The sequence below is a fragment of the Melozone crissalis genome, unplaced genomic scaffold (assembly GCF_028551555.1).
Source record: "Melozone crissalis strain CALT ecotype California unplaced genomic scaffold, PUWL_Pcris_2 ptg000006l_1, whole genome shotgun sequence".
Lineage (NCBI taxonomy): Eukaryota > Metazoa > Chordata > Aves > Passeriformes > Passerellidae > Melozone > Melozone crissalis.
In genome coordinates, this window is record NW_026535784.1 from 44,243,826 (window position 1) to 44,306,325 (window position 62,500).

The 62,500-nt window shown below is 43.5% G+C and overlaps 4 protein-coding genes across 4 annotated transcripts; 3 read left to right on the forward strand and 1 right to left on the reverse strand.

Moving 5' to 3' along the window:
* The first annotated feature begins 892 nt into the window (after positions 1-892).
* Positions 893-4,773, forward strand: LOC128950617 (alcohol dehydrogenase 1-like). The gene is made up of 9 exons (XM_054295484.1): positions 893-914; positions 1,809-1,907; positions 2,111-2,252; positions 2,569-2,656; positions 2,776-2,995; positions 3,136-3,396; positions 3,677-3,806; positions 4,124-4,262; positions 4,672-4,773. Exons 1-9 carry the CDS (start codon positions 897-899, stop codon positions 4,694-4,696), a joined length of 1,122 nt encoding a protein of 373 aa, XP_054151459.1. The 5' UTR covers positions 893-896; the 3' UTR covers positions 4,697-4,773.
* Positions 4,774-9,120: 4,347 nt separating this feature from the next.
* On the forward strand, positions 9,121-13,049 carry LOC128950640 (alcohol dehydrogenase 1-like). The gene is made up of 9 exons (XM_054295519.1): positions 9,121-9,138; positions 10,022-10,120; positions 10,612-10,753; positions 10,861-10,948; positions 11,074-11,293; positions 11,406-11,666; positions 11,947-12,082; positions 12,400-12,538; positions 12,948-13,049. Exons 1-9 carry the CDS (start codon positions 9,121-9,123, stop codon positions 12,970-12,972), a joined length of 1,128 nt encoding a protein of 375 aa, XP_054151494.1. The 3' UTR covers positions 12,973-13,049.
* Positions 13,050-17,576: 4,527 nt separating this feature from the next.
* LOC128947687 (alcohol dehydrogenase class-3) lies at positions 17,577-27,023 on the forward strand. The gene is made up of 9 exons (XM_054292076.1): positions 17,577-17,656; positions 20,311-20,412; positions 21,318-21,459; positions 22,070-22,157; positions 22,933-23,152; positions 23,670-23,930; positions 24,663-24,798; positions 25,625-25,763; positions 26,708-27,023. Exons 1-9 carry the CDS (start codon positions 17,645-17,647, stop codon positions 26,730-26,732), a joined length of 1,125 nt encoding a protein of 374 aa, XP_054148051.1. The 5' UTR covers positions 17,577-17,644; the 3' UTR covers positions 26,733-27,023.
* Positions 27,024-29,121: 2,098 nt separating this feature from the next.
* Positions 29,122-56,630, reverse strand: METAP1 (methionyl aminopeptidase 1). Its single transcript, XM_054292065.1, has 11 exons — positions 56,494-56,630; positions 46,457-46,508; positions 44,306-44,418; positions 42,891-42,951; positions 41,606-41,697; positions 40,794-40,877; positions 39,184-39,322; positions 36,452-36,583; positions 33,927-34,070; positions 31,792-31,857; positions 29,122-31,623 (listed from the first exon to the last, which is right to left on the reverse strand). The coding sequence occupies exons 1-11, from the start codon at positions 56,611-56,613 to the stop codon at positions 31,463-31,465; spliced, it is 1,164 nt and encodes a 387-aa protein (XP_054148040.1). The 5' UTR covers positions 56,614-56,630; the 3' UTR covers positions 29,122-31,462.
* Between the last annotated feature and the right edge of the window lie 5,870 nt (positions 56,631-62,500).

Below are 62,500 nucleotides of genomic sequence, written 5' to 3' on the forward strand. Positions count from 1 at the left end.
TCAATAGCAAGCACCAACACAAACCTCTGCGGGCACTCCACTGAACACGTAAACGTGGGGCCTCTTCCCAAACACAGAAACAGTTCCCAAACACACACAGTGCTCATCTTACCCAGTCCTCCAACAAGCTCTTGCTCATCCTGTCTCTCCTACACATCACCTTTTCAAATGCCTCAGCAGAAAACAGCTCTGGAAGAACCTGAAAAGCCTGGGTGGAGTGAACCACCCTACAAACCTGGCTACACTGCAGTCAAGCAAATGGGTCCTTGGGGAAAAAATTCCTTTCTTGACAGACGTTCCCCTTACTGCTCTGGTGAAAATAGCTCTGAAAATAACTCCAATATCACAGACAGTAAAGCTTCAACCCAGAGGGACATGTGTCTTTATCCACCACATTTTCACTGCCTTTGGATTTGTTTTATTTTAGTTTTTAAAAATTTTTAATCCTTTCGCAAATATTGTGGTGGGAATGGACACCAGGTCAAATGCTCCAAACTGGCAAAAAGGAGACTCCGAGGAAGCCCCAGCAGAGATGCAGATCTCCTCCCTCCACACCTGCCAGAAGCAACTGGAAGAAATAAACCAACCTTTCTGAGCTCTCTGAGCCTTTCAGGCAGGGAGGGCAGGCAATGACCCAAGGGCAGAGTCACTGATAAAACTCAAGTCCCTGGAGGACTTCTGCCCCCATCCATCTCCCTGCCGCTGTCCAGCTCCTCCCCTCAGCACTCCCTGCGCCGCCCAGCATCCAGCCCCCGACACACATTAACCAGCGCTCTCCAGAGACGGTGCCGCGCCGGGACTGCTCCCGCTCACCGCCTGGCGGACCCTGCAGCACGCCCGGGCAGCAGCTTCCCTCCAGCCTGCCACAGCGACACACACGGCTCCGCTAAGACCTCATGGCCACTGCGGGAAAAGTAAGGACAAGGCATTTCCCACCCTCCTTTCCCACGTGCCCTGCTCTTGGCCAAATCCGCTGCAGAAGGCTCACCCTGCACAGCACTCCGCGGGCCCCCTTTCCTCTGACCTTACTCCCCCTCCTCTCCCAAAACTCTGAGAATGTCACCAGACTCTGCATTTGGTAGCGCATTCCCACTCTGTCCTGCCCGGCTGCTCAGGAGACAAAATCTGCAATTGTGCTGCCCGTAAAAACACCCTCCTGCTCAATCCCATCCTGTGCTCCTGCTCTGGCAGCAAAGGCAGCTCTCCTGTGGTGCCCTCTTCAGCCGCTCACCTCCTGCACTCAGCCTTGTCCACGGCAATACCCTTTTCAGGCTGCAAGCCCCATCTTGCTGATGCCAAACTGCTTTGAGTTGAATTGGGGAAGGGTTTGTGCCATGTCACACATAAATCATCCTTTTGGCAAGGAGAGAAATTATCCAGTTGTCAGTCGTGCTGGGACTGTTTTGTAACCTCTTTTTAGATACCCTTAGCTCACTGAAAGGAAAAGTTCTGTCTTGCTTACCTTAACCTGCAGAAGCACTCATGTTGCTGTCATATCTGCCCGTACACCAGATGAACCAGTCACTTCATTTGATTTCACACTTCACACAAAGCCAGTGTTTACTGAACACTGTTTGGCTTTGCATACAGCGGAGCACTCCAATGTTTCTGCTCTCCCACCAAATCCCACCCAACCAGCAACCCTCAGAAAACAGCACAGGACAGTTGTGTAGATCTAGAAGTGTGTGCTGCAGTGGGCACAGACACGTGTTGTGCAGCCTTGGCTTTGGTGCTTGTAGGACAACTGTCCTGGGCTCTTGTCAAAGGTGAACCTTTCCCAGCAATGAATTCCTCTCGCTTGTTTCCAGGTTATCAGGTGCAGGGCTGCTGTTGCCTGGGCCCCGGGCAAACTCTCTGTTGAGGAGGTGGAAGTTGCACCCCCAAAGGCGGGGGAAGTCCGGATCAAGGTAAACATACATTTCAATAATTTTTTCTCCCTTGAGGGAGCTGCTCTTCTTGTGGCTGTAGCTTGGATATAATCCAGTGATCAGTGTCCACCCATCACCTTAACTGCCCAGAGAAGTTCTGTGGAACATCCTTCCATAAACTCAAATAAATAGTGGCTGGACTATTTCTAGAAATCACCATTTACTCTTTCCTCTCTGAACAGATGGTGGCCACAGGCATCTGTCACTCAGATGATCACGTTTTGAAAGGTTCCTTGCCTAATGTGGAATTCCCAGTTATTCCTGGCCATGAAGGAGCTGGGATTGTGGAAAGCATTGGAGAAGGAGTGACCTCTGTGAAACCAGGTAACCAACACACTCTCAAATGCATGCCCAGGATTCAGGCCTCAAAGCTCTGCCAAGAGCTCAGAAACTACTCCCTTCTCCTGAGTCACTGGTTAAAAAACTAAGTGCAGAAGCAATGCACTGGACTCCCATGCCCAATTTTCCAATCTGTTCTCCATGTAGACAAATGAGGCCTGAAGCATTCATCCTGACAGGGAAAGCAGAGAGTTCACTGTAGGTTTCTACCATCATAAAGTTCAGGAGAGGTGATTCAACAGGCAATGCCCTCAGGGACTGTGGAGCTAAAGGCACCTAACAGAGATCCATCTTGTTGCAGGAGACAAAGTGATTCCCCTTTGCCTCCCTCAGTGTGGGGAATGCAGCTTCTGCCGGAATCCTGAATCCAACTTCTGCCAGAAGTCCCAGTAAGTTTACTTTGCCTTCCCCTACACCTACAGGGAATTGACTTTATGACAAATCTGACACCTCCATCAGCGCTTCACTCAATCAAATACAAATACAAATACTTGCATCTCCTCCACAGTTTTTCTGAACCACAAAACCTGCTGCCGGACAAGACCAGCCGCTTCTCTTGCAAAGGGAAGCAAGTCCATCATTTTGTGTGGGTCAGCACCTTTGCAGAATTCACTGTGGTGCCAGAGTACGCCGTGGCCAAGATAGATGCTGCAGCACCTCTGGACAAAGTCTGCTTGTTTGGCTGTGGGTTTTCCACAGGCTATGGGGCTGCCATCAACACAGCCAAGGTTGGAATGTTTAGAACACCAGGGCCACCCTCACAACCTCATCAATCCTGTACAAAAGAAACCTTCTCCTCCTCCTCCTCCCCCTCCCCTTCTTCCTCCTCCTCTTCCCGCTGGAGACTCATAGGCTCCCATCTGTGCAGGTAAAACCAGGCTCCACCTGTGCTGTTTTTGGGCTTGGAGGAGTTGGCCTCTCTGTTGTCATGGGCTGCAAGGCAGCTGGAGCTTCCCGCATCATTGCCGTGGACATCAACAAGGACAAGTTTGCCAAGGCCAAGGAGCTGGGAGCCACCGACTGCATCAACCCTCGAGACTTCCAGAAGCCCATCCAGGAGGTGCTCACTGAGATGACCGGGCAGGGCGTGGACTACTCCTTTGAGGCCATCGGGCACAAGGACACCATGGTAGGTGGCACTTGAGCACCTGTCCTCCCTCCCAGATCATCACAGGCTCCTCTCAGGGCAAAAATCACCCCCATGGGAAGTTCCTCACAGGCTGCCTGCACTGCTGGGCATATCTTTCTGAGAGGAAATCTTAAAAGAGCCCACAAGCTCCCCAGGTCTGCTCCACGAGGGGGGATATGTGTTTTCAGACTACCAGGGAGGAGCAAGAGATTGCACAAAAAGAGGACTCTCATGACCAACTCATCATGGCTTTCTCTCATTCTCCTGCCTGTCCCATCAGATTGCTTCCCTGGCTTCCTGCAATATGAGCACTGGTGTCTGTGTGATGGTCGGGGTACTGGATTCAGAGATTTCCATCGATCCCACACTTCTGCTGACTGGGCGTACATGGAAGGGGACGATGTTTGGAGGTATAAGACTTAAGAATACGATCTTAATACTTCAGCTTTTCCTCTCTTGGCAGTTGACAAATCATAGTAAAACAGGCTTTTCAGGTAAAAGACACTAAAGAGGAGCACTGCATTGTCTGTATTGAACATTAGCATTAGACGTGCAAATAATCCCCCACCTGTCTCTCACAGTAACCCACTCATCCTAAACAGCAGAAAACATCTCACAAGGGTGTGGCACCAGCACTGGTCACTCAGTCCTGACCCTCACAGTAACACTACCTTACCAAAACAGCCTTGCTCCCATTATTCAGGCAGCTGCTCTCTCCTGTTTCTAGGCTGGAAGACGAGAGAATGTATCCCCAAATTAGTTTCCGGCTATTTGGAGAAGAAATTCAATTCGGACTTGCTGATCACGCACACGCTGCCATTTGCTAAAGTGAACGAGGGATTTGAGTTGCTACGTGCAGGAAAAAGGTGAGACCCTGACCAGCAGGAGGTTCAGCAAACCTCAGCACCCCCCCTAAAATTCCAACAGGCAGAACATGCAACACTGGCTTCCCAAAGAGCACCTGAGCCTTTTGAGGAAGCAGGGCCTCCCAGCTGAGTGCTGGCAAGTTGTGCCACAGCCCCAAGGGAAGAGCCCATGTTCAGCACAGGGAACCCTCCTGCTCATGGTTCAGCTCAGCACAGATCCTGTGGCCTTATCCCATGAGGGGCTCCCCTCAGCAGGGATTTGAAGGCTGCCCCACTGCTGCATGCCTCATGCAGCTCAGTCAGGAAGAGGCTGGATGGCAGAGAAGGTGGCTGGTCCCCAGGCAGCCCTGCCTGCCACACTGCCTGCTCCTGAGCTGCAGCCAAGCCTCCCTTCCCTTCCACGTTTCAGTATCCGCACCGTCCTGCTCTTCTGAGGGACGCGGCCATGGAAGCCGAGCGGAGGGACCAGCGCAGCAGGTGCTCTCCTGGCCCGGGCCCTTCTCACCCAGCACCTCCCCTTGTGGGGCACCAGGAGAAGAGAATGAGGAACTCACCTGTGCTGCTGTCACTGCTGGTCCTGCTGTGCCCAGACAGGACATAAAAGGATGTCTCTCCCAGGAAAACGCTTTTACTAATAAAGGTTTTTAAACGAACTTATTTGACACAGTGCTCTCAATCAACAGAGACTCCAGCGCCTTGGGACATTGGGTTGATGGATCAGGAACACTGGTAGTGATTTCCTTGACCCGTCAATAACGAGGAATTATACTGGTAGGAATAGGCAGATCCATGGGGTTCATGCATGGCTCCAATGCTGGTGCAAGCCAAAAAAAAATACTGGTTTTTGACTGTGGGGTGATCTATTCACCACCTCGTCTACACACACCTGACAGGATGAGCCATTCTCAGAGGGGAAAAGGAGTTCTAGCACAGGAACTAGCAGGGCTCTTTGACAGAGCTTTAAACTAGTCTGGGAAGGGGAATGGGAGAATACCAGGCTGGCCAGTGATGAACAGTGGCATTGTGTGCCAAAATGTGAGGAAAGGAGCAGTAAGGGAACCCCTCAATCTGCTTCACAAGCGTTGGTTGCAAAGCACCACTCATGAAAATGTTTCTATACCAATGAATGCAGCTTGAGGAACAAGCAACAGTGACCTGGAAACTTTCGCCAGGTGCCAGAGACTTGATATCGCTGGCATAAATGAAACTGGTGGGACAAGTCCTGTGACTGGAGTGGCCTGGAATGGTTGGATGGTTACAGGCTCTTCAGGAGGGAAAGGCAGGGCAGAAGAGGCAGGCAGGTGGCACTGCATGGAATAGAAGGGTTGGAATGTATGGAGATGTAATGGCACAGTTGAGAGCCTCTGGGTGAGAATCAAGGGGCAAACAAATAATGTGGATGTCACCATGGGCATCTACTATAGACCCATCACGGTGCTCTGTACTATTCCCTCCTCAGTTTTCCTTCCTTCATTCTTATTTGTCCTCTCTAGATCCTGGTCTTAGAACGGAGGCTTTTCTCCTGCTCTAGTTTTCATCTTGAAAAAACCTCAGAGAAATGTACAGACTGTAATGGGGAAGAGACATTACATGTGCATTTGTGTCCCATCACACACAAATGTGGGTGCTAGAGGTGCTATACCTAGGCTATCAGAATTCATAAAGTAAAATTCCTCCTCGGTAACGTAATTGCAGAGTGAAATTCTGGAGGATGTACTATGATCACAGCTAGTCCAACAAAGGAATTTTTTCTGAGCAAAAAAAAAGAAAACAGAAAGGCAAGGCTATGGTCTAATGGGTCCTCCCCAAGTTGAGATATTCCATCATTCTATGATAGCATGGACGCAGTATCAGCAATTGCTCCAAGAGTCCTGGTCTCTATTTTAACATTTTTTCCCTCAGCCATTCTCCTCCACTAGGGTGAACACAATCAATCGCTCATTTTAATAGATCTTTGTCAGAATTGTTTTCTATATCTCTGCTAGGTACAATATATCAGGGTGAATATAACTGCCACTTTCCTTACCTCATTTGCCTCAAACCGCTATCATCTTGTAAGAGGTACACAATATTTCTGTTCTTATGGAAATTAAAACACCAGGGCATCTTTTAGAATAGGGAATTATTAATACTGCTAACAAATCCTGTAGGATATGGTCTAGTTTGACCTTCACAGTAGAATGCAAAAATTGTCTCTGATCAGGTGCCCACTTACACTGTGGACAGAAATGTAATGCTGGGTCATTAATAAAGGAACTCATATCAGACTCTGACTTGTGATTAAAAATTACAGAAACCTGATGCTGGCACCAGGAAAGATAAGATTTGTACTTAGCCCTCAGAAGTGCATTTCAGCATCTGTTCCACAGAGATTTCTGTCAAATATTCTACCGTCTTTCCACCTCTTGATACAGGCAGCAAACAACCAGAACATAAAGTGGGGGACAGAAAACTGACTACCAAGATGAAGACAAACACCATGAGGTCTGTGCCTGCGTGTAATGGCATCTGACCTCATAGATCAGCTCTAAAAGCTTATAAAATACATGACTACATACAGCAAGTCAGGATAGCACATATTGTAGAACAAAGATACACAGGAATGGCCATTAAAAAGTTAATCATTAAAGCCATGCCTGCTGACATACAAGTTTGATCTTATTTTCCCTCTATTACCTGGATAAGACAAAAACAACAACAACCTCCTGTCTGAAACAGATACAAAAATCTGCACAGCAACAAGATCTCAATATCAACTCCCTACAATAATTACATGCATTCCAAATGTTTTGCAGAGGTGCCAGCTCCCCATGGCCCTTAACAACTGCAAGCAGGGCAGACAGAAATTCTCATTACACATCAGTGGTGGGTTTGCAGGTCTGGGGGACTACAGTGTCACATAGCTGTTTTAAGGAAAAATAACAGTACATATTTGAAAGATCTTTTTACAACCATTGTGTAGGTTATCCACTCAACAGCAGACTCTAGACACGTCTTCAGAGCCATGAAGTGCCAGCTAAGTAGCACATTTACGTCCTTAGGTGTGAGATGAAATCACAAGCCATCTGTATGGAATGCTATCTAGGAAGCAGGTGAATGAATTCCTTATTTGTTACAGGACTTTTGAAATTTGTTGGTTTCAACTTCAAACACTGCCAACCCTATGGGATATCTGCCATAGAGCATTCATCCTCTGGAAGTGCTTTCCAGCCCTTGTGCAATGCAGAAGACAGAATGGGAATCAAAGTCAACTACTCTGTGTCCCAGGAGTTCTGTGCAGTGGGTCTGTCTGAACAGCCTACAGAGAATTTTTGGTTTTGGCTGAGCACTTAAATCAGGCCACTTTGGAGCTGAAGTGAGGATTGCAAGGCACAGGAAAGTACATGAAAATCTTGGAGAAGAACTGTATTCTTCTTCTATGGCATCTGGTGGGTGCCCTGCTAGGATAACAGGCATGACGGAGGGTAAGTTTAGACCAGATATTAGGAAGAAATTCTTTACTGTGACAGTGCTGAGGTACTGGAACAGGCTGAGGAGAAGCTGTTGATGCTCCATTCTTGGCAGCATCTGAGGCCACTCAGATGTGGCTATGAGTAATTTCCTCTGGTGAGAGGTGTTCCTGCCCATGGCAGGCAGGTGGTACAACATGATCTTTAAGTTCCCATCTAAGCAAGGCCATTCTGTGATTTTGTGAAGGACGTGTGAATCAGCTGTAGAGCTGAATGTACCAAGCTTGAGTCTACAGAACAATGCCCTCCTCATCCAGGAATGCTACACTTTTTTCTGATCATGTCCAGTCCTTTTTGCTAATCCAAATGTCAACAAATGTCCTTTCATTAAATAAAATATATATATACATACACATATATAAACTTTCTCAATAGCCAAAGAGCTGACTTCTCCTCATTATAGCATTCTAAAAGGCTAGTGGTCCAAGAAGGGGGTATATGTCATTAGTGGCAGTCTTCTAGGAAATTATCCCATTCCTTAGGTTTGCAAAAGTGTCTTCACACAGAAGGAAGATTCCTCTCGAACGGTGGGGGTTACATCACACTCGGGCTGCTCATCTCAGCCTGGTCCTCCAACAAGCTCTTGCTCATATAATCCCTGCAACACATCACCTTTTCAAATGCCTCAGCAGAAAACAGCTCTGGAAGAACCTGAAAAGCCTGGGTGGAGTGAACCACCCTACAAACCTGGCTACACTGCAGTCAAGCAAATGGGTCCTTGGGGAAAAAAATTCCTTTCTTGACAGACGTTCCCCTTACTGCTCTGGTGAAAATAGCTCTGAAAATAACTCCAATATCACAGACAGTAAAGCTTCAACCCAGAGGGACATGTGTCTTTATCCACCACATTTTCACTGCCTTTGGATTTGTTTTATTTTAGTTTTTAAAAATTTTTAATCCTTTCGCAAATATTGTGGTGGGAATGGACACCAGGTCAAATGCTCCAAACTGGCAAAAAGGAGACTCCGAGGAAGCCCCAGCAGAGATGCAGATCTCCTCCCTCCACACCTGCCAGAAGCAACTGGAAGAAATAAACCAACCTTTCTGAGCTCTCTGAGCCTTTCAGGCAGGGAGGGCAGGCAATGACCCAAGGGCAGAGTCACTGATAAAACTCAAGTCCCTGGAGGACTTCTGCCCCCATCCATCTCCCTGCCGCTGTCCAGCTCCTCCCCTCAGCACTCCCTGCGCCGCCCAGCATCCAGCCCCCGACACACATTAACCAGCGCTCTCCAGAGACGGTGCCGCGCCGGGACTGCTCCCGCTCACCGCCTGGCGGACCCTGCAGCACGCCCGGGCAGCAGCTTCCCTCCAGCCTGCCACAGCGACACACACGGCTCCGCTAAGACCTCATGGCCACTGCGGGAAAAGTAAGGACAAGGCATTTCCCACCCTCCTTTCCCACGTGCCCTGCTCTTGGCCAAATCCGCTGCAGAAGGCTCACCCTGCACAGCACTCCGCGGGCCCCCTTTCCTCTGACCTTACTCCCCCTCCTCTCCCAAAACTCTGAGAATGTCACCAGACTCTGCATTTGGTAGCGCATTCCCACTCTGTCCTGCCCGGCTGCTCAGGAGACAAAATCTGCAATTGTGCTGCCCGTAAAAACACCCTCCTGCTCAATCCCATCCTGTGCTCCTGCTCTGGCAGCAAAGGCAGCTCTCCTGTGGTGCCCTCTTCAGCCGCTCACCTCCTGCACTCAGCCTTGTCCACGGCAATACCCTTTTCAGGCTGCAAGCCCCATCTTGCTGATGCCAAACTGCTTTGAGTTGAATTGGGGAAGGGTTTGTGCCATGTCACACGCAAATCAAACCTAGGTAAAGGAAAGAAATTATCCAGGTGCCCATCAGATGGGGACAATTCCATAACCCCTCTCTCACCTTCAGCCCAGTGTGTCACAAAGCTGACATCAAAGCTCTCCATTGGCACTTCCACCAGGTAGGGTCTGCAGGGCTCATGACAGCACAGTCTGGCCAGTAACACATGGGGATATTATGAAAAATCCACCAAAGCCATCAGAACCCAGTAGCTTTCCAAGGCTACACCTGATACTCTTTGGATCACAAACCACAAATGGGGTTTCCTCAGACCCTAAACTAGGCCAGTCTTTATTGAACAGCACTTGGTTTCAGGTGCAGCTGAGCATCACCAGGCTTGAGCACCTCGGGTTTAGGTGACTGCAGGATGGCTTCCCCCAGCTGTGTGCTTTTAAAGGCAAACGTTCCCATGCAATGTATTCCTCTCGCTTGTTTCCAGGCCATCAGGTGCAGGGCTGCTGTTGTCTGGGCCCCGGGCAAACTCTCTGTTGAGGAGGTGGAAGTTGCACCCCCAAAGGCAGGGGAAGTCCGGATCAAGGTAAAAATACATCTCAATAACTTTTTCTTTGTTCCTTTTGGGAATTGCTCCTCTTGTGGTTATAACTTCAGTAAAACTCAGGGATCTGCGTCCTCCAAGAGGCTTTCATTGCCCAGAGCTGCCTTGGCTCAAATGCACTATCTGCCAGGGAGTCCTTTTTGGACTAATTCTTGTCTAAGCTGTCACATAGGAACTTGGAATTTTGGACTAATTCTTGTCTAAGTTGTCACATCCTGTCTCCAGCCCTTGCTCTCCTGGACAGGGCTCTGGTACCCACACTGTGGCCTCCCCTCCTCTTCCACCTCCAGCTCAGTGCAGAGGAAAGCCACATGGAGCATTCAGAGTGAGCAGGGGAAAGGGAAGCCTGGGCTCTGTATGCTGCCACAGAGTGCCAGCACTGACTGAGGGGCATCAAAACACCCCTGGGAAAATTGCTTCCACAAACTGAGTTAGACAGAGGCCAGGACATCTGCTTGTTCCTCTCCAAATAGCTTGTGGCCACAGGCATCTGTCGCACAGATGATCACCTTCTGCAAGGCTGCTTTCCCAATGCAGAATTCCCAGTGATCCCTGGCCATGAAGGAGCTGGAATTGTGGAAAGTGTTGGAGAAGGAGTGACCTCTATGAAACCAGGTAACTGACACACACATACAAACACATACAAACACATGCCCAGGAATCAGCTCTCACACAGGCAGCATCCTTAGACCCACATAACATGGAATATTGTTATCTTTCAGGTGACAAAGTAATCCCACTTTGCATCCCTCAGTGTGGGGAATGCAGCTTCTGCCGGAACCCTGAATCCAACTTCTGCCAGAAGTCCCAGTAAGTTTACTTTGCCTTCCCCTACACCTACAGGGAATTGACTTTATGAAAAATCTGAAACCCCCATCAGCGCTTCACTCAATCAAATACAAATACAAATACAAATACTTGCATCTCCTCCACAGTATCTCTGAACCACAAAACCTGCTGCCGGACAAGACCAGCCGCTTCTCTTGCAAAGGGAAGCAGGTCCATCATTTCCTGTGGGTCAGCACCTTTGCAGAATACACCGTGGTCCCAGAATACACTGTTGCCAAGATAGATGCTGCAGCACCTCTGGACAAAGTCTGCTTGTTTGGCTGTGGGTTTTCCACAGGCTATGGGGCTGCCATCAACACAGCCAAGGTTGGTATTCACCACAGCCACCCTCACAACCTCATCAATCCCGCACAAAAGAAACCTTCTTTTCTTCCTCCTCCTCTTCCCGCTGGAGACTCATAGGCTCCCATCTGTGCAGGTAAAACCAGGCTCCACCTGTGCTGTTTTTGGACTTGGAGGAATTGGCCTCTCTGTTGTCATGGGCTGCAAGGCAGCTGGAGCTTCCCGCATCATTGCCGTGGACATCAACAAGGACAAGTTTGCCAAGGCCAAGGAGCTGGGAGCCACCGACTGCATCAACCCTCGAGACTTCCAGAAGCCCATCCAGGAGGTGCTCACTGAGATGACCGGGCAGGGCGTGGACTACTCCTTTGAGGCCATCGGGCACAAGGACACCATGGTAGGTGGCACTTGAGCACCTGTCCTCCCTCCCAGATCATCACAGGCTCCTCTCAGGGCAAAAATCACCCCCATGGGAAGTTCCTCACAGGCTGCCTGCACTGCTGGGCATATCTTTCTGAGAGGAAATCTTAAAAGAGCCCACAAGCTCCCCAGGTCTGCTCCACGAGGGGGGATATGTGTTTTCAGACTACCAGGGAGGAGCAAGAGATTGCACAAAAAGAGGACTCTCATGACCAATTCATCATGGCTTTCTCTCATTCTCCTGCCTGTCCCATCAGATTGCTTCCCTGGCTTCCTGCAATATGAGCACTGGTGTCTGTGTGATGATTGGAGAACTGGATTCTGGTTCAGAGATTTCCATCGATCCCACACTTCTGCTGACTGGGCGTACATGGAAGGGGACTGTGCTCGGAGGTAGTGAACTTAAGAATGCACTCTAAATATTTCAGCTTTTCCTCTCTTGGCAGTTGACAAATCATAGTAAAACAGGCTTTTCAGGTAAAAGACAATAAAGAGGAGCACTGCATTGTCTGTATTGAACATTAGCATTAGACGTGCAAATAATCCTCCACTTCTGTCTCACAGTAATCCACTCATCCCAAAGAGCAGAAAACATCTCACAAGGGTGTGGCACCAGCACTGGTCACTCAGTCCTGACCCTCACAGTAACACTACCTTACCAAAACAGCCTTTCTCCCAATATTCATGCAGCTGCTCTCTCCTGTTTCTAGGCTGGAAGATGAGAGAATGTATCCCCAAATTAGTTTCTGGCTACTTGGAGAAGAAATTCAATTCGGACTTGCTGATCACGCACACGCTGCCATTTGCTAAAGTGAACGAGGGATTTGAGTTGCTACGTGCAGGAAAAAGGTGAGACCCTGACCAGCAGGAGGTTCAGCAAACCTCAGCACCCCCCCTAAAATTCCAACAGGCAGAACATGCAACACTGGCTTCCCAAAGAGCACCTGAGCCTTTTGAGGAAGCAGGGCCTCCCAGCTGAGTGCTGGCAAGTTGTGCCACAGCCCCAAGGGAAGAGCCCATGTTCAGCACAGGGAACCCTCCTGCTCATGGTTCAGCTCAGCACAGATCCTGTGGCCTTATCCCGTGAGGGGCTCCCCTCAGCAGGGATTTGAAGGCTGCCCCACTGCTGCATGCCTCATGCAGCTCAGTCAGGAAGAGGCTGGATGGCAGAGAAGGTGGCTGGTCCCCAGGCAGCCCTGCCTGCCACACTGCCTGCTCCTGAGCTGCAGCCAAGCCTCCCTTCCCTTCCACGTTTCAGTATCCGCACCGTCCTGCTCTTCTGAGGGACGCGGCCATGGAAGCCGAGCGGAGGGACCAGCGCAGCAGGTGCTCTCCTGGCCCGGGCCCTTCTCACCCAGCACCTCCCCTTGTGGGGCACCAGGAGAAGAGAATGAGGAACTCACCTGTGCTGCTGTCACTGCTGGTCCTGCTGTGCCCAGACAGGACATAAAAGGATGTCTCTCTCAGGAAAATGATTTTACTAATAAAGGTTTTCTGTAAAACTTGTCCCATGCAGTGCACTCAATCAGAAGTGTTTCCAGGGGACAGGGGGAGCTCCCCCTCACATCACATCTGTTCTACCACACCCTTGTTGTCAGCAGTGAGCAACAGCCTTTGCCCCTCCTCTGCTGCTGCCCCCACCTTCATCTCCCTCAGAGAACTGGGCCCTCTCCTCTCTGCCCCTGTCCCAGCTGGGTGAATGGTGCAGCTTCCAGCAAGGCCCAGCAGGGAAACCACCCCTGCTGCTGCTGCTCTGAAGCATATTATAGAAAGCAGTAGATAACTTTCTTATAATGATGTAACACTCATAGAGCATCCATGGATGCTGTGTCATTTTTGGCAAATGTTATTGTACTTTTAATATATTTTCCACACCAAGTCCCATGGTATATTACAGTACAACTCTGAAAAATCTTCCCCAGAGGACAGGTTTGTCACTTCAAATAGTCATTCTGCTAAATCAATTCTTCTTTCAGTGCTGAACATTTGACCCACAACAGTACTGTGCCTTTTGACCTCTTTTATGCAACATTTATCACATCCCACAGCCCTTTGAACTTCTGGAAACCCCTTAGCACAATCAGCAATTACACAGAATATGATGAACACACAAATGAGTTATCAAAGGTAAACAAATCCCATCCTGTCCACCAATTTTTAGTACCTTCTGCACATATTTCTCCGCCATGAGATAAAGTTAGCTATAATTCTCCTAACTACTTTTTAAACATAAGACAATAAGAGTGGCAGTAATGAGTCAACATCAATATAATTCAATAAATGTTAATTAACTGAGTTCTAGCACTTCCCTATTGAGAAAACTCCAAGAACTTCCAATAAACAATGTTTCCCTATACTGCACACGCATCTGCACAGTCTTAATTTTATACAGGTGGTAAGTCTCAAAATGTAATCAATTTGCCAAGTATCTGTCTAACAGATATAAACACATAGACCTGTGCAGTACTGAGAAAAAAGATAATAATTTTTCCTTTTTGGAAAAAATCTAGACCTAGATGAAAAAAAATTTTGGTCACTATTAAAAATTCTGCCTACAGTAAATTGTAACTTGCACTTTACCAATTCTTTTGAACTGCTGTTACATGAAAAATTGTGTAAGCCCTTCTGAGTACTGAGGAGCTCTCCGCTACAGCAGGGCCACCTGGTGGTCACCTGTCCCTGCTCTCCGGGCATGCTGCCCTGGATCTCGGAGACCCTCCTGCCCCTTGGGCAACAATCACTAACTGGGCAGGACTTCAAATTTTAGCAGATAATTAGAGAGCCCCTCAAATTCTGCTTGATTCCTAAAATATCACTTGTTTCACAGCTGGCCAAATAATTACATTTGAAAGCAAAGACATTTATACAAACCAGAAGAAAATTATGCCAAGTGCAAAGAAGGAGGTGACAGCACAACACTTTCACACTTTCAACTTTCAAATTTCCCTTGCATAATTATTTTAATATTAACATATTAAAATCAGCACTTATTAGATCTAGATCAGCTTTTTGTGCTTTATTTGGTTTTCAGCGAATGCAGATACCTGAGAGTATTTAATCACCAACTCCCCAAATTACTTATTTCCATATCTAAAATATTAAACATCTTTCAGCATCCCAACTTCATGAGTCTCTACTGCAAAACTGTCATGGTCACTTTCACACTTATTCTGAGTACATCAGATTTGTTTTGAAAAGGTATTTTACTCTAGTATACTTTAGAATTATACTAGGATCAATTAGTGAAATTATTCCTAAAGTTTTTCCTTTGGAACCAACCACTTCTTGAATTACCAGATAATATTAGATTTATATTTATATTTATCTTTACAAAATATTGCAATTACCTAAGAATTACCCAAAGAAATACCAACCAGCTTTGAGCATTTTTGAGCACAAGTATTATCCTCCAGTACTTCACAGAAAAACGTAGGAAACTTAAATCAGAATTCAAAAAGATGGCTTTGAAAGCAATGCCCCACAAAAATAGAGCTACACTCAATCATCCACTGCTGGAACTAGTGCACAGGTTACCCCAGCTCTAAAAGGGTTGCTCTAATGAAATATTTCCATCAAAACTACTGGTTTGATTTGGAAAATTAACAGTATTAATAGAAGGGAAATTACCTGTGGGTCAATCTAGGACCATATCTGCTTGGGGAAAACAAACCAGGCAACATTTGTATTAATGCATTTCAGTTTTGCTTCTGGGTAGACTTGTCAGTCTGCTCCAGCCTCCCTGTGCCTTGCCAATCTGGTCACCAGCAGCTCCAGTGCCAAGGCAGCAGCTCCTCCTTCTGAGGGAGGCACACAGCCAGCTTCTGCCACTGGCACTCACACTGGCCCAGGATGGGCGCCCTGGCAGATCACTTGCATCTTCCTTCAGCCATACACTGCCTCCCAAGCTTGCAAGTGATTTCTTCCCCCACATCTCCTTCTGCTTCAAACTTAAACTAAGGTACAGAAAAACGAATGCCTCTAGGGTAGGAGAAAATGTAATACAGATCCGTAGTTGTTTTGGGCTTTTCTTCCCACGTGACAGACCACATCCACCAAACAAGAACATGATTACCAGGTCTCCCTCCCACAGGCTCAGAGCGCTTCCAAGCCCTCCTCTTTTCCACATCCAAGCTGATGCTCCTGATTAACATGTAACACCTGATAGAACAACACCAAAACCAAATAAATGTAAAATCCAGAGCAGCAGTGGAAGTCCTCTCCTACAGAACTTACCTACATAAACCTGAAACATGTGACAAAGCATGGATAGTTTAGTCAAGATCATGGAGTGGTAACTTGATTTGCTTGCATGGTGCTGAGAACAGAAAGAAAGTTGCAAAACCACTTACAGTGTCCAGGGGCTTCCAAAAGCACACAGCAACACTGGGGGCAGCATCACAAAACTGCAAGGGAAGGAAAGATGAAAAAATAAACAACTTCTTTCATCTCTGAAACTGGACAGTGAGTGCTAAAGAGGTCTGATTTATGTATCTGTCCAATTGTCCACCAGAATCAGTGCCTACAATTTTCAGATACTAAAAAAAGCAGAGCATCTGTGCAGTTTAGCTAAACATAAAATGCTTGGAGGTTTTTTGGAAGCACTGACAAATCAGGGGTGGCCAAGAGCATGAAATTAGCGGGAGAGGTTGGCAGAGCTGAATTTACCCAAGGAAATTGACAAGGCCTGTGTTGATTGCAACAACAAGGTGTGTAACCTATATATTACCTTCATATGGTCATATTACCCTCCAATTCCATGTCAGCTTTCATGAGCCTACAGATTCATGAGCCTACAGGTTTCTCATTTTAGTTTTGTTATTAAATGTTACCTTCATGTTATTTACTAAATGCCATAGCTGCTTATGTCCTGTTACTAATTTTCCAAATGCTGGTGCTGTTGTCTGTGATATTTGCTAAGCTTTTGTTAGCATGTCATTGGAAATTAAAAATTCCCTTTCCTACTGAAGGGGACTTTAGTTACACCCTGCCATTCCTCGAGCACCATCACCTCTTGTGGAAAATCCCAACAGCTCAGGGCAGAACTGTTCCCCTCATCTTACACAATCATGTCTGCACACCTCACAAGAAGCCCTTCCTACCCTGCCTGGAGAAAAACTGTTTTTCGGAAAATGAAACAACAGCATGAGCCAGTGGATGATCCCATCTTGCAGCAATAGCTCCTTTGCTTCAAAGCCTGCTGGATGGAACGTCAAGAAGCCCAGTCAAAATCTCCATCTTACTGCGGATCCCTTCACCTACCCTGGCAGCGCACTGCCTTCACCCAGTCTGAAGTAATGTCTCCACATTGCCACCCAGGAAAGCCTGCACCACTGCAGTTTGTCCAGCCAAGAACAGATTCAGGCACAAAAGACATGGTTCTGCAGCCATGTTCGGCTTCCCCCTGTGCCCAGGTGGGACGCGGGCGGTACCAAGCACCGCAGAACGGGAGCCAGGGCGGCATTCCCCCGCCCGGGGAAGGCAGGCACACCCAGGCACTGCTGCGGCCCTCAGGGAGCGGCGCAGAGGCGGCCGTGGCGTCCCGTTAGCTGGGAAGGAATCTGGGCAAGCTGGGAGAACAGGCCCATAGGCCGGGACAGCGGGCTGCTCCCTCACGGGCACAGTAACGTCCATCTGCCGGCCGGACTAAAGGAGCCGCGATGGAAGACACTGGCGCAGCCGCCAGCAGCCACAAACCCGGCCACACGGCAAGGCTACACTGCGGGCACCCTCGGGAAACACAGAGACCTTGGCCCGCACCGCGGTCTGCGGGAAGAAAAACCCACAGGGGGGGGTGGTGACAGATCCAGCACGCCCGTGCCCTGCAAGGGTGGGAGGCGAAAAAGAGAGGAAGGAGCCACTTCCTTCGCCCGCCCCTGAGAGGGAGGCGGAGAGAGACGCAGCGGAGAAGGAGGCGGGCTCCCCTTCCCCTTCCGCTGGCAGCCGTAGCTGTGCACGATGGCGAGCGGGGTGAGCGTCTGCGTTCCGCGGCGGGAAGGTCGTCCGGGAGCGGGCGGAGGGTCCCGTACCGGGCAGGACGAGGCGAGCGAGCCCTCCCTGCCCTGCCCTGCCGTCGCTGCCGGGGCCGTGGGCCGGGCTCGCCGTGGCCGCTCTGGCCCCAGCGCTGGCCGGGGCTCTGGCGTTGTTTGCGTTCCTCCGCGCTCGTGCCCCACGCGTGTGAGGCGTGCGGCGGAGTCGGTGCCGCTGCTCTGGCGTGGGAGGCTCTCGCTGTGAGTGTTTGCAGGATAGGAAGGAAAACACGCGTTCGCTCCCCGCCGTGTGTTGTACTCCAGCCCCCTGCGCGTCCTGGGGGTCTGAGGGCTGCGCTCCGGCCGCTCTTGGGTCGCGGCGTGGAGGAATGAGCAGAAGACCTTGAGCTTTGCGTGTTTCCTGTGGGTTTCGGGCAGGTGCGACCGAACCGGCTGGAAAGAAGGGGTAAAACAAGACCTGCCTGCTCACAAAACCATTGCTGGCACTTCTGCTGCACGGCTGTAGGAACAGCGCGATAGCGCAGACCTTGTGCCAGGATTTTCTGAGCTCTGTGCAGGCGGTCAGCGCCCGGGGCCCGAGCCGCGTCGGGGCCGCGCCTGGCCGGACGCTGAAGCTGCTCCAGGCGGGCACTGGGGTTTGGAGCGGCTTCTGTCCCTGCCAGAGCTCCGTTTCATCCCGACTGAGGTAGCTGATGGTGTGCGCGGCCACAAGCAACCCAATAGCTGGGCTCTAGTGCTAGCATGGTAATAGAGGAAATGAAGAACTGCTGGAAGTTGGTGTTTGGGTTTTTATTTCCAGTTTTTTATTTCCAGTTGTTGGCTTCAAGATTTTCAGCAAAGCAACCGTGGAAAGTTATGAATAATAAGAGGGCAGAAAAAGATGGGGCTTTCCTGATACCCACTCTAAATAGTCCAGGGGCCTTTGTGGCTGTATGGACTGAATGAGAAATTACTATTTCAAAATGTGCTTCCAGATGCATACTGTTAGTTTTAGACGATCGGAATTTATCCTGTAAGAAGACTTTTTTTCTCCTCTCTGTCGTTAATTTGTGTTTAACTAAGCTTGTGGAAATCAAATTTTAGGAGTGCGCAGTCTCCCATGCAAGAACAAGTGATGACTTAATGAGGGGAGGATGAGGGGATGGATTGAAAACCAGTAAATGATTTACTGAATGATGGCTCCCCTTGCACTTTGTGCTTTGAATTTAGATTTTTTTTTTCTGGCAAAATCTTTGGTAGATTTAGAGATTATGACTGGTGGCTCACACTGTGATTCCACAGTTAGTTACTATGGCGCATTCCGTGCATTTTTGTAATATTTACCCTGGTATTAAAAAGCAGGACAAGAAGATTTCATAGCTCTAGTTAGGGGTGTTTCTGTCTAATTTACACCCCTGCTGGCTATTGGAATAGGCACCTGTTTTCTGTTACAAAGCTTTTTTGGGTCTGTAGTATTTATTTTACCAAATTTAAGCCAAGATAGGTATCTAAGTTCTGCTGTCACAGGTGCAGTGAGTATTTTAACTGGCTCTGGCAAAGCCTAGTACTGTTTATTGTACAACAGAAATACTGTTGTAAGAATGGCATAGACTAGCCATTATTTTCTGCTGATCACAGGTGATGCATGAGAGCTGGCAAGCTCAAAAGGTGCTCTTGGCACTGTAATTTCTTCCAGCAAGTGAAATTTCAAAAAGGCTGAGTAAATGCATTGCTGGTCTTGGGAATTTACATTAATCCTCTCTTTCAAGCATTCCATGGGTACAGCACAGCTGTTTTGAACACACAAAATGTCATGTTCTTCTCTTGGTTTATATTTCTAATAGCAATGGCTTAGACCTTGTCATCTTCATGAAACCAACCTCTAAGGGTAATCCAGATGCTTATCCTGAAGCTGCTCCAGAGTGTTTGGCTGTAATGCCTACTGATTTTCTCAGACACTGGTGTGTATGTAGCTGTCAATAGGATTTCCAGATCCAGAGATCCTGCTCTCTTATCCAGGCTCTCACCGTTGGGATTGAAAAGCTTGCAGAGCAGGATTTGTTGTGGCACTGAGAGCAGTGAGTGAAGACTTGCTAACAGTGATCCCTATGGCCACAGCAGAGGTGTTAGAGCCTTACAGCAAAGTCCCTCTGGTCCCTCTGCATGTCAGCTGCATCTCCTTGCTGGAATCCTACTTGGAAACCATCCTGACCAGGAACAGGAAATTCAGTCTTGATGTGGTTCTCCACAGTTCCCTTTCTGAACTTTCCAGCTTCAAGCACTGTGTTTAATGAACATACCTGAAATGAATGGCAGTCTTGGATGTTAAACCACCATTTTTTCATGCAGCCTTTCCATTCATGTTGCTCCCTTCACTGCAGCGTGTCTCCCAAGCACTCCCAGGCTTATTATATTTTTACACAGTAAGAGAATGACATCCAAATTTCAGATCTTGGCTTACTCATTATTGTTTAGCTTGCTGAAAGCAAATGTGGGGCAATTAAACCTTTGTGTTGAAATTATGAATTTCAGATCTGGGATTCTTTCCAAAAGCCACTAGTGCTGCTTTTATTTTCTCACTTGGCTGAACAAGAATTATTTTAAATTAACCATACAACAGATGTCCTCTTACTTTTTCTTGTTCTTATCTTTTAGGTTATTAAATGCAAAGCTGCTGTTGCCTGGGAGGCAGGTAAACCTCTCTCTATTGAGGAGGTGGAGGTTGCTCCACCAAAAGCTCATGAAGTTCGTATCAAGGTAATTACATCAGTTCTTACCTATATGTTTTCTATTTTAGGAGACTGAGTATTAAAGATGAATAGTTTGTTTGCCAACAGAAGAAATCTTGAATAGATATCATCAGTTCATTAGTATCTCATCTGGCTTTACAGAGAAGAAAATGACAGTATTTAGATCCTCTGTTTATGGAAAACACTTTTAATTTCTACTAATCTCACTTCACAGTCTGGTCTGAGGATAATGGCTAATCTTGAGAATCAGTTCCAGTTGTTACAGACCAAGTTCTTTCAAAATGTCTGAGGCTGGGAGCACCTTTATCTTGTTTCAAGGACAGCAATTTGTCATTTGTGGCAGCTGTGTAACAAGCTGGATTTTACTTCAGTCAGGCCATAAGTTATTGGCTGCTGAGCTGGGATTGGTCTCTTGGATTCCCTATACCCAAGTTTCTGATTTCATCAGGACTTTCCAGGAGCCTGTGTCTGTCAAAAAGTATACATTAATGTGAAAATTATTCCTGTGGAAAGGATTTATGCATGGTGCTGAAGACTTAAGCAGGATTTATGCAGTACTGAGAGTTCTGCATGGTCTCTCTGGAAATTTTACCTCTGAGTCTTAACTTATTTCAAATCTGAGATGTTAAACTACTTTGAGATTACTTGGAGCACTGATTTCTAGCTATAGAAAACACCCATTCAGTGTCACATTTGGGTTGATGGAAATTATAAAAATGTACTGTCGTGACTTTGCTTTCCTGAAATAAGAAAAACTTCCTTGCCAGGAATTGAAAGTATGTTGCCTATATCCTAAATGCTGCCAGAACTTTGACCTGGCAATTGTTCTTAATTTCTGACTAAAGGGAATTGTTTAGATCTGTGCTTCTATTCTGTTCTTCAGGGTGTCTCAGATTATTTATTTCTTCACAGATAGTTGCCACTGCTGTCTGTCACACTGATGCCTATACTCTGAGTGGTGCTGATCCTGAAGGATGTTTCCCTGTGATCCTGGGACATGAAGGAGCAGGAATTGTAGAGAGTGTTGGGGAAGGAGTAACAAAAGTAAAGAAGGGTAAGGAAATACCTTACAAGTTTTCTGCCTTCCTTGAAAGTGTTACTTTATTTGAAGACTCACTGTCAAATTGGGCCACTGAAATGCCATATTGCAGGAGTTAATACAGTATTTTATTCTGGGGTGTATGTCTGTGTAGATTTCTGTGGTCTGTGAGACAAAACACTAATCTATTCAATGAGCTCTTGATTTAAAGCTTGAAAGAGCCCAGAAGAGCATTTTTTTACTGGAAATCAGATCAGTGTATAAGTGCAAGAGGGTTGGGGTTTTATTACTTTTTCAAATTGTAGTTTTTATCTGTTGGTGTAATTAAAAGGCCTAAAGTGTTTAGTCTTGTTGTTCACTGTTGATTTGGGGTTGTTTTGTTTCACAATAATGTTGCTACTTGTTCTGGAATGATGAATTTCAGATGGGTTGTCTGCTCAGCCAGGATTAAAGTTGTTTATCGAGCACTCTATAATACCTCTGTATACCATAAACAGCTTTTAGTACACAAAGGTTTTAAGTGAACTGAAACTCACAGAAAAACATGCAGAATCAAGTAACTTCCATTTTTTTTCACAGTGCCTTGCTTGACTCAGTAACTAGACCCAGAATATTTTTTCCTTAGGGGACACTGTTATCCCTCTATACATCCCTCAGTGTGGAGAGTGCAAGTTCTGTAAGAATCCTAAAACAAACCTGTGCCAGAAGATAAGGTCTGTATGACTTTGACAAATGCTATGGTATTTGTTCAGTGTATACCTGCTGTAGTTAGCAAAAGCAATTGACAGGAGTTTTCTTTGAAGAATAAATCTGTTGATGCATCATTTAATGACTTGGAAAGCAGGTGTTTCAGGAGCCACTTAGGAAATTCTTTGCAGTCTTCCTTGAAATTTATATTCTTACCTTAAATAAAACTGTTTCTCTCTTTTCATGTATGTGAAGGTGCAGACTACTCCCTTGTATCCACAGGTTGGAAACATAAATGCTCTGACTCCATACTTAAGGGAGCCACTTCAGGGAATGTAGCTCTGGGGAGTGAACACCAAAGCTCTCAAGTGGTACAAAATCATACAGGCAGCTCTTTTTTTTTCCTTAACACCTGCTTCCCAGATAAATTTGCAGCTCCTGTTCTGAAAAAAAAATCTCCCAAACTCAAAATAAGCCCCAGTGACATAACTGACAGGTGCTGTTCAGGGGAGGGCACTGAAGGAGGCCAAGACAGTGGTGTGGTGCTGTGGCACAGGTAGCATTGGTAACTAATAAGGTCAGCATATGAGTAAACTGTTTCTTTCAGGTTTTTCCTGGAGGAATTAACTGCATAAAGTTTTAGGAGTTTAGCATCTCACTTCTGTGAACTTCTAGGTTTACTAAAGTGGTCCAAATGTAAAGGTGCAAGTATGCAGCTGCCTGTCTGTGCTGCTTGGTGGATTCCATCTGGTGAGAGTACTTGCTGCTTAAAACTCTGCACTTTCCTGTCTTTGCCTCAAGAGTCACTCAAGGGAAAGGAGTCATGCCTGATGGTACCAGCAGATTCACCTGCAGGGGAAAGCAGATTTTCCACTTCATGGGGACCAGCACGTTCTCTGAGTACACCGTGGTGGCTGATATCTCCGTAGCCAAGATAGATGCTGCAGCACCTCTGGATAAAGTGTGCCTGCTGGGCTGTGGCATCTCCACGGGCTATGGGGCTGCTGTCAACACTGCTAAGGTAATGGCTGGCCTTGTGGCACACACAGCTTAGCAACTACACTAGGACTGAAAAGGGGATGTACCAAATCTCTGCTCCTTCTTCCTCTTCAACTGATGATGTTTAGCTAAGAATTTCTAACTTCCCCATAAGAGGCCAGATCAAGTTAGAAAGACCCCATTGCCCTTTGGAGGAAATTCAGGTGGAGTATTCTGCACCCCTTTTGACAACAGCTATATATGAATTACTTTTCTGGTTCATGTTCATCTTGCTGCAAGTCATTCTGATAGCCTGAAGCTCAGGGTGAGATGAAGGTGGTAGGTGTGTGGGCATGAGTCTTCAGGCAAAAGAAGGGGCTTAGTGCCTAAAGAGCTTTTAGAATTAAATTTCTATATAGCTTCCCTTGTCTATAAAATCTCAGAGCCATGTATATTTGCTTCCATTTTTCCTTTATTACAGCCTCCTTAACCTGCATTTCCTCTTCCCCTGGAAGGATGAATTTTTTTTCTGTTGCTCATGATTCCTTTGTTACTCCTAGGTGGAGCCTGGCTCTACATGTGCCGTGTTTGGTTTGGGAGGCGTTGGGCTGGCGGTTATTATGGGCTGTAAAGTAGCAGGAGCATCGCGGATCATTGGCATCGACATTAACAAGGATAAGTATGCCAAAGCCAAAGAGTTTGGAGCTACTGAGTGCATCAGCCCCCATGACTCCAAGAAGCCCATCCAGGAGATTCTGGTTGAGATGACCGATGGTGGTGTTGATTACTCATTTGAGTGCATCGGAAATGTTGGGGTCATGGTGAGTGCTTGGCAAACAGGAGCGTGTGCAGGGAGGGACCAGTTCAGCTGAACAGCAAGATCAGCTGCTTTCTTAAGATAAAACATGCCAGATTCACTAATCTTTTTTTTTTTCTTAATAATAATGATACCTGCTATGACTCATAGGGACAATCCACACTCAATCCTAATTATGTAATGGAAGCAGCTGCTACTTCTTGGGTTGAAAATGGCACTTACAAATGTTTTTTCCTTAATCAGACTTGTTTTGAGGTCCTGAGTTTCTCTGTGCTGACAGTTGAAATTAACAAAACTCTTATAAAATCTATTGTGCAATGAACAGTAAAATCTCAGGGATCACTAAGCATTTCCCTGATTTCTCAAGTAATTAATTTCACCTTTGGAAATGCAATGCAGAAGTACTACTAATTGTAAGGCTGGATTTTCAGGAATTACAGTAGCATTCCTTACTGTTGGTAATATGGTCTGTGATTACAGTTTATCCCGACTCTCAGTGGGAGTTCAGAGTGACTTCTCTGAAAGCTAGATAGGATATAAAAAGGGCAAAGTGAATCTTTAAAAGTGTAAGGGAATCTGAACCCTGAATGAAAAATATAATGTAATTTTCAGTGTATTTACTGTTCCTTAAATGCTGATGTGGTGATTCATTAACTGGGGGAAAGGAAGTGCTACCAGTCCAGGCAGTGTAAACCTCAGCAATAAACACCCTGCTTTGTCCTGTCTGTCCATGAAGAGGGCTGCCCTGGAAGCCTGCCACAAAGGCTGGGGACTCAGTGTGATAGTTGGAGTGGCTGCTGCTGGCCAGGAGATCTCCACACGGCCATTCCAGCTTGTAACTGGGCGGACATGGAAAGGGACTGCATTTGGAGGTAATTCTCTCTTGCTGTGGGGATAAAAATAATTTACTGTGGGCTAAAGCTGGGAAGAACACACCCCCTTGGCTTTGCTTGTGCAAGAAATGTACTATTGACAGGCTATTCATAAATGCTACGTTGGCTTTTAAGATAAAGACTCTTAAAATCTGTTATTCCTATAGAAAGGGTACAGATTAACACATTGGTATCATATCTAACATATTTTGAAGAGAGAATATATCTATATCCTACTCAGTACTAAAGGAATGGGATAGGGAAACTGCTTTACCACCAAGTGAAGGTTTGGTTCAGTTCCATCCAGTGAAAGGACCTGGTCTTTGGAGAGATGGGAACTTACATATTTGTGTTGCTTAACCACTAAGTAAATTGTGAGGCCAACATGACAAAACAAGTGCTTGATACACATTTTCTGCTGTCAACTCAAAACCACATTGAGTTCTTTTTTTTGAGAATTCAGTAGTTGTTGAAGTTGATGGAAGTTCAATTTCAGACTTTGAATTATTACACTGCTCTTTGTCCAAGCAGTAAAAAACTTACTGGGTTGGGTTATAAAGAATGTAAGGGGTCTGATAGAAATGCCATGTGTATACTTTCGTAGGTGAGGGCTGCTGTCAATGCTGAATGCTGGAACACCTAGTAAAAGATTTTTCACCAATACTTGTGTTTGGATAATGTGTGCTTTTGCCAGACCTCTGTAGGAGGGACAGACATGTCACTCATCTCTGCTCCTTTTCATATTGATGATACAAGTTTTGTTAGGGCTGTGTTTTCTGAGATGGGTGGAAAAGGGAAAAAACAAGGCATGTTTTCCTTCTTTCAGGCTGGAAGAGTGTAGACAGTGTACCAAAACTGGTGACTGAATACATGTCCAAAAAGATCAAGGTTGATGAATTTGTGACTCACACGCTGCCTTTTGACAAAATCAATGAGGCTTTTGAGCTGATGCATTCAGGAAAAAGGTAATGTTCACAATATTGAAAGGTATACAAGACACTTCTTGATCAGACACTGTCAAAGTACAGGCTCCCTGCCCACTGTCATATTTTAAACAGGGAAGCTAAAGGGTAACATATACCACATGCATTGATTCTGATAAAAACACACTTCTCTGACTTTCCAGGCATGTGCCAAAACACAGGCACACAGTAAAAGCAAGCAACAGTGTAAAAGAGAAATAGAGATAAAAAGCTGGTAAAGGGGACAGGTCAGTCTCAGGCTTTCACCATTGCTAAACATTCTCCCTTATAATAAGGAATTTAAAGAGACTGAAGATTATTCAATAATATTTAGGATTCTCTGCAGATAGACAAATAGTTTTGACCACTGTCTCCAGAAACCAGCATGGTCTTTGTATTTGATCTCAATCTACATATCTATCTATTGTATGTAACTTTGGAGAAGGTATTAGCTCTATCTGCTTTAGCTCATATGGATTCTATTTTGGATAAATCAGTCGACTGTATTTGTTACAATTGGAAACACTGTATTTATGCAAATTTCATCCAGCAGTTGATCCCTGTCCCAGTTACAAACTTCAGTAGCATTTCAGTGTTTTATTCATACATGAGCATGTCCAAGGAAACTAATAATGAAAGCTACCTAACCTTTTCCAAACAGACAAAAGGGAGAATGCCTGTAAATATTACTGCTCCTTGGCTACTACTGAAAGGTAACACCTAGTAAGAAAAAGAGTTCATTTGGAGTTTATTTTACTGGAGGAGAGAAAGAAAAACTGAAGAGAACAAGCATTATACTGGATTTTTAATAAATATCATAGGCATAAGCATGACTTCATTCATGACAAAAGACAGAAGTTAAAATATGTCTCAGCAATGAAAGGGAGGGGAGAGATGGGGAGAAAATTGACTTCTTGGTAATTTTTTTTTCTTTTTTTTATTTTAAGCATTCGAACTGTCCTGAAATTTTAGAGCCAAATACGGATCTTCTAAGTGGCCAGCACCATGCTGACTGCCTTGTTATAATGGAATTTTGATAGAAGATAGAATCAAGCAACTGAAAACTCACTGGGACTAGAAAGACATGTATTTTAGGGTGAGCATTCTGGGTACTAAACTGTTAATCACTGAATAGCATTATGGAATTAGTCCTGATTATGGAACTTCTGTTTCTATACTCATTCCTCAAATTCAATAGTGGCTAACTCAAATCGACTTAATAAAAGCTTATTTCTAAACCCAGTGTTGGAATTATTTAGCATTAAGAGTGACTGTGTCTTTCTTGTTTTCCTCTAGTGATTTCAGTGTGTATGTGACAGAGGGAGTGTTCTGCAGAGTCTGCAGCAAACGATGTGGGATTCACTGCACAAGGCACAGGGGTGAGAAGCAGCCTGCATTTGCTGCAGCTGTGCTGAGAGAGGGGTCAGAACTTGCCAAGTTTCTGAGGCGATTCTAGGACTACAGTGGATTGTAGCATCCAGATCACCTTGAAGGCAAATGTAGAGCAGAGACTTTGGTGTCCAGGGCTACCCATGTTCACTGGGGTGGTCCATGTTCTGCCTTATTTCTCACTGGTCTCTTTGGCAGCCTCTTGTAAAAATCATGGCACAGACTGCTCTGGTCACTTGCTCTAGTGGTGTCCTCCAAGGCTGCAGTAGGACAGCTGTCCCATTTCCTTAACTTACTGGCAAATAAAGCAAACTTTGCAGCCAACACTGCAAAAACACACAGCATAGGATTGTCACCTCTAGTCAGAAACCTGATCATGCCATTGAAGCAGGAAATACTACAATTAGAGCAAGTCTGCTCTTGAGGGCTGCAGGGGAACAGGAAAGAGCATTGCATGATGATGGCTTTGGGGTTTTCTGGGATTTTTTTGTTGGAGAGGGAGGGGTTAAGTCTCAGTTTTGGAGTTGCAGGTTTTCTTAACTCTAGGAGAAGTGACCTGACTGGATAAGGTTCTTTTTGTATTGAAACCTGGAACCAGTGCCTCACATCCAGAAAAACACAGAAATAGCAGAAAATAAACTGCAAAGCACAGGCAGCCCAGCCAGTTAAAAAAAAAAAGATACATAGAAACTCAGTGTTTCTCAGTGAATCAAGGACACTGATTAAGGGAGAAGTTTCATGTTTTAAAGAACCCTGGTCAAAACAACTTCTAGCACACAACACAGAATGCAAATAGTAATCTTATTATAAGAAATTCTCTCTCACCACCACCAATTACTCCAAGCCACTGCTATGCAACTGGGACAATTACATCTTTTCCATCTCTCATTAAAAAATATCCCTTCCAGCATTCTGAAAATAGTTGAGGTACTGCATTTCTACTTAATTTTAGACAGTAAAGAACAACTGTGAATGTCATTAGAATTCAATTTTGAGCATCAGGAGGAAATAAAAACTGAATTGGTAACAAGAAACTGAGCCTTTTAGCCCAGCAATGAGGTGACTCTCAATACCTTGTATCTCTAGGAGGGCTGGCTGAACATCAGAAAATCCAGTAGAAAATTTGCTGTTAAGCTGTTCAGTGAGAGTAGTCCATAATTAGAAGATGGTATCAATACTATGTTAGCTAACCTGGCAGACCAGCTGGATCTAACAGATTTAACATACTAACACTGGAACAGCTGGTCCTCTGTGCTGCACAGGCTAGATGAAGACCACACAATCTTGTCTGCATTACATTATTACTTCAGAGAATCTGCATCTCAGAGTGTTTGTGGGAAGCCAGGCTGTAATACCAACAACAAAGAGATGTAGTGATACCACAGCACTTGGGCCAAAGACTTCCAGCTTCTTCCCAGCATGAGGAGTTGCTATCCCAGCCATTACTTCATCCTGCAAAGCTTTTGACTGAATGGGGCATGTTTGAAATAGGGTTTTTTTGAAGTTGTTCAGCAAACCAAGGGACTCAAAGCCAAGAGCTTCTACCCCATTTTTGGTGACCAAGGTACTGTATTGAACTGCACATCCACTGTGAAGGCAATGTGCATGTACTCTCGGGCTGTCATGTGAAACATGGAAGCTGGCCACTCCTGCTGTTACTCTTACTCAACACCATCTACCAAACCTTCTCTCCTTAAATATTCAAGTCAAGTTGCAGAAACAGCATGAAGAATTTTCACACTGACTTATAGTAAAATAAGTCATTTTAATGTATCTTCCCGTTACTGCTGTAAAGGGAAAACACATTAAGAGATTGATTCAGAACTAGTTGCAGGATTGTGTTTTTGGTAAAAGTATACAATTGCTAAAAATGTCATTAAAAGGAGATTTAAGTTAGGATCTTTTATTTAAGTGGATAGCAACTTCTGTAAGAATAAAAATAGTTGATTTCCACAATCCAGTCAGCACAAATCTAGTATGTCGTGTTCAAGCAAAGACATAGCTAGATAGGTGAAAAAATAGTTTTTCTTAATATTTTTATTTAATAAATTTTGCTCTCAAGGCTGATGTGCCCTCTTATGTTGCAAGATCAGGTGTAGATGCTAACTAAGCTTCCCACTCATTTAAAAATACACTAGTATGAACTCACTACAGGCAGTTACCATGCTGTGATTTCAATTTATAGGCAGAAATGCATAGTGTCATAGACTACTTGCATTAAAAATGTGCTAAATTTGGTTGTATCAGTGCAACAACAAAGAGGTATCCAAGTGGCACATGTGTGGGTTTAAGGATGAGTTCTGGTGGGTACATGCATCTACCAGTGGGGCTTCTGCCACTGCAAGCAAACCTGGATGTAATTGAAAATTCTATGTCTGGGTTTGGATTACAAGACCAAAAAAAAAACTTATTTCTGTTAAAAGCAGCTGCAACTTTTATTTTATTGACCAAAAATGAAGCCCCCCACCCCCTGCATCATACACGCACACATAGAAAAGGCAAGACCATTGTAACCATTCAAGTGAAGGATATGGTGGGCAAACCTCCAGGACAGGCATCTCCTCAACACAGCTCATTCAGCACAGGTGATCCCACTCAGGTACTACAGTCTGATTTGTTAAAAATCTCTACACACACACGCACGCACACGCACTCTCTGTGCATCGTTTCAGGTCGCTTTACTGCATAATTAAAACAAGAATAAAGTAATGAAAACATTGCAGTGATACAGCAACAGAGGTCTGAGGCACTCAGGGCAGAGAAGATGTTTTCTGGCAAATTTGGAAGTAGATGAGTCCAGTTCTGTGAAGCACTAACCCCTTTCCCCCACCTAAATTCTGCAGTGCCAAAGGGAGCCAAGGGTATGCAGCACTTCATGTTCTTGGATCTGTGGCAACAAATTCACCAGACATTTTCTAAGAGGTGTATTTTATGCCCATGATTGTATGATTTTTAATGTTTGTGTTGGCTTAAGTTTCTTGTGTTAGAGTGGTGTAAGATGAAGTCTACAATGGGGTCTGAAAAATTTTTCATTACAATTCAGAAGAAAAAATTTATTCCCTCAGCAGAGACACTAAAGATGATGGAAGGGAAATGGGCATGGAAAAAGAAAGGGTAGAGAAAAGAGAGGCTTGATCAATCCACACTCCTTAACACAACCATTTTCAGCTCACCATGACCCACTAACAAAATATAAAGGGGTATTTATACCAATGTTGCCCACTCTATACACTGTCTGAGGAAAAAAAAGATCAGTTTTCATAGCTGCCCCCCTAAGACTTCCCAAAAGCCTCAAACTCACTCAACCAAGGGGGAAGAAAATGACCCGTTTAAAAATTACCAAAAGAAAATGAATACAGTGTTGAACATGTTTCATTTTCACACACTCAGACTTGTTTTGAGATACTTCACTGTAAGTCTTGCAAATCCAATCCCCCACAGCTACTGTGGATGTACTTTTTAAAGATGTCCCACAGTTAACAGACGTAGGGATCCCATGAATCATGGGATCTTTTTGGTTCTTGTTGCATTCCTTTACCTAGGCAAGTCTGACACATCAGCTTCACCAAACTTTTGGTGCAGGAGGCTGCCTGCAAGTACTGCTTTGCGAAAAAGCAGCTTATTCCAGGCAGCTGCATATAAGACAGACTTTGTTAACTTCCCATCCTATCAAATCTCCAGCAAGAGAAACAAGTCCTGCCATTAACACAGTGTGCCACCCACAGTGGCAATCACCACCAGCAGAGAGATGGGGGCAGAATTAAAGGTAGCCCATTCTTGTACGTGCGTATCTTTCTCCCTTCTGCCCCCTTCTCAACTGATAAACAAACAAGGCCCAAAATAGTATCTGCAGAAGTAAGAGCAAGTCTTTGGAATAAGAAATGCTTAAAATCTCAGGTGCCTCTCACAAACCAAGAGTGACAGGGCACACTGAAATGGTGAAAAAAACCTGGATCCCAAAATATCAAGTCCCAGTGGGAAAGCTTACCCACGCTTTTCTAGCTAATATCATGGCAGCAACAGAAGCAATTGTGGGTCTAATTGGAAGAAAGGTGCTAAAGAGATAATTGAAGAAAAAAGGAAAGTACAGCGTGAGTGTTGTAGGTAGGAGGAAAGCAGGAAATTCTTTAAATTCTTCTCTGCTTTTGCAGACATTGGGTCAGGTTCTTCGAGATATTCCTCTTATCTACAATCACCGAGAACAAAGTAAATGGTGACATCTTTCTAGTCTGTACTCTTAAAAAAATGCATAGTACAGGGGCAAAAAATAGATCTATATTTCTGGTTCTGATGCACCTGCTCAGTGTGGGCTATCACTGGGTCATGAAGTGGGGGCGAGTGCTGTCCAGGCGGCGGGTCAGGATCTCGCAGCCCGTGTCTGTGACCAGCAGCGTGTGCTCAAACTGCGCCGAGCGCTTCCCGTCCCTCGTCACCGCCGTCCAACCGTCGGGCCAGGTCTCGTCCTGCCAGCCACCTGAAACACAGAGCATCACTTCCTGCCAGCTTTTAAATAACAGCCATCACTCCCCCAAAGAGAAATGAAAAATCTATCAGCTCTACAGGATAGAACCAGCACCCTGTTCAATCACTACTTAGGAGCAAACGAGAGTAACCATTTTACTCTACTGCTAAAACTGCTCACCTTCACAGATCATTGGTTCAATTGTAAATACATGGCCTGGCTTCATCACTCCAACTGCCTTGTTTTCTGCAATAAAATAAACACTCAAGTTAGAAAGAAGAATACCATGCTAGTAAATGAACAAATCCTTGTCCTGACAGAATACAACAGAAACACAGTAAAGTCCAAAAAACCCTTCTGAGATGACCTGTTCACTTCTCCATTTTTACATATACATAAAAATTTCCTTTAGCTCTTTCCTTCTCCCCATCCACCAACACTGTAATACTTACTCAAGATGCTTAAAATTAATTGCTGTCTTTCTCTCCAATTCCAAGTGGAATTTAAACTCTAGCTCTATAAAACACTGAAAAAATATAATACAGGAATTTCTGCACATTTCTATAATGGAAAATCATAATTAAAAAACAGAAGTAAGAAGCACTCAAGATATTTAGAGAAGGCTTGGAATCTCCTTACTTGTTTGCACTGACCCATTAGCTCCAATAAATTGTCAAAATGTGACAGTGGTTAAGTTATCCCATGACTCCATTAATGAAAGACACACTGCCTCCTCATTACCTGGATAATGGGGTCACAGCAGTGTCAGAGGGATAATGCTGTTATTCATTAGCTAACATAAAATAGCAGAGCATTTTGAGGCATCCAGGACAATATCACAGGAACATTTTGATGTTAAATGCACTGAAAATGCTTATGTGGAAGCACATGAACTGATGGACAGCATGACTCCAGGAGTGCAGTTTGACTGGAGAAAGGCTTCAGCCCATTTCCTCTGTCCTGTTTCACCTGAAGGACAGCACAGCTCCAAAGTAACTGAGTCTGAGAGCTGGAACAAACTCCAGAACTGCACAGGAACCACTAGCTCCAAGCTACTTTGCTGCTGTAGACAATTTGCATTCATTTTACATCCCCCTATCTAACCTTAATTGTGTTAATTTATTACACTGCCTAAATCACCTAGAGGCTTTAAAAATCTCAGACATCAAGCTGCCACAACAGCAACAGAACATTTTTCTTAGAAAATTATCTTTTTGCTCTTCAAACTCCTTTCACAGTAAGCTAGAAATAAGCAGCAGCATTCTTTTTTCTCCAAGAGGCTTTAAGTCCCTCAGATATTTCCACTTCTACATATTTGCCCAATGAAAAAAAAAAGTTCAAAGTTCCAAATAGCCAGGAAAGACAGACATTTCCTTTGTATTGGACTGGATTTTAATTGGTATAAAAAGCTCTCTACCTCCAAAGAATCCGTATTTTCTTTATTTTACACAACAAGAAGTACATACCAGGAATTGATAGCCTTTTACCTGCAATTAACAGATTTTCTCTGTTGTCAGAAAAGTAACTTGGGGAAATGATGACATGAAAGTCAGGAACTGCTAGACTATATTCTATAACCATAACACATGTTAAAGCTCATTAGGAGATGGGAAGATGGAGGCACCTGTCAGGTCTGAGGAAATAAGTGTCCTATGATCAGGGCAGCTTTACAGCTGAAGTGAGTGTGACCTGCTGATCACTGCCTCATGATTTTTACTCTGCCCTTAGTTGTCCACTGGCACTTAACCTTATTCCTTTGCCTCTGTGGATGTTGTTTCTTAGTCTTGCTGGAAAAATTGTCATGGTGCCATGGACATTTCCAAAAACTACCACTACTGGGGGAATGTTCATTCCTCCTCTGCCACACACGAGGATGAAGTTTCCAGAAAAACCAAATGACAACATTCAAATGAAGAAAAGTGAAAGAAACAGGATCCACATTCAGGCACAACATCCATCTATTCCATTCAAAGAGCTTTTTATTTGCATCTGTAAACGGCAGTAAGGTTTGGCATAGAACTTCTAAGGAGAGAAGTATTTGGCAGTTCATGCCAGACAAGAATGTCTAAGGGAATTCAGCTGGGAATTCAGGCAAAAACTTTGAGCACTTACCAAGTACTGATGAGAGCTAAGACTAACCATTGGTGCAGGCAGATAATGCAGGCACAGGTTCATAAAGCATGCTATGGTTCAGAGTTAAAAAACAAAAATTATTTCTCAAGTGCCAAAATGCCAACCTGATGGCTCAAGTAAATTGGGTGCATTCACTGCAAATCACGTGCCTACAGGACAGCTCAAAGGGAATGAATACTCACTGGCATAATGGGGCACGTTAGGAGCCGTATGGAAAAGTTTATGGATTCCATGCCCGCAGTAGCTCCGAACCACTGAAAATCCATTTGCTTGAGCGTGTTTCTGAATTATGTTCCCCAGTTCTCTGTACCGAACACCAGGCTTCACTGCAAAATTAAAGAGACACAGAAGGGAATTGAGAGAGCTTTCCTTCAACACAACTAACCATCAAACACCATCTCTGTAGCACTTATGGCTTGTGTGCCCATCTGTTCCAGTGTGCAACTCCCTATGATCACTTAATCCACTGAGTGTGTATGTGAGTGCAATCACTTGAGAGAGGGAAGAAACTGTCTCATATTAAAAAAACCAAGAGAAACAGAAGAAAACACCTTTTTCACAAGGATACTATTTTCTTCCTTTCATGGATGTAACTGGTCACATTAAAAGGATATCAAAGTTTGAAATTAAAGGACTTTCAAAGTACTTGGTGAGCTCTCACACCCTGAGCTGCAGTGCTTTTTGCAATGAATGCAGGAACCATATTTTAATATACACTTATCCCTCTACTATGTGGAAAATGCACACAAAGGACAGATATTTAGAAAAATAAATAAAGGGAAAATAGGTATCTCTACTCTTAGACAAGATTCTCAATGACAACGCTACAGCAAATAAGAATGTTCATATTCAGGTTTAACTTTTTTGACAATCCCTTTAGGAAGCCTTACAAGTTAGAGAATTTGAAACACGCGAAAATGATGTGAGAAATTCACTTTGAGCACTTGGACAAGGTAGTAGTAACACCATAAAAGCAACAATGTTACATCATTCAGCTAATGAAGATTCATCCCAAAAACAACCTTGAGCCCCTTAAAACAAAATATCAAGCTTTCCCAACTCCCTAAATATATGCTGCTTCTTCAGGAGCCAGATGTGTGGCTGTGTGGAGCCATCTTAAGCAGAGTTCACATAAAACTTAAGCTTTATGTGCAGCAACTATTTAGTACAATTCTCTGCTAATGCAAGCAACTACAACTGAAACCCTTAAGCTGAATTTACAGAAAATAACAAGAAATTTGTATTACTGGAATATAAACACTTCTCCAAAAATTCAAAAAGGATACGGTGGGGAAGAGATTCATCTGTGGTGTTTGTGCTAAATAGCTGTGAAGTATGGGGTTGACAGCACGTGCAACTCATTTCAATGGAGCAAGGAGCCCTCTGCTTCTCTCTCATACAGCTAGAGCTCTGCTGGTCCAACACCAAGATGTTGGGATGATTTAAAGAGGGGAGAGGTGACCCCCTTTTAACAGGTGAGACACCTTCTGCCACAATTCCTACTCAAATGCAATGTCTAAAACCCTTTAAAACACATTACAGCATCTAAAAAATTGGTAAAAAAGACTTACAGTGAGAATTTTAATCTCATTGTAACAAACACAGGGGAATTTCTGTCATAGTTTCCACATCAAAGCCAAGATACAAAGGATAAGAGACAACACATGTAACAATTGCTATAAAAAAGTACAGGATCAAAGATACACACTGTTCTGGTTTAGCTCTAAAAAACAAAGTGGTCATTTCAGAACAGTAATCCCACAAAAACAGGTAATTTATTCTTCACAGCTCAACCTGGCAGTAATTTCTTGATCACACAACGGATACACAAGACATCAATCCTATGGATTTTTGTCTTTTCAGCTGGACTAGCCATCTCCAAATTATTAACCCAAATTGTGCTCATTTTAATGTCTTTTATTTACATTTACTTTTCATTAAATGCAAGTTTAAAGCCTTAATATATATACTACCTTAAACTTCAATCTTTAGAGGCCAAGAAGTGATTAAATTATAATGGGGATTTTAAGAAGCTGCAGGGTACAAAAGATACAGATGGTACAAGTACCTCCAGGGACTTGAGAAATTCTTCTTTTGTTTTCTGAAGTCAGAAAGGTAGCTGCATGTTTATCTCATTGTATATCTTGATGCAGCTGCCCTGACTGTTATCTAAGCAAGATAATTAAAGTTCTGTAGGTACTGGAAGATAAGGATCTGTCTTCTCTGGCACACTGCCACACAAAATCAAGAGCTCATAACTAGCTTTATGAAGTAACCATCAGGTTTGGCAGGGCTAAGGAGATATGTTTAGGTGCTCACACAATGTTTTACCTTATCAGTTAACTGTGCAACACCATACAAATTATAAAAGTAGGGTTTTCCAAAACATAATTTGCTTGTTGCATTCTCTAAGTTACTCAGATTAAGGATTCTTACTCATCAATGGTCAAAAAAAGGCTGTTTCCACGTCAGTATCATCAGCAGATCAGCTCAGCATCAAATACATTTTCCTCATCAGCCCACATTTCAAAAGAAGTTGCAGCCAGCACTCATAGAAGCATGACTGCATTACACAGCACCCATCATCAGCTGGTGACCACACACCAGTGCTTCTGTGTGCTCACCAGGAGTCGCCCTGAGCAGAGCAGAGGCAACATGAGCAAGCATTTCTGAGAAGCAAAAGGTTCCTGCCGCAGGCAGGGCTCACCTGCATCGATGGCTTGCATGAGGCACTCGTAGGTGGTCTGGACAAGCCTCCTGGCACCCTCATCCACCTCTCCGACATAGAAGGTCTCGTTGAGATCCCCGTGGTAGCCGTTGCGATAGACGGTGATATCCACTGCCAGCACAGCACACGCGGCAAGTTAGCGCCTGCTTCTCACCCCTGCCTCCCACTGCTCAAACAACAAACCCGAACAAACGGGGCACTCCAACTGTGAAGTGTTACTTCACAAGAACTCCCTAAGAAAACTCTTCCAGCAGAAGCAGGTCCTTCATGCTTATCCTGTAGAGTCTATATAATAATTTGTAAGTTAGTGTTGCACTGGTGAACAGTTTGATTTAATGAAATAAAAGGGGGAAGAGGAGGAAAAAAATCCTCCAACAATGCAACACAAACACAGCGAGCTAGCATTGGTTTTTTAAATATAAAAATGGGAAAGAGAAGCTCCTTGATCTATGGGGATTTACCTGGCTATTGTACTTTCTCAGAATTAATTCCAGCACTTATAGGGGGAAATTAAATTTTAAAAGGTATGTAGTCCTTGTTTTGCATATCAAGTTGTCTTGCTATGGCAGAATGGGAACTTCTGTTTCTAAGTCTTTGTTGGTCAGCTGGTAGGTCTAATAGCTGCTAGATCACCAAACCCACTAGAAGGGCCAATGCTCTGCTATTCATGAAGAAACCCACACCCAAATCATCTCCCAGGTAAACAGTCATGAAGGGAGCTGTAGTGTTCAATAATACTTTAGGAAAATCATACATGAGCTGCTGAGAGAGATCAATACCATCTTGATAGGAAGATGTGGGAAAACACACTTTGGTCTCAACAACTAGACATCACTTGCAACAACTAGACATCACCTTCTGGATCACATGTTCCTGTGGTTCAAAAAACTTGTTTTGGACTTTGGCATGGCTTCCGGGCTAAAAAGTTTTAAATCAAGAAAAAGATGGACGCTTCCTTTCAGTTGTTCATTGGGTACATTCCCTCCAAGATACCTTTTTTATCCCTCCTTGTAAACTGTTCTGGTCCTCCTTTTCAAGAGGCTTTTGAGCCTCTACTTTACAGAAAAGAAGCTCAGTTCTTCCTCATGACAACAAAGCAGAAGGCTCCAAGCTCGATCAAATGCAGGAATGTGGACAAAGGTGTGACTAGAGCCACTTACAGAAGGTGCTCTCTAGGGCTGAGGTACAGCCTTGGTATGCAAACAGCAGAGGTAAGACACTGTGTAGATGAAGCCAACCATGTTGACTAGAAGGCTGGAGTACCTCTTAAATTAGAAAAACCTGAGAGAATTCAGATTGTTCAGCCTGGAAAAGAAAAGGCTTTGCGGTGACTTAATTGTGGCTTTTCAGCACCTGAACGGAGCCAAGGAGAAAGATGGAGAGTAACTTTTACAAGACCATGTACGGAGAGGACAAGGAGGAATTAATTCAAACTGAGAGTAGGTTTAGATCAGATACTAAAGGAAAATTCTTTACAGTGAGAGTAGTGAGGCACTGGAACAGGCTGCCCAGAGAAATTGTGGGTGCCCCATCCCTGGAAATGTTCAAGGCCAGGCTGGATGGGGCTTTGAGCAACCTGGTTTATACTGGAAGTGTCCCTGACAACAGCACAAGGGTTGAAGCCAAATGATCTTTAAGGTCCCTTCCAACCCAAACCATGATTCTATGAGCTGGGCTTCTTAGGCTGGACTCCAACAATGCCAGAATAGCTGGCAATAATAAAGAGCTGTGCAAAGGCATCATTTTTGAAATTAAAGTAAGACAAAGGAACTTTGGCATGCATTGTTACATGTACCTACAAGCTCAGAGCTTTCAACCAGACTATACCTTACCTAGACAGGGGCAGCAATCATGAGACTTGTTCTGAAAAGACTGGTACCCATAGCACTGAGATGTAGACTTAATAGCTATTATTACAAGCCAACAAGTATTAAATATCTGATAATCTAAAAAGATTACAACCTGCTTCTAGAGGTAGGTCAAACCTGAGCACTCTGCGTATTTATTTACAGGTAAGAGAAAAGCAAACCAATGCAATAAACAAAAGTGAAAATGTTTGTACAAAAAAAGTGTCATTAATTTTTACTGCCAAATCAAGAAGAAATTAAGGTTAAAACAAGACATGGTCAAATAACTTATAAAAGTATTTCTCACCACCCAAGAAGGCCTAAGCACCTTGAGTACCAAGAACAAAAATCAGCTGGTATTGTTAGGCTGTGAGATGCTCAAAAAAAGATAACATGCACCTATACAATGCCTGCACATTAGGACCCTCTACAGTCATCATAATCGTCAATGAGCATAGCAAAATTGTAACAATCTAGAGCCATCTAATCAAGAATTCACACAGAACTAATCCAGTTGAATAATTCAATATACATTCTATTCCCTATATGTACACAGCCTGGAACAAGTGGAATCTAGCCTACAAGTGGAATACTCAGGCACTATACTAATGCACAGATCAGGGTAGAAGAACTAAAGCTCTTCAAGTGGACTGAAGTTCTGAAATTATTTTATTTAAAAAATTCATTAATTGAAGTATGTAAAGAGTAGAGGTAAATGAGAAGAACCTAACTGGCAAATGAGAACAAAAGCCTCTCTTAAGAAGCTATTCTAATGATGTTGCCTGCTTCTGAAACATCACCTTATTGCATGGTTTAAGTGCACACAAGATAAAAATGCTGAAGGTTCATTTTCACAGCACTTACCATTAACAATATCCCCCTCCTGCAATGGCCTCCTGTCAGGAATTCCATGACAGATCACTTCATTCACTGACGTACAACACGACTTGGGGAAATTATAATAATTCAAAGGGGAAGGATAACAATTCCTTGCAATACAAGCCTAAATAGAGAAAATACAATTTACACCAGTAAGTTTTGTACAAAGAAAAAACACTGTAAAAAACATATGTGCAACAGCTTTGCAGTAAGAATGACAGGCTGAAAAGCAGTGACTCAAGAAAATAAGATTCTTCAAGCATTTCCGGGCAATGTTTTTGTTATACCTTGCATCTCTTACCAGGAAGAAATTAAAGCTACTTTCATTTTGTTTCTACTCATTTTCATCTTTGACTGCAAATGCTGAGATATTCAGGTTTGAAACAATGCATGGCAATACTGACTCAGTCTTAAAAAGTCATTTTCAATTACTGCTTTTAAGCACTCAGTCTGAGATTTCTGCAAGACACACAAGCTAAACAAAATAATATTTAGCACTATTTCCCCCCAGCTTTAAAACCTTAAGCTGTTTCCCTTTCACTGTAATAACCTTACTGTATTTTTGCAAAACTGACACATTTCATATATATTTACACATACATATATACACATACTTTGTGAGCAAAGTACTGAGAAAAAAAAAGTTGTGTTACCTTTTTTTTTAATTTTTAAAAAAAATACTGTTTTTAAAACTGAAAAATACCAATTAGGGATATCAGTCACTATCAACAACCTGCCAAAGTTTCCATAAACTGTTGAGGAGAGGTAACTCCGTGTTAACCACGAGTTGTTCATATTAGACAATGTGCCTAAGCAAGCAGTTTGATGTTCAATGCAGTAGTTTGTGTTTAAGTTTTGAACTGTTTAATGCAGTTCAACAGAAGTCTCCAGCCTAATGAAAGTCATCTTAGCTCAACACCTGCAGATGCAGACAAAAAGGAAGCTCTCTAACAAACTTAACTATACCAAAACTGTTTCCTTTCTCACAATGCACAGATTAAATGATTCACAGAGAAGACAGCAAAGCAAAGTTCAAATATCTATAGAAAGTTAAGGCAGGAAGCATTCTTGAACATGTTTTTTAAACACGTCACTGGACTGTGGCTTTATTTTGTCAGACTGCATCAAACATCTTGTTTCAGTTCTCTCTGAGGCACCTCAGTTCTGATTCTCAATCATAAATAATTTAACTTTCTCCTCTGTATGTCTTAGCCAACCACAGAGTACAAGAAGTCCATGGCCTACAAATGTTGTTGTTTATATAATGGTATCTGTGGAGCAAAAAGGGTTTAGAAGAAAGAAAACATGATGTTAACTGAGAAAGCAAGCGAAGAAACTTAGAAGATATCTGAAGCCAGAAATATGGAAGCAACTGATACAGAGAGAGGCCCAGGAGTTCCTAAATCACTTTGAACCTACCATTGCACTGTAGCTCATTTCTGCCATCTGCACTACCCACCAGCTTCAAAGTGGGAAACAGTTTGAAATAAAGAAATGGAATTCATGCAACAAAGAAAACCACACAATAATCATTTAAAATAAAGCGATAGAAGAAAACACTTATAAACACCAGAAGAATAATAAACTTATCTTACTAAATGGACAGCATGATCAATTTCTTCAGTAGTTACTCCTGGTTTCACCATCATGGCAGCAACATCCAATACTTCTCTAGCAAGCTGCAAATGAAACAAATAAAAAATTTAAAATAGATTTTAAATTGATCTATTGGCTCAATTTAAGTTCATTTTAAACAGGCCAGGACTACTCTCTACAAGATTTGTAACCCATTTTTGACAGCTACACTGAAATAACCAGGAAAGCTGTGTGAAGTTGGGTTCTAGAAAGACTTTGAGATCCCTCCAGCTCATGTACTCAGCCACCTCTGTGAGAGCTGACAATATCCCAGTTAAGGTTTGGACCACATTTTCCTTGAATGCCATAATCTTAAATCAAACTACCTAATGCATTTCAAAGTTTGACTTTATGCACAAGGAAGTGATTACAATTGAACAGTTCTTTTTCAAAAATTTTTAAGGATGGGCCTTTGTTCTGCTCTTTAGTTTTTACTTAGTACCAACTCCAAGAGAGGAAAAAGTTCTCATTTATGCACTATAAAACATATTCTTAACAAACACAACGTGTCAGGCACAGATTGCCTTACTAGTAATAACAAATGCACAAAACAGATAAAAGTCATCCTTCTGCTTGCAAAATACTTTACTGGGAACTGGGGTCACAAGAAGGAAAAAAGCCAGAAGATATCAAGCTTCCCAAACTATTTTTCAGCACTCTAAAGTGGTTAGAACATTTGTACTCTCAAATGTGCTGTGAAAAAGGGGTAAAATGATTACAGATTTTTAAAGACTGTAAAGGCACCTTGCCAGAAAAATCAAAACCCCCTTACCCTACACACTACTCGCATCCCTTCTATATCCTCAGATGACAGTATTTTTATTTGAGAGGTTCCTTTTAAAGCTTGTTCTGATTCAGACATTCCTGAAAAGAAAAAAGGGAGAAGATTAAAAAAGAAAGAAAAAAATCCATGTTACATAGAGTGATGATTGCTACACATATCCAATCCAGGAACTTCCTTAGCTTACCAAGGGCAATAGAAGTACAGACTTTCTCACCACAGCCTAAAGAAAGAAACCCACCAAGCCACAGAATGATTATATTATTCAGATTAATTGGAATTCATAAGCCTTCCACAATACCATAATGCCCCATGTGCTCAGGAAACCCATTCACTTACTGCATAAAACCATCATGTCCAGTTAGTCAAAACACAACCTTAAATATCAGGTTGACAAGGAAGTTGTGTTAGTCATAGAAAGGCATTTTTCAGCTGCTGTTGGAAAATAATTAGTGAAAATTACATTCTAACACAGTCATAACGGGTTACATGAGCATGGGAATATACCTGGTTATACTACTGCAATAATCAGCGGACAAAAACATGTAAATCCTTCCTACCAAATCCTGTGCAATCTCAGCTTTATAGATGAACAACCCCAGAAAATCCAGTATTTTGTGTTGTTTTAATATTCACACTCTTTAAGAAATAACTATGGAATATCTTAAGACTAAAAAATAGTGCTAACAGATTTCATAGCAGCCTTTTGGGGAAATGCAAAGCCCCAATACTGGTATAAAAAGAGGAAAATACCAAAACAATCCAGTAAGTAAGTAATTTTGAATGTGCATTCCCTCTCTGTCCAAAACCAGCTGGAACTCATATCCCAGTTTTCTTTTGGGGGGGTTGCATACTGCACGGTTTCCTTGGTTTTATTATAAAATAATACACTTTCAACAGATACACTGATGCCACAGAGAATGGTTTAGTAGAATTTATCTGTGACAGTCAACTGATTGCTGCTTGTTATCAAATTAGCAACAGAACTAGGACTTGTATGTTTGAGATTAAAAAAACCCCAAAACCAAATTAACTAACTCTCCATTTCCTGCACACCTTTGAAAGACAACCCATTACAAACTTTGTATTGTATCCAAAAAATATTTGCAACCATGATTTGTTTAAAATGAGTAAGTTACTGTGGAGAAGTAGTACGGTGAGGACAGACAAGAGGTTCCCTTCTCCAGTATCTCCTTCATGCATTAAAGGCTTTTTCAATGGAAAGGAAAACAGAGAGCAAACGTAACACTCAGAATTGTGATTTGTTTCAGGTTACCTAGTGGGTGATCAGCATAATCCGGTCTCTGAATATAACTTGGCACAGGTCTTGTGGGTGTCTAAATAAATCACAGGCAAAGCTGGTTAGGTTGCAGCAACACTTATTATAGTTACAAAACCAGAGTCACACAGCAAAATTAAATACAATATGAAATATTTCATGTGAAATATGGCAAAATCCATTGAGAAAAAGTTGCAAAGTATGTAAACACTCAAAAAATTCCAAGTTTCAATCCCAGACATTCTGCTGTTACCCCCTATTGCTATATTATACAACTTTTAGTAGCTAACTGTACAGCTTTGTAAAAATCAAATTTTTATTGTCAAGTGAATCTTACTGGTTTTATAATGTATTATGCCTTATTGTAGCATTTTTTTCTGCTGCTTTCCAGACTGCAAGTGCACTAGTTTCAAATACATCCCTCTTCTCTTTAGCAAGAGAATACTTACTTCTAATCATCATCTTAGTCAAAATCTCTAATTTCACTTGCATCAGTGTTACAGCAGTCACAAGACAAAAAAGCCAAAGTTCAGAGATAACACAACTAAATTACTTAGCCAGTGAAATGTCCCAAACACCTTTTTCTCCAACAACACTAACAAACACACATGGGCTCAGGTTCAGCTAATCTGTTCTCTAATGAGCCTGTAACATGGAGAAGACTTAGAGAGAGAATGCCACTGGGGCAGCTTTTCTAGCACAGGCCAATTAGAAAAGACAAATTTAAAGAAAATGTCATTATTGCTGCAAAAAAAAGCTTCAGCTTTCTCCATGTACAAATTTGTACCAAGTTAAAAACACAGTTACATCTGTATGTCCCTGTGTGTGTGTAATACATATATATATACAGAGTTATATGTCATCATCTTCTAAACCCAATCTGCTTTCACAACCAAAGATCTTACTGAACTCTGCTGTTCTTCACCATTCCAGTGCAGGAGATCACTGTAACCTCTGTTCTTTCAGCTGTTCACCAGCTCACTCACCATGTTATTTTAAACCACTTATATAATATTATAAAAAACCATTTATTTAAATTCTGAATGAATTCACCTGAACTTTTTAGAAACAGACTGCTCTATAACGGGTGAGGACAACAAACAGCTGGGAGATATCAGCTGAACTAGCAGTAGCTTTTTTGCAGAATAAATGTCACAGTGTACATCCAAAGGGTATGACCTTAAGCCTGTTACTGATGCTCACAGGCACTCCCTTAATTATAAATATACCAGGAGATAGAACAAGTTAAAATAAAATGAACCATGATAAGGACAGCCATCATGTCCTTGCCATGGGGCTCAGATTGAGAAGCTCTCCTCTCTCAGCAAAAATGCGGGAGGTCATCAGGTCAGGAGTGGTCCATGAGCTGCTCAGAACACAGCAGGGCTGCAGTAGTGGCACCTGTTGCTTACCAGTGGGTAGTGTGGCCTGAGTTTCCCAGTGTAACGATAACCAGACCAGGGATTTGTGTTGACATCACCTTCCAGGCTCCAGGAGGAAACTTCACGTTTAGCTTTTTCATCTTCTGAAAAGATAAGAAAAAGGGGGAAAAAAGTTGCAGCAGCAAAACCTGTCCTACTAAGAATGAGAACTGTGGGTCTAGAAAGTGACTTAGAAGTGCCTAAGTCTAGACCTGAGTCTCTCTGGAATTTCAGATACTGATATATGCAAGTGTAAGTAGCAGTTATCATTTTGTGTTGTCCATTCCAAATTCAGATTCTTCCCACCCTATTCAACAGCAAACTGGGTAATGTCAGGACTGAATGCACAAAGAAAGTGCAGTAATTAAGTTGTTCTTCATTTGCGGTTTTATAGCACAGTGCTTGTTTCATTCCTGGGAAAAAAGCCTGTTTCTACAGAGGCACTCAGTATCCCTTCAATTAACACCCTTGCACTGCAGGGGAACATTCCTTCCTTGTGATCTCCCTTAGCACCCAGTGACCAAAATGACCTGAGGTGGGAAGGAGACCATCCAAAGGTGGAAGGGAGGCCATCCTACTGTCAGGCTTAACACATGGAGGCTGCTACCCCTCCAGAGCTGCTGGAGAGAGTGCAGGTCCTGCCACTTCTGCAGTTCAGGACAAACGGTGCTCACACCTTAGGGGATGGTCCCCAACTGCTGGAGCTTCCCAGCTCTCCAAACCTTGTGAAATTCACGTCTGATGTGGCCCAATGACTGACTTCATTCACAAACAACATATTCCTATGAAGGCAAATTGAAGGTGTTTAAATAAAGGATTGAAACAAGCAGATCCTGAGCAATACCAAAAGGAGAATTCAGAAACAGAAGGCAAGGGTTAAGGAAGAGCTTGGTAACATTAATCTTTAACTCATAACTGGATAACTTGTTTGTTTTCTCTTTTTGTATCTCAGAAGGATGAAGAGGTAGCAAAAGGTCTGCCATTGCAAACCTAATGTCAATTCCTCAGAGCCTCTGTGGTTGACATCTAAGCCATCTGCTCAGATGACATTCAGTTCAGATGAAACTGAGAAATAACAATTTGAAAGTCCAAAGCTGTTCATAATCACCCAAATTAATAGGATGCAGAATGCAAGTGTCAACTACTGGATCCCTACACTAGGAAGGCAGAAAGAAGGAAAACATTTGTAATTATCTGTACTACTCTACTTACCATTCAACATTTATCATGAAAAAAGAAGCTTTATTGGGTTTTAGGAAAGGAGGTAAATTATTTGAGGATGTGAGTTTCTGCCATATCACTTTTTAATCCTACCTCCCTTTTCATCAGGGCTTAATGAAGATAGGCAGGGTGGTGGCAGGGAGGAGGCAAGGGGGCAGAACTGAGGTCTGCCCTCTCTCTGGTTTTAAACTTAGGGGTTATTTTCACTACTCAGATAAGGTAGAATCTACCAGTCTCCTGGTATTTCTGTGACAGAGCTACCAGCTGTCACTAGGGCACACAGATACTCTTACTACTTTGAACTGAACTCAGCAAAATCCTAGCTATGATACATCCTCTATCAGTGGCTGCACCATGCACACAAGCATGCTCCCTTTTTTCCCAAAAATGTACAGAACAGCTGCACTCTGACTCACTTGTGCTCCAGCAAGTGTCTAATCACAAAGACTTTGCAAGAACCTTTCCCACTGCACTGCCTTTGACTGCATTAGACATCAAAATGCTATGAAGGAACACTGCCCTACAGTAGTGATTTATTATTCTCCTTGTCCTTTATTTCAGCACCACTCCTTCTGTGTTCATATACCTGGCAATGTAGCTCAAGCAGTAATTCATGCAAATAGAAAAGTGAACAGAAACAAACACTTCTGTGAACCTCTGCCTCTGAAATTTTACACAGTGCTTTAGATTGTTGAGAACTGGACAAAATTTCAGATATGCATCACCCAGTGCCAGGTATCTTGGGAAAAAACCCAATACCATTCCAAGGTGAGAAGCACAGAGCAGTTGAGGTTGGAAGGGACATCTGGAGGTCATTTGGTCCAATCCCCAGCTGAAGCAAGGCTACCTACAGCTCACTGCACATCACAAACCCAATTCAAAGAAATATGAAAAATGCATTTTAAAAAGTAATGTACTTACTTGCTTTCTTGTGCAGTAACTTGTGAGTGGCCCAGCTTCCCTTAAAGCATTCCTAGAATTGCAAACAAAAATGTATCTGTTTTAAGCAGTATTTACATGGACAGACATGCCAAGCTGACAAAATGGAGAAGCAAATGGATTTTAAAGAAAACTGGAAGACTGTTTTTATTAACCCTTGCAGCAATATGCAGCAAATGCTACTGGTAACTGCTAGTCTTAGCAATAAAAAATATCACATTCAAAAGTTCATTAATCAGAATAGGCAGAAAAAGCACAGCCAAATAGACAACACCCATGGCAGTGAAATACACTGACATAATCCTATAGACTGTGTATTTATCATTATTTAAACACCATGGTGGCTGCAGGTTGGCTGAAATAGAGTTTTTCTCTGTACCTGACCTTACAGCGCTGCAGTGAGCAGCAAGGTCCTCCCCTGACTCCAAGAAAAATCCACCTCCTCCTGCTAACTGCATCCCTTCTGCCTCCTGCTCCAGCACAGGAAAGCAACAGAGGCCAATTAGCACAACCACAGGGGAACTAATGAAGTAGAATAAAGGGCGGAAATGAGGGCTACTGAGTGAAAATAGGAAATTGAAAAAAAAATATTGAGAAAGTTGAAATGGAAATCAAGAAAAGAGTGACTGTGGAGGAGTCTGGCCTTTTCTCTTCTTCCCAAGCACAAATAGAGCAGTTAATGCAAGGAACAAAGAATCAGCAAAGGGGCAGATGGAAATGACTAGCAGCTGGAGAATAAAGAAAGACTAAGATGAAGAAAGGACATGAAAGAAAAGAGATTCAAGCAGAAAAACTGCAGAAGGCAGCATTAAAGGTGATCCTTTAAGGTACTAATTAGCAAATTACTTGGGTTTGTAGCAAAAATTCTAAATCAATGCCTATGTGCACTCAAAACATCCATTAAGAAACTGCTAATTCCAATCATTGACAATTACAGCTGAAATTCTGAAGAAAGAGGCAGGAAGCAAACTGGTTTTCTTTTTAAGGAGAAACAATATTAATGCTGAATCATCACTGTAAAACTACCACCCAGAGCCAACAACTGATTCAACCTAAAGTATACAACCCTCAACCAGTCCAAGACAACACATCTGCGAACTGAGCCCAGCTTGTAACATTCTACCCTTGCTTCAGGGCTGCTCTGGAACTCTCTGAGCAGTCTGCTGGTGTTGAGCCACCCTCTCCCTCCTCCCTCATCAGTCTTGCAACCAGCAGGTACCAAAGTGCACCCACAAACACACAGAACAGTGGTGCACAAGCACACCTACGTTCAACGAGACCCTGCTGTGTATGTGCTGTCCCCTCAGGACCAGAGCTCGTTGTGCTGTGCTGCCCCACACGCCAGCAGGGACTGCACTGCCAGGAGCTCTGACAGCAACGCTTCCAATGACCGGAGAGAACGCCACTTCCAACAGCAGCCCAAGTTTACTGTCACACTTACATAACCCACTGCAACACAGACCTTTGCACTGCACTGTTCTCTGCTGGACAGCTGGGAGGAAAGGAACAGGTTTGAACTGAGGCCTGCCTTAGGGAAACAAAAAATAATAAAAAAAATACCTAAAAACGCTATTTCAAGGACACTGGAAGAACCAGTATGGTTTTAATCCCTTTTCAAACACGAGGTCTTTGTTCTGAAGAAGGACTAAGCAGCTAAGGACTTAGAGCAGCTACCAAGTCTGCAAACCTAGAACCCACTATTTTGAATATAAAGGAGTATTTGGGGGGGGGGGGAGGGAGGGAGGGAGGGAGGGAGGGAAGGAAGGAAGGAAGGAAGGAAGGAAGGAAGGAAGGAAGGAAGGAAGGAAGGAAGGAAGGAAGGAAGGAAGGAAGGAAGAAGGGAAGGAATACATCAGCTGTGGCAATTACTGATTGTAGTTCATTCTCTGCTTTCCCATTAAATTTTGGGGGATGTTCTCCAATGCCCTGGCTTTGTCCTATACCAACAGCCTTTCCACTGTGCTGGCCCCCAACCAGAAAAAACCAGGCAAACACAGCACCAGGGACAGTAGTATAACTTGGGGAACTCCATTTTGGCTTTTCATTTCCTGCAGCTGTGGACAACCTAAGATGATTCTGCATAAGGCTGTCACATGCCTAAGTTGTCCCAAACATGTTTCTGAAATTTTACTTGCCCTCTATCTCCAGAGGAGCAGTAGCTCTGCCAGAACTCCTGGGGCACAGCTCCAAAGGTGCAATCATGTTCACTACAACCAGACACCGGCACAGCCATCAACTGCAACAGGCACGCACGGTTCATCCAGAACATTTTGGTGAGCAGGGGCTGTTACAAGTGCACTGCACAACCCATCAGTCTCTCTGCCTTGGTCTGACACTGCTGGAAGGCACTCACAGGACATGCTGCACATCCACCTACAGCCCATCTATTTTGTGTAGGATCAGTCATACGCTCCCTGCGAGCACTGCACTGACCGGGTACATGCAAATTATTTATATCCAACAACCCACTGCACAAGCACCACACTGCACATGACTGCAGAGCTCTGCCTTGGCAGTTCCACACAAAAATATGGCAGCTGTCATCTCACAGGGTGGAGAACCATAGCTCTGGCAACAAAGCACCCCCAAAGTACCACCGCACATTGCAAACACCCTCACCCTCTATACTGCAGGCTTCCCAACAAGCTGTGGAAGAAACCTACTCTTCCTCTCCATCTGGGCCACTTTTTGGAGTATTTTCTGGAGAAAATCATGCTTTTCACTGAGCCTTCTCCTGACACATCTACTTCAATCTGGCTATCGCCCTTCCTGTCTCTTAACAACTCTTCTGTGCTCCTATCCAGGTCAGGATAGAAAATTTTCAATGACTAAATAAACAAAATCCAAGGGAAAAAATATCCAGGGTGACTTTTAATATTAAAATGAAGAAACTACAGATTTTTTTTTTCAGATAGAGTGAAAAAAGGAACATGTAACACTGCATGGCTATATTTTAAAACATTCACTTCAGTGGGAAAGTACACAGGAACAATATGAATTTGGCCTCAAGTTCCTTGGAAGACTTCCTAGTGCTTCCCATTTCAAGCACTACATAATCCAATATCATGCCTGATATTAATAGCCCCGCCCTTTGCACCTAAAGCATTTTTCTTTTTTATTGCATATGACTTTTACACCTCAATCAAGACAGACATGGAAACACTGAAGAGGACTGTACAAGAAGAGAGGTCAAATGTATGACCAAAAAAAAAAGCAGAGGGGTAATCCTTGACTTGTTTAGGGCAATCCTGGGTACAACTATTCTATCAGAAAGAAAAATATAAATGTGTCTTCTAGACAAAGGCAGCCAACATACTGAAACCTTCAACAACATTTCTGGCTTCGGGACATTCTTAAGCCAATCCCACTGGCTTTGTGTTTAGAGACAAGTTCAACCCAGTGTTGATCAGAATATATCAAAAGGTAACCAAAGGCACAACCAGCATTACCATTTGAAAAGATTCCTGCTGGATCCCCTTGTGGAAGATGTGCTATTTCTGAAAATGATTTTTACCTTAAGGAGTCACTCAATATCAAGAGAATCATGTGACATGGCAGTATTTGTTTTATAGCATGGTGCATTTTCACTATGAACACACTGATCACTACCAAATACCTCGAGGTTGTTTTTTTTTTTTTAATCAATCATTGAAATAACAAAACCCGCTAAAATAGTTATTGAAGTAATTAGGGGAAAAAATTCTTCTATGCTTATTGTCATTTTTACAATAATAACAGAAAGCTTCTTATCGATTCAGTTCATGTATGCATACAATCTGATTAAGAGGTGGAAAAGTACAGCCAACTGCAAATTCCAGAGGAATAAAGGATGCTCAATCAAGATTAGGATATTACTACACTACAAACTTGTGTACAGCACAGATATAACAAACTAGATTTAAATAAGCTACCCAGACACATGGATGCCCCATTCCTGGATGTGCTCACAGCCAGGATGGACAGAGCTCTGAACAACCTGGTCTAGTGGAAGGTGGCCCTGCCCATGGCAGAGGATTGGAACTAGATGGTCTTTATGGTCCCTTCCAAGCCAGGCCACTCTATGATAGCCAAGTCCACCACAGCACAGAACCCAAGACATGCTGACAGACGGTGTTTCTGCACTGCCTCTGCATGGGAAAGGCTCATTTCAAGTTAGCTCTGGCAATCCCCCTGTCAGCACTCCAACTTGTGTCCAACTTCCACAGAATCACCCCCTCCATCCTCTATGGTCATCATTTAGAGCCACTGCAATGAATTTCAAAAATTTTCTACTTTACAGAAAATTTAAAAAAAGAATCAAGACTGTGAGGACAGACTGTCTCTTTGCATGTCGTTATATCCTGAACTGCAATGGACAAACTGCAAGTGCCAAGCAGCACACTGTAGCTAAAAATACTCTGACCAATCTTTTTAACAGAATTTACAAATGTCCTTTAGAATGTAAAACTGTCTGGGGCTTAACCTGAGACCAAGTCATTTTGCATGATGAGAACTCATTTTTAACCAAATACCTTAAAGGTATGCAAAACAGAAGACAAAAAAAAACCTCTGAAGTACAGCATTTAGTTTAATACCAGGCTATCAATTATATATACATATTAAATACAATACAGATTAATTCATATTTTACCCATAAGTACAAGTATGTTGAGGTGTTAATACATTTTATGTTAAATGAAACAGTTGATACTTTTCAGCATAGTGAAATACTTCTAAGGGCAGTACAAGCCCACAGAGACAGCCTCCAGCCTGAAAAACTCAGTACAAAATTCCCAAAGTAGTCTAAGCAGGACACATGAATAGTCAGTTTTTCAGAAGAGTTGGATATGTGTTTTCAGAATATGTGTTTTCAACTCCAAGAGAAGCACCTACATGCAGAGCCTTGGTGTCAGCAGGGTTGATTGACTTTCTCCTTCATCTAAGACCCCATCTTACCCTGGGACTCCTGGGTCCTTCATGACCCTTTGTGGAAGGGACTGCATTTTGCAGCTCTTCAGATTTACAGAAATATCCAACTGATTTTTGAGTGTAGTGAAGAAACAAGGGACCAGAGGAATTCCAACTGGACTATCCTGTCAGTACATGGAACTCTAGCTCAGCAGGTCTCCCTACAAGAGTCTGAAGTTTTACTTTCAGAAAGTCACGAGGACTCAGCTTTCATATCTCACCAACAATCAGGTGCTTACCTCAGACACAGGTATTCATGGTGATTTATAGGCAATTGAGAATGTCAGTTTCCTGATGAAGGAGATCTGATTTTCTAGAAGATGGTATCAGCTGAGTGCCATTTATGCCTGAGGAAACTCCTGTGTGCTGCAGATGAACCCAAGCAGCTGATTCCAGCCTATTTCAGGCACAAAGAACACTGAACCAAGGATGAAACACTGCACTGATGTCCTATGGTCTGATGTGAGAGAGGACAAAAGATAGTTTCATCCAGGTCTATTGCTCCCTGCTCCCCCATCCCCAGCACATTGACAGTGAAAGGGAACAGCAAAGCAGCAGATGGGACAACAATCCTCTCTTCAGGTCCACAGTTTTTCACAAGTTACTGTCACCTTGAGCATCCAAAGCTGTCAAGGGCCCAGGGCTGAGTGTCAGTGAAAATGTGCCTTCCAGAAAGCAGTAAATTGTAGATAAACTCACTGAGAGAGCAAAACAGCATTTCTTTGCTGAAGAAAATCATATCCCACCTCAGATATCAAGAGGTATCACGAGATATTGGGAGGCATCCACCAGTGCAAGAGAGACACTGACCCTGACTGTACAGTTCAGAGAAATGCTACCCCTTCAAACACCCAAAACACACATGGCAGAGTCACCAGGTAACCCCAGTCCTCACTTCTGACTCCATAACCAGACCACTTCATACACCTGGGGCTGACAGCACAAGGGCACACAAAACAGGAAGGGGCAGCACTTCTCCTTGAGTAAGTTATGACTACTACTAGGATACAACCCATGGCCACCAGCTCTCAGAGAAACAAAAATGGCAAAGGCCACTGACTTCAGAGGAAGAGAATGTTTCCCCAATGTGTCACAAATACAAGTAGGTATTTGTGAATTTGGCTGCAGAAATGGCCCTGTAGTAGCATCTAGTCCACACCACAGTAAACCTATTCTGTTTTGCCCAAGACACTTACGTAAGTAGTATGAAAGATAAAGTTTTTCACAAAAGCAACACAAAATCACTCATAAGTGATCCATTCACAATTAGAAGGCTCATATAAAAATGGTAACTGGAGTTCTCAAAAACAGTCACTACTCTCCCTTTCTTTATCCTTCAGCCACTTGTAGAAGACAAAAAAGAAATGCAAATTGTCTACTTTAAACACAAACCCTTTATGTATACCACACACAATGTACATGCAAGTGACTGTATCTGTAAGGCAGATTTCACAATAACAAATTCATCTTAGCAAGAGAAACTACACCTGAGATGTGAGGCTGGACATCTGTGTGATTTCCACATTCAGAAGATAAATGAATTACTGTATCTCGCCATAAGATGATAAACACACACAACACTGCAGTAAGTCTCTAAATAAAAAGAAAACCAGACAGTGAAAAAAGGCAGCTGGTAGTGACAGTACTTGATCTACTAGCCTAAAATATTACTAAGGGTTAACAGCAGACAGAATCCCCCAACAGAACAGTTCCTCTTGTTACAGCTTGAAGTGAAAGGGAAAAAAACAAGCCAGGGTTCAACATACCATCTCAAGAGCTTCTCTGCTGCTAAAAGCCATTTTCAACTTGTCTCCATGACCAGTTCAAAACCTCCCTGCTAGGCAACATGGCCCCCTTTCCATCCATGATCCATAAGCACAACTATTATTTAGCAGCTGTACCCAGCTTCCAAGGTGCCCAAAAGCCAGAGAGAAAACAGTGTTGGCTCAAAGAAACCCCAGAGAATGTCAAATTTCTCCAGCCGAAGCATTTTCAGAGCATGTTGTTGAGGCATATGTTCTGATGCAGAGAAAGAGAAAAAAATAAGTGACCAGAATAACACCCTTTCTCCAGGAAAGGAGAAACACAAATGATAAATTCACCAGGGAAATCATTGTCTTGACACAATCTACTTGGAAAGTTCACTTCAATTCTCTATGTGCAGTCATGAAAAATAATTTTTAATCAATCTCCACACTATACTGGGATCCTCAGCCCTATACTTACTATACCTCCTATACCTTTCAGTCCTCTATCAATTCTTTCTTAGCAAATGACATGTTAGTGTTTTATAATCCAAACACATGGCTTTACATGGTTACCATCCTACAGCAGTTCACAATTTTCTGTTGTTTAATCTTAGCACTAGGGAAAATAAATTCCTACAAATTTGGTTTTAGCTCTGATTGGAGTTTTGGCTGTAAGAAAAAGTCATTGTAGGCTTCCAAGCAGATTAACTACCAGGTGTCTGTGCCCATACAGATGCTTTTACCTGCCAAGGAGATGCAGATAGCTTGTGGCTCCCAATCCACCCTCAGCCCAAAGGAAGCGCCCACACACCTGGCTCCCACCGGTGCATTCCATAAGGACAGGCTGACTTTATGGTTGGGCTGAACTGGGCCACAGTGGGCAAGCCTGCTCTTCAGCAGCACACTCCTGAAGTGTTTCATGACCCTGCAGTGCTAAACCAGCAAAAAAACCCCAAACAATTAATGCAACTCCTTTTCCTCCATTTAAAAGAAAACTCTGAAGGCCTCAGAAGTGGCTCACCAAGGAATCAGGGACAGCCTAAGGCAATGGGTAGAAGCCTGCATCCTCAGAGGGAGGGAGCAGCACCAAGCCAGCTACAACACAGGCTGTGCTGTGAGGTGGAATAACATCCTAGGTCCGCTCACTAGCTTACCTAAGAGTTATTTATGCATGTAAGACCAGAATGGAAAGAAAACCACCAAAGAGAGAACTCCAGAAAAGTTTCACCGATGCTAACCAGTCCACTGCTGTCAGCTGAAACTTGCTGGAAGTTCAGAGAAAATAAGCTGGAAGTTCACCTGCCATGTGCTTATTTGAAGAGGCAGCCAGGTTGTCAGCAGCACCTCCCTCACCCTCCTGACTGTGCCTGCCAGACACTAGGGCAGGATGGCAGCGAGTCTCCTCCATGGCACACACCAGACAAGGACAGCTGGAGCCTCGGGACAGCTCCATCCATGCTGGGCCAACACAGGGCACTCAGGGGGGCCGAGGGTCCTTGCCACAGGATGAACATGGGCACTCTCCTCTCTGTGCATGACATTTCTTGCACATCTTTAAAACAGGCTGTCACTAATGTCCTTCTCTGTAACACCTTGCCCCAAAACCTCCAGTGCACCTTCAGTGTGCTTACCCACATTGCTGATGGGCACAGCAAGGCACAACACGCCCCAAGTCACTCAGAAATGAGATGACTGGGATTCCCAGTTCAGTACTTCATTTTCTAGGCAGGACAGCTTTGCAAGCATGTTGTCAGTCATCCAGCAGCCTATTTTAGCAAGCCAAAAAGTATTTCCAGTAATTCTCCTTTTTCCTAACAACAGCAGCAGATATTTCCAAATAATTAAACTCAGTATATAGAAAACCAGAATCTCAGCATGGAATTAGCTGAGTTAGAGGTGGGAAGGAGGGGAGTGAAGATGTAACTGGAACTCTTCACGCTGGCCTGTTTGTTCTCTTAACAAATGGTTTTGTCATCACCAACCAATATTTGTATACACTGATGATGCATTTATGATGAGTTTTATATCAGACATGTCAAAACAGAGCAAATCCCTAGAAGTTAACCACAAGCACCACGTGGGAACTAGAGACGCAGAATTGTCAGAACAATTCTGAGCTGCAGTCACTCTAATTTGGCAGCAACTCCCAGCACAGGGCAGAGACCTCAGGGGAAAGTACCAGAAGCTGTGCAGTGGGTGTGTCACAAGCACGTGGGAAATTTTCCCCTAGTCCTATGCAAACCATAACTATCAGCTTACACCCTGACTCGGAAAAAAATTCTTCCCAATTAATAAATTAATCTAGCAGATGTGACTGAATTATTTTCTTATGTTTATCCACAAAAGTTCAGTGACTTTATTGTGTTATAATTGTGACAAGGAAAGCCAGTGTTAATCTCTGAACTGAACACGTAAGTCCTTACTGATTTTGACAGAATTACACATACAAAAAGTTCAAAGGATTAGGCTATGTATTTCAGTGCACATTTGAAAGTTAATTAAAACCCCAAACAAAACCAAAAGGAACCCCACAAACAAAAACGACACTCAAACAGTCATCAGACAGCTCTTTCTATAGAAGGACCACACTCTGTTACCACTGTGGCCCACAGAACACGTCCAATTTTCACATTTCTACGTGGGAGCTGACTGCTGTATGACATGTGGCCTAACCTGAACCTTCCTGTTTGGCACCCTCAGAGCAGAACACCAAAGGACACAGTGGGGAAAAAAGAAGTTAGGAATGAAAAGGGAATAACACAAAAACGGAAGGGTAGCAGATAGTTTTCACAAAAACTCATAACTTAAAGAAAATCTGTTTTCAGAGCAACAAGTCTCCCGGTGTCTATCAAAGCCGAGCAACTCCAGAGCTGACGCCGGCAGGGAAACGCAGCCGCTGGAATTTGATGAGCACGTCCTCACTTTGTCCCACTAAGCCTTTATTTTTAAGGGGGGCACACGGACCACCCACCCCTTCAGGCAGAGAACATCCGTGCACCCTCTCACGAGCCCTCCGGCTGCGCTTCGGTGCTGCCGAGGTCCCGCACCGCCCGCGGCCACGAGGAGGAACGGGGCTCCCTCCCCGCCGGGGCCGCCAGCCCGGCTCCCCCGGCTCCAACAGCCGAGGAACCGAGGGGGAACTTCCCGCGGGGTCCCCGGCCGGGCGCTGCTGGCCCAGGCTGGCGGGGGGCGGGCGGGCAGAGAGGCAGAGCTGGGCACGCCGGGCCGGGCCCGGGCGGCCGGGAGCCGGCGCGGGGAGCTGGATCGTGCGCCCGCCGCACGCCCGGAGCGCCGAGCGAGGGGCTGGGCCGCGGGGGAGCTCACCTGCGAGCAGAAGTAGGAGCCCTGGATGCCCAGCTTGAGGCAGGTGGGGCACTGCAGTTTGGCCTCGCTGCTGCAGCCGGCGGTCTCGCACACTCTGCGGGTCTCCACCGCCGCCGCCATGCTGCCGGGCGGCCACGGGGGAGGAGCCGCCGCCCGGAGCTGCCGCCGGCTGGGGCGGGCGGGGAGAGCGGGACGGACGGAGGGGAGAGGGAGGGACGGAGGAGGCTCCGGGACTCAACGCCCCATGGAAGCCGGCCTTGAACGCTCCCAGCGATGGGCCATCCGCAGCTTCCCTGGGCGACGTGTGGCAGCGCCTCGCCGCCCTCACAGCAAGGAGGGTGTTTGGCCTGTTTAGCCCAGAGAACAGAGGGCTGAGAGGGGATCGCATAAATGCCTCAAAGGCGGGTGTCAAGAGGATGGTTTCAGACTCTTTTCGGTGGGGATGAGGAGTTAACGCCCGTAAACTAAAGCACAAGAAGTTTCACCTCAACATGAGGAAGACCTTCTTTACAATGAGGGTAACAGGGAGATCATGGACTCTCCCTCTCTGGAGCCACTCCAGACTCACACGGACACACTCCTGCTCTGGGTGACCCTGCCTGGATGATCCCCAGAGGTCCCCTCCAACCATAATTGATTCAGCGAAGAACTTCCCGTAGTTTTCATCTGCGAGGCTGTACAAGAAATTTCTCAAGCATATCTTCTTTATTATGGAGTGTGGGCTGTGGTATGTAGGTCTGTCTGTGTGGTTTATAACAATTCTTTTGCTCTATTTTTAGCCCAGGTAAAACCATCACAAATTCAATATTCAGTAAGGCAGTAACTAAAATTAGAAAAACAGGCTGCAGAGTCAAGGTGACATTGTCACATGAAGGATGCTGATTGTCTTCCTGGAAAGAGAAAGACTAGAAACCAATGATCTGTCATAAAAATAAATGTGATTAATGCACATATTATATTTCTTCCATTTGCATGGGTTAGAGAGTGAAAAAAGATACTACCTGCGCCTGTAAGATGACTGCTTATGTTCTCTGGGTGTTGTCAAACTTAGTGTCATTGTAGAATCATAGATGGAAAAGACCTTTAAGATCATCAAGTCCAACTGTCAACAATGCTCCACCACCATGGTCACCACCAAACCACGTCCTCAAGTGCCATATCCATGTTTTTTAAACACTTCCAGGGATGGTGACTTTACCATCTCCCTGAACAGCCTGTTCTAATGCTTTACAACTCTTTCTATGAAGAAAAGTTTTCCTAATATCCAGTCTAAGCCTCCCCTGGCACAACCTGAGGCCATTTCCTCTTGTCCTGTCACTTGTTACCTGGGGGAAGAGACCAACCCCCAGGTGGCTTACAGCCTCCTTTCAGGCAGTTGTAAAGAAAAATAAGATCTGCCCTGAGCCTCCTTTTCCCCAGGCTAAGCACCCCCAGCTCCCTCTCACCAGAGTTGTGCTCCTTCCTCTGCTCCATTGTCCTCCTCTGGACATGCACCAGCACCTGAATGTCCTTCTTGTAGTGAGGGGCTCAGAACTGGACACAGGATTTGAGATGCAGCCTCAACAGTATCACAGAGGAACAATCACTATCCTATGTACTAAAACATCTCTAACTTAATACCATCTTGCTTAAAAAAAGCGAGATGCTTTTTACTGGTTCATGTCAATAAGAAGTTGCTTTCAAAAAGAGCACAGGGAGATGCCTATTGAGTGGGAGAAGAGCTGCAAACCCTTCAGAGCATGTATCTGCAAGATCCAGCCCTTAGTACTGGGATCCCACTCCTTGTTTAAATTTCATCTGTCTTCCCACTGCTGGCAATTTCAGACTATGATTTCAGTTAAACTTTGCAGGATGAGATTCTGTCTTTCTACTTCAGTGTCATTAACTTCAATGAAACTGCACCAGTCCTTATTCTGATCTTAGTACACAAAATATTCTCCTGTTTTCCCAGCATCCAGATGGCTCCCCAAAAAGTGTGATTCAAAATCCAAACTATAATCTCAGTATTTTCTGCAACTGTCTTATTTCCCATGGTCTTTTGTCCCCATCCTTAATAAAGAATAACATCAATTTAAAAAATCTTTATTTCCTAGGCTTAGGCTTATCTCCTAAGCTAGAGGTTTGGTGAAAATTTCTGCTTTCCCAGAACAGAAAAGCATAGATCCTATTTTTTCAGAATAAGTATATCCATATAAATCTACTTGATGCATTATGATGGCATTTATTGGTAAAAAGTGGCTAAGTAGCCCAGTCAGCTATGGGACAAGGGCAGCAGATACAGTGCATGACCCAGGTTTGCTGTGTGAAAAGCTGTTTCACTTAGCATGGCAAATTAACCAAAGGAATTTGATGTCATGCTATTACTGAAGTGTAGTTGCAGGTGGACACCTGTGTTTCTGACAGTTCTCACCTTCATTTCTCCAGTACTGGTAATACTTGTATCATAGCCTACCATTTGTAGAAAGCATGAATTCACTGTCAGAGCAAATTAGGAATGTTTCTAGGGTGCCTGCAAAACACAAAGATTACAATAATTATTTTCTTAAACAAGTGAAAATAGCTGTGCTCTGATTCATGCAGCTCACGCTGTGACAGTTTTTATGTCCAAATTCTGAAGATAGGCAACCAACTGCCAACCAACACCATGGAATATCTTTAAAGGACACATCGTTGCTTATTTTAACCTTTTCTTAAAGGAAAATGTTACTGAATGGGCAGATCACTCCTTAATGACCCATGTGCTAGCAGGTGCTGTACTGTGAAAAATCAGTGCTGCTTTTCCAAGTAACCAACAAACCAAGCAAGCAAGCAAAGCAGGACAGGTACCTTCATACATTTTAGTTGCCTCTTTGCTCCATTTAAGGAACCCTAAGGAGTTACAGACATTGTTTGCCTGGTTAAGCAGGGTTTGCAAGTACCTGTTGTCACTGACATGGTATAAAAATCCTGAAGGATACTGGCTGATCTAGTTTTGGTGTCTGTCTCCTGCTCAAATGTCTTCATCTGCTTCTTGATGAGATTTCAGTACAATTGTTATTAATAATTTAGGATACTTTACTAAATTTTATGATCATCTAATTCACATTCAAATTCATATCTGAATATAAATTCACAACTTATTCCTATTTTTGTCTTTCATTCTTACTGGAACAATGTCAGTATATGCTTGTGCTCATTTTGTAGTGATCAACAAGAAGGCATGTAAGGAAAAAAGAGGACTCCTGCTCTAACTAGTAGATGGAGTTCCTTCTGTTATTTGGTTTCATTTATTTGCTGTATTTCTGAAGTGCAAATTAAAGGCATGCTGTTTCCCTGCTTCCTTAGAGAAGCCAAGGATGCATGTATTAATTAAACAATTTAAATGTATGTGTAATTTAAAGAACAGCAAGCCCCCAAATTGAGGAATTTGCAAACTTGTGTACTTGTTCTCTGCAGTTTTTGGAAAGAACACAGACCGCAATGGCAGATCAGCCTAGAATAACAAACCCTGAAAGATTTGGCCTAGGATTTGCTGCTGAAATGGTTTTTAAACAGCCCTACATCATTATCCCCATATTAAAAATTATGTGGTTTCTGTGGTATTTCAATGCTTTTGTTTTCCAATTTGGCCTTGATGTTCTGATTTACAAAGTGAACTGGCTCCTGCATCCTGGAAGTCCATCCATGTCATTTCCCATTATCTGGTGGCACACTCATTCTCACTGGGGAAGTTCACTGACCTTTGCTATGACCTTACCTGAGCAGAGGTCTTTTTTCTCTGTCAGGCTTTTCACATCCCTTTCTGGCTGCCTGTCCCCCTGTGTTACAGACCAACACACACAGAGACCTGCACATGAGTCACGAATTTATAGCCCATTCATGATGCTTGATTTGTGTCCACTGCTGTCCTCCCAACTTCTCCAAAGTGATGCAGGGCTGGGAGAATGTGAGGGCAGCAAAGAGGGCACAAGGGGAGGTCAGTGATGTCTCATGGGTCACAGAGCAGCCGTGGAAAAGCAAGAGCAGCTGGCAGCTGAGACAGCTGCAGCTCAGGGACAAAATGGCCACTGAATTTGACATTACTTAATTAAGAGAGCACCTCAGCTTGGCCCCCCCTCCTCGCTTTGCTTCTCTACATTGCAGCACTGGGGGCTGGGCAGTCCCCCTTTCCCAGTGAAGCTCTTGGTAGCTGTCTCCTGTTCAGGCTCATTGAAGACACAATTAAATGCCTCTTTGTCTAGGGAGGGCTGAAACAATGCAAAAATGCCACCCAGGAGCCAGACCACATGCAAATGTGCACTGTTGTGGCTCAGCCAGATGGTACAGGCACTTAGTGAGTTTCTCATACCAAATGCAACAGTTATGTAGGTTTTGTGTGTGTGTATGTGCATGCAAAAAAGAGAAATGGCAAACCCATCACAAACACCTCAAAGATGGCCACAAAAGCACGATCCTAAAAAGTGAATGGAAATCAGCCCTATAGGAAACATTACCTAGAGGAAAAGACAAACCTGTGCTCAAAGCAAAATAGTCTTCCTAAGGGCATAGAGGAAAAAATAATTGTAAACATCCTTTGTAAATGAACAGAATTGCATTAAATAAATACCTGTTTCCATTTTCCTTCTTTAAGGGAAAATCATGTGGGATTTCAAGTTCTGTCCAATTCCCTTAGTCAAGAGGTTGCAATGTATTTTAAGCCCCCCACCACTCTTTCCCTCTCCATTGGTGCAGATGTAAACTGAACTACTGAAAGGCCCACTCTAGCCACAATCCAGGCTGGAGCAGCCTCACTCAAAGCCAATCCCAAGCAAGATTTAATTGTGGTGAAAAGGAAGATCCTGCATCCTTTTGTTTTGTTTTATTTGATTGTTCACTCTTGCAGAGTCTGTATTTATATAGGGAATCGAATTTGCACTATGATGTAAGAATGGTTCTCTCTGCATTCAAGAACACTCTTCTGGTATCCAAGAATTTTAGCATTTTCCAATGTATACATATGAAATTGGTTGTTTCATCTTGGGACAAGATCAAAGGGAAACAAGCTGTATCTTTGTAAAAAAAAAAAAAAAAGGTGTTTTTATAAAAAGCATTCCTATTTAACCAGTAAGTTGCAAGCTTTAAAGGGAGAAACTCTGCTGCTGGAAATATTTGAAAGAATCCATGAATATGTCTGGAGATGAGAAAAATTTTATTCTTTGCTATGGAAACAGAGTAAAAGTCATGGAGTGAAGTTCTGGCCCAGTGAATTCAACAGGAATGTTACTGATATCCAAAGAAATTTTACTCCGTTTGTATCTTCAGAGGGCCATAAAAATAGATTTAATAGTAGTAAAATACAATCAATGTTTTATTTCCACTTTAGATACCATGAATAATACTGTGTGACATTAAAAATGCTTTTTATTTTCAAGTTTCAAAATCAAACTAAGATGATCAGGTTTTCAATGACATAAAACACAATGATTCTAAAAATCAGTGAGATACAGGTGTGCAGATCAATTAGAGCTCATACCTACACACCTCTGACCTGGATGCCACACTTTGCACAATGAAGATGTTCCCAGCAACTACCTAAATTCACACTGGAAACTGATAAATCCCTGAAGGATTGCTGAAGATGAGATACTCAGCATTTCTTTACTTCAGCCCCTTTTTTTCTCTACTATAACTTCAAAAGGCGGGGGTTCCTCGCTGTATCTGTGATACCTCTGCTTTCTATCTTAAATTTCCTCTTAGTTTGAAGATTATATCATTTGCAAGGCAGCCACATCACTTCTGAGCATCTTGTCTATGATGTGTGCTAGCCACTTGAAAAGATGACAGTAGCTCATAATCCCCTCATTGCTACTGTAAGTTGTTGGATAACTTCTGATGTCATCTTTAGAGGTTTTTGCCTCCAAAACTCAACAAATCAAAGGAAAACATATCCCAAACCACAACAATGCTTGCTTCCCATTTGTGTGCCAATGAGGTAGGCCATGTTCTGAGCTCAGCTGTGCTATATTCACCTAGCTAATTAAACACTGTT

Excerpts from the sequence above, each read along its gene's own strand:
- LOC128947687 (XM_054292076.1), top strand. Across the intron at positions 22,158-22,932 it reads AACCTGTGCCAGAAGATAAG|AGTCACTCAAGGGAAAGGAG; the intron begins GTCTGTATGACT and ends CTTTGCCTCAAG. Across the intron at positions 23,931-24,662 it reads TCGGAAATGTTGGGGTCATG|AGGGCTGCCCTGGAAGCCTG; the intron begins GTGAGTGCTTGG and ends CTGTCCATGAAG.
- METAP1 (XM_054292065.1), bottom strand. The coding sequence starts at position 56,613 with ATGGCGGCGGCGGTGGAGACCCGCAGAGTGTGCGAGACCGCCGGCTGC. Across the intron at positions 41,698-42,890 it reads TTATGCTGATCACCCACTAG|GAATGTCTGAATCAGAACAA; the intron begins GTAACCTGAAAC and ends TTTTCTTTTCAG. Across the intron at positions 36,584-39,183 it reads GGAGGGGGATATTGTTAATG|TGGATATCACCGTCTATCGC; the intron begins GTAAGTGCTGTG and ends CTGTGCTGGCAG.
- LOC128950617 (XM_054295484.1), top strand. Across the intron at positions 2,996-3,135 it reads CTGCCATCAACACAGCCAAG|GTAAAACCAGGCTCCACCTG; the intron begins GTTGGAATGTTT and ends CCATCTGTGCAG. Across the intron at positions 3,807-4,123 it reads GAAGGGGACGATGTTTGGAG|GCTGGAAGACGAGAGAATGT; the intron begins GTATAAGACTTA and ends TCCTGTTTCTAG.
- LOC128950640 (XM_054295519.1), top strand. Across the intron at positions 10,949-11,073 it reads AACTTCTGCCAGAAGTCCCA|TATCTCTGAACCACAAAACC; the intron begins GTAAGTTTACTT and ends TCTCCTCCACAG. Across the intron at positions 12,083-12,399 it reads GAAGGGGACTGTGCTCGGAG|GCTGGAAGATGAGAGAATGT; the intron begins GTAGTGAACTTA and ends TCCTGTTTCTAG.